This window comes from Hibiscus syriacus, unplaced genomic scaffold (assembly GCF_006381635.1).
Source record: "Hibiscus syriacus cultivar Baekdansim isolate YM2019G1 unplaced genomic scaffold, ASM638163v2 tig00111278_pilon, whole genome shotgun sequence".
NCBI lineage: Eukaryota > Viridiplantae > Streptophyta > Magnoliopsida > Malvales > Malvaceae > Hibiscus > Hibiscus syriacus.
The window spans coordinates 551652-623740 of NW_024063045.1; the positions used below are offsets into that span (position 1 = coordinate 551652).

Here is a 72089-nt window from a genome sequence, read left to right on the forward strand (position 1 = left end):
AATTCTAAAAGTAATAAATAATAAGTAAAAAACATAAAATAAATAATAAAAAAATGCTAAAATTTAAAAAATAAAACCAACATTTTACACATACTATGATAGGAGAATTTTATAACAATGTAAAGTCAACCCTTCAGAGAACCAAGCAGTGCTGCTGCGAGAAACAGTGAGCACCGAAGTCATCAAAGCCGAAGCAGTGGCAGAGTGATACGACAACATCGATTCCAAGCAGAAACACGCTTAAACTAGACACCTGAAAATGCAGTTGGAGAGAGGAACCCTTGATGAGAACGGAACGACGATGGTGCAACGCTGGATTGTGGAGCGAACAGAGCCGCAGCGTTGCGAGCTGAACTTGATCGGAAAACTTTTATTCCTTCGGGTGCTCCAAGGATTTGGAAGCCTTTCCGGACTAGGTGAAGTAGAGTAGGGGAATAAGCATAAATGGGAAAACGATAATGGGTCGAAGGCTAAAATAAAAGAAAGAACCCTATTTGCTCAAATTAATGGCTTGTTCCAATATCTGTCTTTGTTACCTTCCCCTTGCTTGCCTTTAAATAATCTAGTGATTGGCTATTTTTAGAGACGTTTTAGAGTCCCACTTGGACTTAAATGCCTCAGTTTTTAGTGTTTCAATAGGACTCAAATACGTTGGTTTGTTTTCTGAATCCCACTAAATCGGGGTTGTTAAATCATGGTGATTGAGTGTGGGGCCTGTAAAAATAATAAAATAAATAATAATAATAATAATAATAATAATAATAAATAATAATAAAATATTTTTGTAGACCCGAACAAAAACGGGTGTCTACAGGATGTCAGTAACAACACCCGTCATTCATCATATATTTTCCTTTATAAAAGTTTTAATTTAAGTGAATCAATAGGAGGAGGAGGATGTATGTAAACACTTAATTTTATTCAATCTTTTAATTTTATTTGGGAGAAAATAATGAACTAACATTATTTATATTTGAATCATCTTATAGCATTAATGGGTGCAATGGCTCTTTTATGACTGAATTTACAATTTTGTTCCATGAGGTTTCTTAGAAAATGAAAACTACTAAGGAGTTTTTTCTCAAAATATTATCAAGTTGTCTAGTATCAACTTTATTGATGGAACAAGTTTATCTCGTTTGTCATTGATGGTTTAACTTTTTTAGTTTGGACGGAGAGTCATAACCGTTCAAGATTAATTTGACTGTGAGCCTGGGGTTGATCCTTGTGAGGAGAGGGAATGAAGGTAGAAGAAGATGATTGGTCTAGGTGAGAGATATCAGGTTTGTTTGATGGATTTATATGTTGACCCTTTGATGATTGGTGTCAGCCCTAAGGTCATCATGTCTGTTAATACTAGTGTGAGCGTTTGATCAAGTCGAGTAAAATTTTTTTCGAGTTATTCAAGTTGACAAGTTCTATTTTATAACTCGAAGTTGACTTGAATTTTTTTTCGAGTCGAGTCGGATCGAGTCGAATTTTTGAGTTTTTGTTTAATTTTAATTGTAAATATTTATAATATTATGATATTATTTTATTCTAATTATTAAATATTTTGAGTTATTCGAGTTGTATTTTACAACTCGATTTGAATTTCAAAATTTTTCAAGTCGAGTCGAGTTTATGAAAATACAACTCGAAAGTCAATTTGTGTTTTTTCGGGTCAAGTTGAATAAAAAAATCAATTTTTTTGAGTCGATATTTACTCACCCTAGTTAATAAAATGTCAAACTATAGCAAATATGACTGTCAACTGTCATATTTGGTTCTGTCAAGAATGATGTCAAAAACTGAGGAGTATAACTTGGAAAAGCGATTCCAGCGAAAGATGGTTCTACTGAGAGTAGGGTGTCTCTGAGAACTTCTAGAGACTCTTCTTAGAGAGAAAAGTCTTCCAAAGATTTTTGTTAACGGAAATTTGATACTTTCCAGAGGATCTTCTCTAGATGTATAATAAACTTATTTAATCTATCCTTAGCTTTTTCGATAGATATGTTTGATTGGTGTGAACGATATTGATTTATCTTTCAAAAAACACTAAACTTACTCTATCAACTTACTTTCCAATAAGCATATTGACACAGTCCTGATTGGTAGAGTAAAACTCCATTTCTTTTGCCCAAACATCCATCAGACAAATTTATGAAAGTTTCTTTCCGTAAACTATAACCAAAGCAAAGAAATAAGTCAAACAACTGTGGCAATTCAAATGATGCATAGACTATACAATATTTAGTACAACCCGTTGAAGCCATCAATAGAGCTCATTCAAGCCACCAAGCTTCATATTGCCTAATCTAATAGGAAAAACTTCATCAACCTAACCTTATTACCAACCACATGACAATTGTGATACTGTTTTCCAGTAATATCAGATTGCTTAAATTGACTAGTTGAGATAGTACTAATATTGTTGCTTGAGATCGATTTGCTAGAGCTTCTTGCTCCATATCCGTCAGGTGACCAGTGACGAAGAAGATGAACAATTACGGAGGTGTGCTACTACATAGACTGAAGATAGGGTTCGTGAAGAAAACATATTAAGAAAATGGGTAAATTGATATTTTTATCCCTAAACTACTTTGGGTTCACAAAAAGACCTATGATTAATATTTTATCTAAAGTTCAGGGGTTAAAATAAAAATTAAATCTTTCTACTAACGTACCACTTCATCAAACTAACGACAACTTACGTCTCAGTGACCAAAGCTTAATAAAACGATAACATAAGTGACCAAAACCTATGTTTTTTAAATTTAGTTGAGTAAGAGTATACAATTAGTAAACAAAAGTGATCAATCATTTAATTTACCCTTAATTATAATACAATTAATTTCGTACATTATTAATTTTATTATTTTCACTTATTTCATGTATTTTAGATATGTTTCATTCATGATATTCAATAATGTCGTTGCATTGCGTATTTGATTTAAATTAAAAATATTATTTTATTAGAACAATAACGAGATACTCTCCTAAATAATTAGAGTGAAATATTAGTTAATTGTTTTTGAAACAAAAGGACATTTTTTTAAAACCATGTAAATTATATAATTTAATTCTAAAATGAAGCTAATTTTGTTTATTTCCAAATAAAATGCAATATTTTTATATTAACTTGCATGAATAAGGTTTCATAATTTAAATTTGGTTCGAACTTGTAATTACACTACTAAAACAACATAATCGACTCTCGAATCTATTTATTTTTATTCCCTAGTTTTTAAACGTGGACTTGATAAAATTATCTTTAGAAACGAGGTTTTCAAGAATCTTTCTTTTCAAAAATAATTTTATAAGTATTCGATCATATCTAACTCCAAAGAGTGACGATTCTGTTTTATTTTAAAAATTGAGTTTTTTAAAAAATCAAATATACATATTTTCAAACAAAAATCATCGAATTTAAAGATTATTATGGAAAAACATATTGGGTTCAGTTTAAGCCCAAAATTAAATATGTTATTTTTATCCAGCTTTAAATTAGCACATTTATTAATTAAAGTCCATAGAAAACACACAAAAGTTGAAGGAGAGAAACCTTTGCTTACCCTTGAAACTGTTACCGAACTGCCAGAGCAAAAAGAAGCAACAACAGCGGCGGCGGCGGGGACAATGGTGAAATCCTATTTAAGGTACGAGCCGGCGGCTTCCTTCGGTGTAATTGTATCTGTTGAATCGAATATCACATACGACAGCTCAGGCAAGCACCTTCTAGCTCCGGCTCTCGAGAAGATCGGTGTTTGGCACGTCCGTCCGTTGCACCGAAACTCTATCATTGTTTCCTCTCGCGGCTCCTCTCTCTTCGTATGTGTAATGGATGCTACGTTTTATTTTGTAGCTTTGATTGAAGCAAAACAAAGACTTAAAAACAGGAAGAAAGAGAAGAAGTCTGCAAAAATGGAAGTTGAAGAAACTGAAAATGTGGAAGCAAATCATGATACTGAAGGAGCTGGGAATACATTGGTTGTTATAGTTCCTGATGTTTTTAAGCTTCTTCCAACTATTCTAGTCAGCAAAAAGATATGTTCCATCTCTTTTTGTCCAGTCACTCCAGAGAGTTCACTAGCTAGTTTAGCATTGTCTTTGAATAATAACTTGCTGGAGTTTTATTCAATTAAAAGGGATGGAAGTGAAAAACACTTTCTATTAAGCTTGAAAGAACACTTTCTATTGAGCTTGAAGGACACCGTTCCTATGTTAGAAGTGTCATACTTAGTTCAGACAATAGTTTTTTAATGCAACCAGTCACAATGCTGTGAAGATTTGGAATCCAAGTACTGGTTCTTGCCTTAAAACAATTGATTCTGGCTATGGACTCTGTGGTCTAATTGTACCCCATAACAATATGGAATTGTTGGCACTAAAGAGGGGAATTGAAATTATTGACATTGATAATGGTACTTGCAGTGAGTTGTTGGAGCTCATGGTGGCTCTGTACGGTCAATTGCTACCATTCCAAATGGAAATGGCTTTGTTACTGGCAGTGCAGACCATGATGTAAGTTTCTGGGAATACATCAACCAAAAACCTGGTCAAGTGTGTCCATACCTTCACCTACTGCAACATTTTTCAGCATCTAACTCCATTTATTCATTATTTTCCTAACTCTCATTTTGTTTAGCTTTGCCTTGAACAATGGAATGTATAACACATCCTTTATTACAAATCTAGTCATCATGCTGAGTTAACAGATGAGTGATGCTAGGTTGGTCTTGTTGATTTTCAGGATTCCAAAAGCCTTAATATATTAAATGTCAGGACTATGAAAATGAATGATGATGTTTTAGAGGTTGCCGTTAGCCCAGATGCTAAATATGTTGCTGTTGCATTGTTGTATTGCACTGTAAAGGTAAGGAATGTTCGACTTATCCTTCTCTCTTTTAAATTTACTTTGTCCACTGTTGGTTGGTTTGATGAATTTATTTTGTTATTGTTTTCCTAGAATTTGTAAATGGAAGCATCATGCAGTTTCCTGCTCAACTTGTAAAACATGAAGTTGATTTATATAGTTGCCCTTTCCTACCATCTCAATTTTGGTCTATGGCTTCAGCCCTCTGTATAAAACCTTCTATAGCTCATGATTTAAATGTGAGAATTAGATGTGACCTTGCATCTGTATGCCACCGCACTAATCATGTCTTGCAAAGATTGGTTTATATGTGCTAATTAAATCTGTTGATTTCAAAAATGTTTGTTTTCAGATTCTTTCTCTCTAAACATGTTCTGGTATAAGCTTCCGATGGAAAAAATAAAGTTTAATCAACTGAATAACTCCCCAATTTGACTTCATAATAGCATGTAGGATATTGTATTGTCAATCAGGATGTGCGAGTCAACTTGTTTTGCACTACTATGGGGGCTATAATGATAATAATGATTTCAATTCCTTTTTATGCAGATCCTTTTTATGGATTCATTCAAAATTTTCCTTTCCTTATACGGCCACAAACTTCCTGTCCTATGTATGGATATTTCATCAGATGGAGATTTAATTGTAACTGGGTCTGCAGATAAGAATTTGAGGATTTGGGGCTTGGATTTTGGCGATTGCCACAAATCCATCTTTGCACATGCTGACAGGTTTTGTATGATTTTAATTATTATGGAATGCAAAAGTTCTTTTAATCCTAAATTGTTTATGTAGTTTTGGTGAACCTTTTGATCACTAATTCTGATGAGGTAATTTTTCAGTGTTATGGATGTTCAATTTGTTCACAACACACATTACATGTTCAGTGTTGGGAAAGATCGTCTTTTGAAGTACTGGGATGCTGATAAGTTTGAGTTGCTTTTAACGCTTGAGGGACATCGTGCTGCTGTTTGGTGCCTTGCAGTCAGCAACCGTGGTGACTTTGTTGTTACAGGATCTCATGACCGGTCTATTCGCCGTTGGGATCGTACTGAGGAGCCATTTTTTATTGAGGTATTTTCGAATTTTTTGCTGCGTACCAGAAGTGAATTTCTTGGCTCAGGAATGAGAATGCCATTGTTAAGCTAGTTCTCTCACTGCATTTGTGATTACTTTTATAGATGGATTTTCTTCATCTTGTATTTAACCCTGCTTGAGTGTGCAGGAAGAAAAAGAGAAAAGATTGGAAGAAACCTTCGAGGCTTACATGGACGATACATTTGAAGATAGACATGTACCAAAGGAAGAACTTCCCGAAGAGGGAGCTGTTACATTAGCAGGGAAGAGAACTCAGGAAACCCTGACAGCCACTGATTCAATTATTGATGCACTAGAAGTGGCAGAAGTGGAGTTAAAACGAATAGCTAAACACGAGGTATTCTTCTCTTGCTTTGGTCCGTTTCTTCTATACTGACGTGTTAATGTCTTTAACTGGCTTGTTTAAATTTGGGGAAAAACTGGAATAACCATAAATATCCAGACTAGGATATGATCTGGACTGAGACCCCACACATGGTATTTACGCATGCTGGGACTCGTACCTGAAACATTAAGGTTTCTACGGCCTTAACCTTTCCATTGACGCCAAAGTTGTATTTTGATCATCAATGGTTGACACTTTTAAATAATTTTTTCTTCCCCTAAGGAAGAAGGGGAAAAGGAAAAGAAAGCTGTTAACTATATTTGGGGTGGTGTGGTTGCTCGTTACTTTCCCTATCCACTATATTGAGTGTCGGCACAACGGTTACTTTTTTTACTTGTAGAAAGATACAACTGCCAAGATGATAAATCTGTCTTGCAGAGATGATTTTCATTTTGCTCAGAAATGCTTGTTGGAATAATTTGGAAAATTTGTACAGCAGCAGAAAATGCTAGAAGAAAACTGAAAGAGCCTAAATTTTTCAATAGTTGCGTTGCAGTTAATTTGTTCACTATGTTATATTTCAGGAGCAGCAGGCCAGAGGAAAAGTTGCCGAATTCCAACCGAATCTGATTATGCTTGGGTTATCCCCATCGGGTTATGTCCTTCGTGCTCTCTCAAATATTAGCACCAATGATCTGGAGCAGACTTTACTGGTAATTGAGCATTATGCATGGGATCTGCTCTAGTTCTAGTCCAACATTCTGGAAAAGATGATATGTTATTTCATCCATGTTTTCAAGTGCAAGCATGGAGACAGTTACACACCTGCAATCAGACCTATGAGGATTAAGCTCATAATTGAAACATCTGGATAAGCAGTTTTTGTCATTTATCTTTTTGTGATCCACCTGATTGTGACTGTTTTTTTTCATATCGTAGTCCATGGTCTTCTACTGCTTAGTTAATATTTGCCTAATAATGGGACCAAAGACCCTCATCAACTGAAATTCTAGTCACTTTAAAGATAGTTTCTTTTCAAATTTCAGCCATGTTAATAGCCAAGTTAAATTCATATATGGAGGCTGGACTATCTATGTCTAGTAGTTAAATTGAACTTGTCCATGCTGTACAGTACGGATAGGATCTTCTCATCTTTCCCGCATCTTATTATTTATCTCAATATCTGAGTCGAAGTTGTTTTATGGCTAGGCATTACCATTCTCAGATGCCCTCAAGCTGCTCTCTTATACGAAGGACTGGACTTCAAATCATGACAAGGTTGGCCTCTATGCTCTTATAAATGTGCTTATGGTTGGATGTTTTGGTAAATGCTCTCTCTGTGACGTGTTTGATGTTAGGAAAGCATACGTCTTATGCGTCTGAGCGCTAGACTTGTAATACTTACTGGTGTTATTACAATATATGCTGTTTGTGCAGGTTGAACTGGTTTGCAGGATTGTTACGATTTTGTTGCAGACACACCATAGTCAGTCATCTGCCAGACCAGTGTTGGCTGTTCTGAAAGAGATTATTTATGCAAGAGTTAAGGTAAATTTGTACTTCGGATTATGATTGTTTAAAACCCGCGCATTCACTTGGAGCAAAAACATTCAGTTCTGCAACTAGTAGCCTTAATGATCTCTCTTTCATTTCTACTGTTGAATTTAAGTTCAAAATGGTCACATAATCCATAAATTTTTGATTTGGGAAAACTTAAGGATCTATTTCAATGACATAAACTTTGAATTTCTCAGGAATGCCATGATACTCTTGGTTTCAACCTTGCAGCAATGGATCATCTAAAGGTTTGTAAAATGGCTTTTCCAATATTATCAATTCAATTTCTAATACAGCAGCAGAAACTTAATTTTATGCCCAACTGTTGCATGTTATTTGATTTCAGCAATTGATGGCTTCAAGATCGGACGCTCTATTCCGAGATGCAAAGTCGAAGTTGGCAGAGATAGGTTCCCAGCAGTTGAAGCGTTTAGAAGCAAGAACGGAGACCAAAACAGAAAAACGAAAAAAAAGAAACATAAGAAATAGAGTGATGATCTCCAAGATGGGAAAACTTTCATTATTTATTTTCAAGGTTTGGAGAGTGGTTTGCAGAATGATGTTCTTCCTGGTTTAGGTAAGAAACATCTTCATTATGAGATTTTCATGACCAGTTTGGCTATAGGCATGGACCAGTTTAGGCCACATACCCGAGGAAGAAATACAAGTCGGGTACAAATGCATTCAGCTCAAGAGCAACAAAATAGAAAAAAGAAGACATTGGGGATGTGGCCTAATGTTTTCCTATAAGACTCTTATTTTACTAAATAGTATGTAGGGTACAAATATAGGAAGGTGGATTAGTATATCAACAGAAATCTTTTGGGTTTCAATGAAGATGAGAAAGCAAAAGCAATACACAGGTTTCGTTTATCCTTTCTCTTGGCACGATTTTGGCCATTATTTCAAAGCAAAAGATTTTCCGATAAGAAATTGAGAGGATTACCATCTTTATTTTTATGTATAAAAATAAATCATTTAATGAATGTAAATGTGAGAGAAATATTAATTAATTCACAAATTTTTTTATTTTTTTAAGTACACAAACGGAAGAAAAAATATTAACAACTTTTTATTCGTTTAATTTTCTCTAATCGTGGATAATGGTTTCTATTATATATTTTCTCTAAATATGCTTAAATTATTTTCATTGGTTATTTACTTGAAATTTACGAATTTTGATTTGAAATTAATAAAAATATAAATATTATGATTTTAAATAATATTAATGCACTACTATTAATAAAATATATTTTAAATTTTTAACAGTTGTCTTACCTTTTCAAAAGGGAATATTATTGGATCCAAGATTCTCCTTGTACCCACGATCGCTAACCACGAACGTGTTATTTAATGTCAGCTAACGCTAGCCAAACGGGTCTCCTTTAGCCTCAAGCATCATAATCTACGGTGTTACTCGACCTTTGAATATAGAACAAAACATAAATAAACTTTAAACTCACATTGATATTCTTAATTAAACAAATAAATTAAAAAATAATAGATAATTATTATCTTAAAATACCAAACACTACATTAATATCAAGTCTTTGGACAATAATATTAACAGTAAACGAGACTCTTGTTGTAGTAATCAAACATTGACAATAAGCTTGTTCAACAATAGACTAATCTTTGGATTAATGTAATGTTCAAATAAAATATCTTATAATTGCCACATATTATTACCACATGTGTCCCTTGGAATCCGGTCAAATATTAATTTTCCTTTGGGGCAATTAATAAACGTATGAATTGCAAGAAACACATAATCATCTTGATATTTTAAATAAATCAATCTACATAAAAGATGTCATTTTAACGACATTTTGTTTCAACTAATATATCAAAATATTAGATATAGCCAAAATATGAATTACTTTGTTTCAGTACATATATTCTAATAACCAACAACCAAAACTGAAATTTTGATCAAACCAAATTGAATATTTACATATATTGCATTAACAATATAAATTAAATCATATAAATATTATCAACCAATCAATTTCTTTTAATTTTATCTCTCAATTAAATTAAAAGATAATCATAATAGTCATAATTATTTTTAAAATTTAATATTTTTAAAACATTAAATTTTAAAAACAATGATGACTATAATAATAATAAATTTAAAGAGAAAATCGCCTCAGTGACCAAAAATACCTTATAATATACGATTTTAACCAATTTTTTTTGGATTTGCCAAAATGACCAACAAAATCGCAATGCGAAATAAAAATCGCAACGCGATCCCCAGAATCGCAAATCAGTTTCCAGAATCGCAATGCGATAGTACAAATTCGCATTGCGATTTTCCAGAATCGTAACGCGAATATGAAATCGCAACGCGAACATATAAATCGCAACGCGATTCTTACTACGCAACGAGTATCCGTAAAATCGCAACGCGTATCCGTAATCGCAACGACAATACGTAAAATCGCAACGCGTATTCGTAAATCGCAACGACAATACGTAAACAGAATCGTAACGCGAATATGAAAATCGCAACGCGAACATATAAATCGCAACGCGATTCTTACTATCGCAACGAGTATCCGTAAAATCGCAACGCGTATCCGTAAATCGCAACGACAATACGTAAAATCGCAACGCGTATTCGTAAATCGCAACGACAATACGTAAAATCGCAACGCGTATCCGTAAATCGCAACGACAATACGTAAAATCGCAACGCGTATCCGTAAATCGCAACGCGATTTTTAAAGCGCCATTAGAATCGCTACGCTTATTTTATTTTCAAATTCCAAACACGAATATTAAGAGAAAATCCCGTAATCGCAACTCATAACCTAAAACCTAAAATCACAACTCAGTCTCATCTCCATCTCTCACTCTCTACGGTGAAATCCGTCCCCATCTCCAAAGATTTCCGTCCCCATCTCCGGCGAAATCCCTCACAACCATTCACGGTCAGAAATCCCTCACAATCATTCAGAAATGGAAAATCAACCTCCGAGGGTTAGTTTTTTTAATTATTTTTATTTTGAAAATTTTGCATTATTTTAGGTTTTTCATATTGAAACTGATGATAAGTTTACTGGTAATTTCAATAATAGATATACTGCTAAGCTGTTTAGTCTTTAACCCTGTGCAACGAGAAACCAAAATCGCATTGCGATTTTAATTTCGCGTTGCGATTTTCTCGTTGCAATTTTCAAGTTAGTATTTGTCTTTGTCTTTGTTTTGTCTTTTGGTTGAAGTAATGCAATCCATTCAAGTTTCAATTTACAGAAGAATCGCAACGAGAGAAATGAAAATCGGAACGCGAAAATGACTATCGCAACGAGAGAAATGAAAATCGCAACGAGAAACCAAAATCGCATTGCGATTTTCATTTCGCGTTGCGATTCTCTCGTTGCGATTTTCATTTCGCAGTGCGATTCTATCGTTGCGATTTTTATTTCCGCGTTGCGATAGTCATTCTCTCGTTGCGATTTTCATTTCAACCAAAAGACAAAACAGTGTTGCAAATTTTAGTTTCAAGAATAAACTACTACTCTTTATGTTTATTGTTTTTGGTATATCTTCACAGTGTAGTTTTTGGTATATCTAACTTGGTATATTTATTGTTTTTGTAGAAATTTTTTTCGGCTTCATTGACATTAAGGAATAAAGTTAGCCTAGCCACTACAATTGCTTCGAAGCTTTCACCTGCACAAAGACAATTGTTTGAGGAAACCTGCTTCGGGCCATGGCTGAGAGTACATCATCCGGGTGGAGATGCTAACTTGACCCATTTGTGGCTTCAGACCATGACATCAAATATACCCGACAATATACAACGTGGTGAGGAAGAGATATGGTTTCATTTTCCACCAGCGTATACTTGTTTTGGGCGGAAGGAGTTCTGCTTAATCACTGGTCTACGATTCGGACACGATGATGTAGGCCGGTACACTCGTCATATCGCCCGCCCATCATGGTTATCCCGGGTTTTTCCTGATGAGTCAATGAAGAAGCCGAACCTACACGTCGACGACCTGAAGAAATTGTTTAATAAGAAAGATGGTTTCACTCGGATGGATGACGTCGATGTTGTCCGAGTATGCCTTCTAGTACTTTTGTATGCCGGCTTTTTAGGCAGAGAGGCCAGACAACCTATTCCTCAGGAGCTAATATTATTGGTAGAGGACCTGAATGCATGGAATCTATTTCCGTGGGGTTCGTATATATGGAAAGCTACCTGGACTAAGTTGTCGTCTGCCTTTGATGACCGCAAAAGTTTGCGTGGCGATGGGTCGAAATACACTTTGTCAGGCTTTGTTTGGGCCTTTAAGGTAAGAATTTCTATATAATGTTTCCAAAATTATAATTAATTATTTAACAATTACTAATGTTTGTTATTATATTGTTTGTAGATTTGGATATTCGAGGCTTTCCCCAGCATGCGGACATATGCAATAAAAATGTCAAATGATATTCCCAGGGCTATTTCCTGGAAGAGGAAAAGTCTGTTGGATTGGGAAGACTTAATACCATATGCGACAATAAATAATATAAGTTAACACAAATACTTTCATATATAAACAAGTTATTAATAGTAGACGTTTAACTTTGTTTGAGTTTTTATATTGTTAGGAGGCCAACATTCCATTACAAAGACTGACACCCACGGAGGATGAGCTTGCCACTGATTGGTGGCAAGCTAGTCAGAGTTTTTTGATGGCACGGATGATGAGAGCATCCACTTCCTCCACTTCGAGAGCCATCACCTCACCCAGAGCCATCACCTGATCGACCCGACTATACACCTCTAGAACGAGAGCCATCACCTATCCCGTCACATCATCGAGCCTCTTCTCCACCATCACCTCATGATAGGCGACCGGCAAATATGCCACGACTCCTATCTCCCTGTTCTCCACCTCCACGGGATGAGTCAAGGGAGTTACGTGATGAGGTCAATGCCTTGCGTGAGGAGATCGGTACTCTACGCGATAACGATGGTGCATGGCGTGTGGAGGTGTCAACTTTACGTGGTGAGGTTGCCGCTCTACGTGAGATGATAGTATCGTTGCAGAATGAGGTTCATACTCTACGCAATGAGGTAAGTTTAAGATTTTCCATATTTAACTTGATGATAAATTTACTCGTAATTTCACTTAGATTAGCCATTTCACTTAGATTGCTTAGTAAATTTATTCGGTTGCTGCCAATACTGCTAAACTGTTTATTCTTTAACACTATGAAGTTAGTATTTGTCTTTTGTTTTGTCTTTTGGTTGAAGTAAATTTATTCGGTTGCTGCCAATTCTGCTAAACTGTGTATTCTTTAACACTGTTAAATAGTATTTGTCTTTGTTTTGTCTTTTGGTTGAAAGTAAATTTGTTCGGTTGCTGCCAATTCTGCTAAACTAATACCCTGAAGTTAGTATTTGTCTTTGTTTTGTCTATTGGTTGAAGTAATGCAATCCATTCAAGTTTCAATTTGCAGAAGAAGAAATAGTTTACTTTCGCAACACGAAACATAAAATCGCAACGCGAAATGAAAATCGCAAAGAGAGAATCGCAACGCGAAATGAAAATCGCAACGAGAAAATCGCAATGCGAAATGAAAATCGCAACGCGAAACCAAAATCGCATTGCGATTTTCATTTCGCATTGCGATTCTCTCGTTGCGATTTTCATTTCGCGTTGCGATTCTCTCGTTGCGATTTTCATTTCGCGTTGCGATTTTGGTTTCGTGTTGCGATTTTGGTTTCGCGTTGCCATTCTCTCGTTGCGATTCTCTCGTTGCGATTTTCATTTCGCGTTGCGATTTTAAGTTTCGTGTTGCGAAAGTAAACTATTTCTTCTTCTGCAAATTGAAACTTGAATGGATTGCATTACTTCAACCAATAGACAAAGACAAATACTAACTTGACATGTTGCAAGTTTGAAACATATTGTTTCTTTGTTATCTGATGCATTTTGTGAACTATGATAGAATAATGACTTGGGTGAATACAATGCAAGTTTGAAACATATTTGTCTTTGTTTTCACTTTTTAAATATCATGTCTGTTTATTTATTGATTTTTGTATTTAATTATTTAGCGGCCCGATAGAGTGGATGCTTTACGCCGGGTTATGCTTGCACGACGGAGTTCACGCATCAGACGGCGTGCACGTGCTATTAAGTCTCCGTACACCCCAATAGTGCGAAGACACCGCAAGAAGAAGCCCGACTCGCCTGTCATCCCTCAAGAGTCCACTCCTATCGTTGAAGAGGCCCCTATTATTCCTCGAGAGTCCCCTCCCATCGTTCAAGAGGCCACTGTCATCATTGAAGAGGTCCCTCCCACCATTCAAGAGCCCGATTCACATGGCGTCATATGTAGGCTTCTTGAGAAACCCTCTGACGTGCCGGACATGATGGATGAGAGTTGGCTCTCGTATAAGTTACCGGCCAGTACCATTCCGGTATCTGAAGTGGAGAGGAGACAGCTACCAGACACAATTCTTGATAACACCCTTTGGGCTAAGACCGCAGTTGAATTTTATCTACATGAGCGGAGCCAGGGGTGTTTCACTGACATATGCAAGCTCACTGATGATATCTATTTGTTGCTTGATCGATCTTGGTGGGGCGTATTATTAGGGGTCGGAGACAATGGCTATTTCGATGGGGGGGGTATGTCTTATATTTTTCTTATATTTCAATTTGATTAATTTTTTTTAAAATTTATGTAAGTCACTAATATATGTCTTTTTTTGTAAAACAGCATATCGATGCGTGGGTGACACGTCTTATAATAATAAGGAAACTTAAGAAAAATAAAAATATACGATATACAATTATGCCGACGTCTTTTAATGCCGTTCACTTGAAGAATCAACGAGATGAATCATTTGCGTTGGGCAATGGACAAGCTAAACTTTATCCTGCATGGTGGGAGGTCGATAAGGTTAGTATTTATTTTAGATTGAGTTTAATGGTATTCATAAATAAGTGCGCAAATGAATGAATTATTACTTATGATTGCAGGTGTTTATCCCTGTTTTGGAACGTAAACATTGGATTCTCGTCGAGCTTCAGCTCCCATCCCTTAAGACAATAGTATATGACAGCATGATAAATTACATATCATTGGCTGATTTAAGAGATATTATTAAGGGATGGAGCTCTCATTTGGCTAAATTCTTGGATGCGATCAATTATTGGACTCGTTCTGGAAACAAGAAGCCAAAGAAGCTCAATATTACAGTTATCAGAGACGAGACCGCGCCACAACAAATGGAAGGAGCCAGAGGAGATTGTGGTCCTCTCGTATGCTTGGCGTTGGAGCGTTTGACGACGGGAAGCATAAAGTATCTACCTCCCACCGATAGAGATAGAGCTGCAGTAGGCTTGTGGTTTCGACATTATATGGCTAAATCGATATATACGAGACGCTGCCTACCTGCATCCGCGTTATAAAAATGTCCATAAACAATTGGTAAGTTTATAGGCTTTTGGTTTGAAAATGTTTGGTTAAGTACCTAGAATTCAATAATTTGCTGTTTGTAGGTTTTAGATGTGTAGAAAGTGTTGTTTGAGCAAATGTTTGGTTTCTGCAAGTTAATCTCAGAAGTGAACTGCGTGAAAATGATGTATGGCTGCAATAGTTGATACAATAGTAGATGAGGAAATAATTCTTATTGCTTATTTTTTGATTGTTTAATTGATTTGTAAAAGATGATTTGTAAAAGTTGATTCAATAGTAGATAAGGAAATAAGAATTATTGCTTATTTTTGATTGTTAATTGATTGTAAAAGATGATTTGTAAAGTTGATTTGTTTAATTGATGCGAACATAATTCTTATTTGTGCTTGTTTAATTGATTGAAATGTAATGGTTGATTTTGTTGATTTCAATCTGCATTATGTTGAAGGCAAAAATGACTATCGCAATGCGAAATGAAAATCGCAACGAGAGAATCGCAATGCGAAATGAAAATCGCAACGAGAGAATCGCAATGCGAAATGAAAATCGCAATCCGGAAATGAAAATCGCAATGCGGAAATGAAAATCGCAATGCGAAATGAAAATCGCAACGAGAGAATCGCAATGCGAAATAAAAATCGCAACGAGAGAATCGCAATGCGATTTTCATTTCGCATTGGGATTCTCACGTTGCGATTTTCATTTCGCATTGCGATTTTCATTTCCACATTACGATTTTCATTTCCGCATTGCGATTTTCATTTCGCATTGCGATTTTCATTTCCGCGTTGCGATTTTCATATTCGCATTGCGATTTTCATGTTGCGGTTTTCATTTCGCATTGCGATTCTCTCGTTGCGATTGTAATTTCCGCGTTGCGATAGTCATTAAGATGATTGCGAACGTCATTTCCGTGTTGCGATAGTCAAATGCATGCCTAATAAGTGATAACAACTGAATAACAAGAGTTGGTTAAGTCAAAATGGTTGGCCTGAGTCATTAATTCAACTGAAAATGTTAAAAGTTCACACATAAAATCCACATAATACAACGTTTGCATTTAAAAATCACCTAGTTAACAGTCCCAAAGGTGAAGCCAGTTGTGATTGGGATTTTAAAGATGATTGCCTTTTGCTTGACACATATGAGCTTGGATTTTGATGAGGATCCATTTGGTAGAGGAAAAGATGATTGTGATGGCACTGGGGATCCACATGTCAACCTTGTCTGACCACTTTCCTTGCACGACTACATATCGATCTCTTCTTCTCTTCACCCTTAGACGGTATACGATCGTGACTTTTTGGTCAGCCAGGTAGCTTCTGTCCATGGCTGGTGGCAAAACTGTTTGTAAGTCATCTGGTAGTCCCACTCAGAAGGATGTGGAATAGGGTAGACAATCTCGGCATAAGTCTGTCGATAAACTTCTGTAGTGTAGCAATCCATAGCGTATGCGCTTGAATCATCTGGTTTAAATGAAGAGCAACTTTTAACATGGCTACACGGATACCAGATGTTTGCCATTTCATACAACTACACGTCTTGACCAACCCATTTAAATTATTATCCAGTACTTGAAACAAAGTGTTTGAACATGGTTCAACTCTCCATGATGTTGACTTCACAACATGTTTCGTTATCTTTTTTCAGTCCATGGTGTAACACGATGTTCCAATGTTCCTGTAAATTTAAATAAACAATACTTAGTAAAATATATGATAAGTTATGATTTTAAATAAAATTACCTGCATGGTTTCTTTCTTGTAGTACCACTGTGAATAGAGGCTCGAAAAAACTCCATAACATAGTAATAGGTAATTTCCGGGAATGACGACTTAGAGCGTTGATTGATTCTGCACTATTAGACGTCATGAAACCTATCTTGCTCCAAGTTGATGTACTCTGACCATCTTTCAAACCCGACATCTTCTAGTGTTTGAGCACACTGAGGCAAAACACACGTCTTAAACAGTTTATATGCTTATTAAAATCCACTTCCATAAGCTTTTATAGCCTTCCAGTATGTCCATTTGTGCTTTTTTATACCAGCAGACCTTGATTTTACATTTCTATACAAATGAACACCACAAAGTCCATGAAAAGCATATGGGAAACACCTTCTAACAGCGTTGTCCATTGAGTTTGCCCTATCGAATATGATTGTCAGATTGCTAATAGGACCTATGCAATCCCTAAGAGCCCCATAAACCATGTCCATGAATCAGAGGTTTCAGATTTGCCAACCCCGTAAGCTATTGGCATATCCCATTGTTAGCATCCTGCCTACTGCTAATAAGTTTACTCCAAGGTATCGACCTTTCAAATATGCTCCGTCAACTATAATAACTGGGCGCATGCAAGTAATAAACGAACGAATCTACAAAATAATATACACAAGAAATATAATCATTTAAATGTGAAATGCATGTAACTAACAAAAATGAGTCACAAATTATATTGATTACTAACGTAGAACCAATGGTGATAAACAACAACTCAAGCGTCCATCTCTATCTGTTTGAGTTACGACCCATGATTTTCAGCTTTAAATTGTGACAATAAGCCGGCAGTTGGGCAAACGATGCTTCTGGGCGACCCCTCAACAATTCCAAGGCATAACATTTGGCTCTCCAAGCTTGAGAATATGATTACTAATCTTGAACTGAGCATTCATGTCAGCATAACTAATCTTGAACTGAGCATTCATGTCAGTCATAATTTCATGTCCCCGATATACCCTGCCATTCAAAAACATTAACTCAGCCAGAAAACCACCCAACACCTTTTTGTTTGCCTGTCTATGGTGAGGAAAAACTTGGGTTCTTGAACATGTATGTTTATCAATAAAAGTCCTAACTTGAAACATTTCGCAATCTTTTATCCTCTTTGCAATCATACGCCACGTACAGTTTTTGTCAATCATACACCTTGTTTCGAAACGATCTTTGCTTGATTTGTTAACTTTTAGTTGATAGCCATCTTCCACATTTCGTATACAAAGCTATCTTTAAGTCTTCCTTTGTATCAAAACAATCATCTTTCTTGATACGAATAACTTTTGTGTAACAATCAACTGCTTTCTTTACCAACTCTTCTTCCGGTATCTGAAGTAATTCTGGCATATTCCAGTTATACTCCCGTGGCATTTTCTTTTCTTCAGGATTTTTTCTTCTTCTTTTTCTTCTTCAGGATTATATGAATTACATAATGGATGTTCAACATGTTCATTCACAGTCGTAACTTCCTCCTCATTATCATCAACAATATCTTCCTCGACAACGGCTGTTTCATCATCAAAATTCGGGTATTGACCAATATCAAAATCATTACACGTAGGGTCTGTTTCTTCTTCTGAAACATCATCAAAATCCGAGTATTGACCAATATCAAAGTCCGGGTATTGACCAAGATCAATTTCGAATACTGACTAGTACTCACAAATTTTTCTGTTGGCTCATCATCGTCTAACTGGTCAATACGAAAACCGGAATTTGGTGCTGAAAGTTTGATTGGGATTAGGATTAGAGAAAGGTTGTGGGTTTTGAGAAAAACTTAGTTGATTACTACCCGCTACTGACCCAACAATACTACTTCTAGGTTCAACAACATACAATGTAACATCATCACTTGAAACACTAATGTAAGCAATGAATCGTTCAACATCTTCATTGTCGGTTAACAAATAACTTTACCATTTCTCTGATAAGATAGCCTAAATCCACTTAGGGCTCTAAATTCAATTTCTTTGAAACACGTAACATTAGAGTTTCATAAGTTAACTTTTTTAATGACAATTTTAGTTGAAGATTCATGGGTAAAGGCATATATTGTAAAACACCATGAACATTCTCCCATGACCCTCCAAAACACAAATCTATCCAAACATGATCAACATTAGATGATTTCATGGTTGTAAATTAATTTACTAAACAGACGAGCTGCGAAACTAAAACCTGTTGCCGGATTGGGAAGGATGTTGGATATAGGAACGGATGTCGCCGGAGAGAGTGATAGATGGAGATGGAATGAGTTGCGATTTAGGGATTTAGTTTACGATTTGCTGCTGTTGCGTAGTTATATACCCAAAATTTCAGTGTTGCGATTTACAGATTCTCGTTGCGATTTACGGATTATCGTTGCGATTTACAGATTATCGTTGCGATTTACAGATTCTCGTTGCGATTTACGGATTATCGTTGCGATTTACGGATACATGTTGCGATTTTACGTATTGTCGTTGCGATTTACGGATACGCGTTGCGATTTTACGTATTGTCGTTGCGATTTACGGATACGCGTTGCGATTTTACGTATTGTCGTTGCGATTTACGGATACGCGTTGCGATTTTACGGATACTCGTTGCGATAGTAAGAATCGCGTTGCGATTTATATATTCGCGTTGCGATTTTCATATTCGCGTTGCGATTCTGGAAACTGATTTGCGATTCTGGGGATCGCGTTGCGATTTTTATTTCGCATTGCGATTTTGTTGGTCATTTTGGCAAATCCAAAAAACGTTGGTTAAAATCGTATATTATAAGGCATTTTTGGTCACTGAGGCGATTTTCTCTAAATTTAAATACACCTAAACCTCGACTCAAGATATTAGATATTTTATTAATATTTTATCTTTAGACAAAATATTCATCTTAAGTGATATCTGGTGCGATAACCAAACATTGATAATAAAAATATGTCAAGCAAAAATCTTCCTTTGGGCTGATTTATTACTTACACATCAAACCGAATAATTATCACATGTTTATTAATAATTGTCATGCGATTATGTCAACTATTAATCTTCCTTTAGAACGATTAATACTAAAACGTCCTAAGTTAAATGTACATATAAAATAAAACATGTTCCATAACTGATATCACTTTAACGACTTATTGCTTTAATTAAGTGGTCTCAAAAATAAATATCGATATTTAAATTTTATTTCTATAACAATGAAATATCAAAACTGAAATTTTTAATTGGACTACACTCTCCAAGAGAACCTAAAACAAGGTTACATAAATGGTGCTATAAAAACGAAAATTTAAATCTTTGATTGTTTCTGAAAAGTTCCTTAAAAATGCATTTTCTCCGTAACTTCCTAATTTACCAAATTTGAATTCAAAACAATCAACATTTAACCAAAAGTCAAAATTAAAGTACATACTAATGAATAAAATCTTTAATCAAACTAAATCGAATATATCAATGTCAAATATATATTATATAATCCATAGCATTCAAAAACAAAAAACTAAATTTTCTAATCACGTCATGGTTTTCGAAGTAACCCATAATAGGTTGTCTAAATGACATTATTAGAAACCGAAAACCAATATCTTTGATTGTTTCTCAAAAGAATCTTTAAACATGTTTTCAAAAAAAATTATGTAAAACTTTAAGAAAAGAAAAATCAAACTAAATGCATCATAATCTCCAGAATTTAATCAAATACTTAGTTGCATGTTTAAAAAATAAAGATCATGTTTATATTCCATATCAGCTATAATTTAGAAGATCTCAGTTTATTCAAAAGCAAAATAACTAAATTAATAGTCCAACTAAAAATTTGAATTCATATCGAAAAGGATTACTCGTTCGTTATTTCCTTCGAAGTTAGGCTAACACTTTTCCGTACACTAAAGTAAACATTTAACATAAAATCAAGGAAATTACCCAATTTTAAGACAAAAATCACAAATCATCAAGTAAAGATGCAATAAGAATTACCAACTTTGAAAACAAATACCATGATTGCCGATTACTGGAAACGAAAAGCAAAGCAGAAAATATATAGCCAGGTAGTAATATTATATATATGGATTTTTTCATTATCATTATCATTATTTTACTAAATTAATTCATATTTGAGTATTCATTATCGAATGATTGAGAGTCTTTAAAAATACTATCACTTATAACCACTCTAATATAATAAAAATATTTAGATTTTCTATATTATGAAAAAATTATAATTTTGTAATTAATTTAGAAATATTTTTCATTAATATGTCACATCATCATCAATTAATTAGAACTAACATAGTAACATATTAATAAATAAATATAACATATCAATAATATAAGTGATTAAAACAACATATTTTAAAACTAATGATAAAAAATTAGAAAACTAAAATAAAAGTGATCAATTTTGTAGTTTAACCTTTATATTTTTATATGTTTATGAGTAATCTTGTAAAAGAGGCGGTGCCAAGTTGGTGGAGTGCAGGTGGCGCCGCCATCATTGGCAGCCTTATTTGCAACTTCACTTTACATTTTCCAATTTCTCCAATAAACTAACTTACGCAAATCAACAAATTCTAATTTCACCTCCCAAAATTTAAGCACATTGATAATTTTTTCCTTCTCTTCTGTTATCAAAATACTTCCAACAAAAATGTCGCTTTTACACAAGTTGTCCAAGGCTTCTGCAATCTCCAGAGCCGCCTTATTCGCCGCCTGAGCAACGTACCTGAAAACACCGTCTACGGCGGTCCAAAGCCTCAAACGCCCAATCAGAGAATGACCCTTAACCAGCTGAAGCAAAAATACAAGAAAGGCGAGCCCATCGCCGTTGTTACAGCCTATGACTACCTATCGGCGGTCCACCTCGATACCGCCGGGATCGTTATCTGCATGGTCGGAGACTATGCTTCCATGGTCATTCACGGCAATGACACCACTCTCCCTAGGGGTGTATTCGGTTCGATTCGGTTTTTTACCAAAATTGAACCGAACCGAAATAAACGGTTTTTTCAAAATTTAAACCGAAACCGAAACCAAATGGTTAAAAACTGAAAAAATCGAAACTGGTTTTTTCGGTTCGGTTAGGCTTTTTTTATAGTTCGGGTTTTTCGGTTCGGTTTTTCAATGAAAAAATCACTTGAAACTATAATTTTTTTTAAAAAATTACCTATTCGGTTCAATATGAAACAAATGGGTTCCATATGGAAACCCGAATCGAATCAAAAGAATTGAGACTTTAAACCAAACCGTAATGCCGAACCGAACCGTTTTACTCGGTTCGTTTCGTTTTCGGTTTTCTCGGTTTCATTGCTCAGCTCTAACTTTCCCTATCTCACTCGACGAAATGCTAGTCCATTGTCGTTCAGTCGCTCGCGGCGCCACGCGATCATTACTCGTTGGTGACTTGCCATTTGGGACCTATGAGACCAGCAACATCAGGTATTACCTCCATGAACAAAAAAAATTCCCTTGTGCACCGCATTATATTAGTTGGTATTGATGAAGAAGCATTGCTTGAATGATTTCTCTTACATTTTAAGGGCAAATATCGATGATGAAACATTGCTTGGATGAATATTGATAGTGATGTAATTGCCGTTTGGATTATTAATGAGAAGTTGATACGGCTGTTAGGGTCTTAAAGATGGATGCTATCAAATTAGAAGGAGGGTTCCCTTCGAGGATCTCCGCTGCAAAAGCCATCGTCGAGGCTGGGATCGCGGTTATCGGACACATCAGACTTACTCTACTGACAATTAGCGTACTCGGCGGATTCCGGCCACAAGGAAAAAATGTTGCTAGTGCAGTCAAGGTATCTTTCATTCCTCTTTTCATTTGGATAACCTTTTGATTATTTGTGTATGTTTATCTTGAGTTTGGTTTATGCAGGTTGTAGAGACTGCAATGGCTTTGCAGGAAGCCGATGTTTTTCGGTTGTTATGGAATGTGTTCTTCAAATTTCCCACAATTGGCATTGAAGCTGGGCCTTTTTGCAGTGGACATGTTAATTTTGTTCTATCATTATATGTGCTTTGGTATAAAATTGCTTGCATAGCAACTTCTAGTAGTATACTATGGACTTCAAGGTTTTTCTTAGATATGAATCAATAGCTGAAATTCGACCATGAAAACAGAGTCATACTCATCGAGTTATGTGGTTTTGTTGTCATGCAGAAAAGCTTAGGTTTATGCAATATCAGGTTATTTATGTAAATACGATATGCTCTCGTAAATATCGTAGAGAAAAGCTTAGGTTTGCAGAAACTCAATATTATAAAAGGATGAACCTCAAAACATCATTTTTTTCCACTGAAATATACAACATAAGTACAATAGCTTTATAGCTTACAAAAGCTGAAAACCTAGATGTTGTAATTGCGAGACCGATAAGCTAGTAAAGGAGGGAATTGGGTGATTTTAAGCTTTGTTCTACTTGTTGTGTATGTTTTAGAATACAAGTGTAATATGAGTGTGTTTAAGTCTTATGTAACTGGTTTATCATTAATATAATGAGGTACTCTTTTCCTCATTCTGCTAGTCGGTACTTGCCTTACGGGTAAAGGACTACTATGAGGGAGGTTTTTAATGAGACCTCCTATTTCTATAAAAAAGGCTGAAAACCGTCACCTTACAACCTAACTATTGGACTAACAACCTAACAACCTTAGGTTTAGCTTACATACAACTGAGAGCACACTATTTACGTGCACCTTAGTTCACCATGCACGTTATCTTTCAACATTCTCCCTACTTATTCTCCTTACAGTAAACTCACATTTACCCTTGCATGAAACGTGGTAAACATTGTTTTGGTCAATGGTTTTGTTAGCCCATCTACAATTTGATGAACAGGAACATAGCTAACACATAACTGATTGACATCAATTTTTCCCTTACAAAGTGAACATCTAAATCCACATGCTTGGACTGAGCATGATAAACTGGATTTGCACTCAACGCAATCGCACTGATATTGTCGCACCAGATGATAGGCTTCTCATGTCGTTTCACACCCAAATTAGTTAAAAGTGCATCAACCCAAGCAACCTCTTTAGCTGCATAAGCTAGGCTTTGATATTTCGCCTCCATGGTTGACCTTGAGACAACCTTTTGCTTCTTAGCATTCCATGACACCATGTTACCACCAACTAGAACATAATGGCCTGACATGGATCGTCGATCATCAACAACCCCTGCCAGCATCAGCAAAGGCCACTACACACATTGATTTCTTGGATGGTGAAAACACCAATCCAAACTCCATAGTTCCTGCCAGGTAACGTAAGATGCGTTTGGCAGCCAACAAATAACACTCTCGAGGTTCATGCATGAATTGAGCTACCTTGCTCACATTGTAAATGATAGCTGGTCTTGTATGACAGATATATAACAATGTACCAACTATGCTTCGAAATTCTCGAGCATTTTCTAGTAGTTCACCTTCATCACTACAGATATTGTTATTGAAAACCATAGGGGTGGCGGTTGGTGTAGCCTTTGAAATGCATGTCTTCTCCAATAACTCTAAAATAAATTCTTCTGATTGAGAACCAAGGAATCACCATCGATGAACCTCAATTCCAAAAAAATATTATAAGTCACCAAGATCTTTTAAGGAAAAATTATCGCGAAGTGAATGAACCACTCGTTCAATCTTAACAGACTGCCCTGTAACTAGAATGTCATCTACATAGACAAGTACATTTGTAGAGACTCTTTGAGCATGAGAAATAAACAGTGAGACATCAGCTTTCGATGAGCGAAATACTATCTGCACAAGGCTATCCTTCAGCTTAGTATGCCAATTCTTTGGTGCTTGACGCAGTCCGTAAAGAGCCTTCTGGAGTTTGCAAACAAGCTTGGTGCCATATGCAATAAATTGTTCGAACCCAGGTGGTTGCTGCATGAAGACATCCTCATTAAGTTACCATGTAAGAAGGCATTGTTAACATCTACATGCCTCAAAGACCACTTGTTTGTGATAGCAAGAGACAAAACAACATTCAAAGTGGAAATTTGACCATCGGACAGAAGGTTTCTTTAAAATATTGTCCGGGCACTTGTGAAAACCCTTTACAACAGGACGAGCTTTGTAACGATTAACCCTGCCATCAAGATTTTGCTTTAACTTGAACAATCATTTGCAACCAAATGTTATTCGTCCAGCTGGTAGTGACATCAACGATCACGTACCATTATGTTGTAGAGCTGCTAATTCATTTTGAACAACAACTTCCTAGTTACTAGATTTCATGGCTTGATGAATATCAGTAGGTATAGTCATGTCGAATTCACTGACAAACACTCTCGGCTTGAAGACCACACTTACTTCGTTAAATCATGGGATGATTATTAGTGATAGGTAAATTTTCACTGAACTCTTCAACTGAAGCTTCACCAACAGACTGAGCAGCTTCATTGTTCGCACCACTGATGATTGGATCAGCATTCGAGAAGGAAACATCAGTAGACAGAGAAGGAATGCCTACATTATTGCCCAAGTCAGCACCTGCCATCAAAGAATCATGACCATCATCACCCAACACAGAATCTGCATGTGAGGTGGCACTAGTAGTTGCATGTGACATTACTACTTGAGGACACATGTTGTGGCGCTGAGCAGCAATCTCAAGTGTTATTGACCGAGAAGAGAGCTGAGCACGATAACCTGTAGTTGGCTTTGTCTCTGCAAAAGGAAAAACAAATTCATCACACTTGACATGTCTGCTAATAAATACACGTCCAGTGGGGTCAAGGCACTGAAATCCTCAATGTTGAGGACTGTAACCCAAAACGTGCACACTTGAGACCGGGGCATCAACTAGTGTGGTTGAAACACTCGAAAATGCGGGAAACACCTACAACCAAACACGCGGAGGACCTTGCAGTATGGTTTCTTTGCAAACAACTTCTCAAACAGAGAAATATTGCCTAGCACCTTGGTTGGCAACCTGTTCACTAGATGTAGCAGTAGCTATTGCATATGATCAAAAATGAATTGGAAGAGAGGCTTGAGCTAACAGCACTAGTGCCAACTCGATTAAATATCGGTGCTTACACTCAACAATCCCATTTTACTCATAGTATGAGGGCAAGTGGCCCTATGCAAAACACTTTCCTGAGCTAACTCATTCGAGCAGTTTCTGTACTCCCCCCAGTCACTTTACATTGCTTTGATGGATAAGGAATTGAGTCTTGACCATACTTTGAAGTAGGCGAAATACAACAATTGTCTGTGATTTTTTCTTCAAGAAATACACCCATGTATGTCTAGTACACGCATCCACAAAAGAATATAGTATCGATACCCAACAGAGGGCTCAGTTGAAGGTCCCCAAAGATTAGCAAACACAAGTTGAAAAGGCATCATAGACTGTGGTAGACTCAATAAAGGGTAACTTGTGACTTTTACCCAAACAACAAGCAACACAAGTATGATTTGCATTATCTGAAATGGTAACAACAATGGTCTTACAAACAGATTTTAAAGTAGAAAAAGTTGGATGTCCTAATCTTCTATGCCACAAATCAAGGGCATTACAAGAGGCATCAGCCAAAAGAACCTCTAATTTATTACAATACTAGAACTATTATCCAATGCAAATGTATAAAGACCACATTGCTGATTTCCTTAAAGTAGAAGCTTGTCCGCCACCTCATCACGAATGCAGCACCCATCAGCATGAAACTAAAAAAATATGTGATTATCCCTAGCAAGTTTTCACACCGAAAGAAGATGTTTATTGATTTGAGGCACATGTAACAACTCTGTAAGTAACAAAGCTCGCGAGGATGATGACGAGCACAATAAAGATATACCAACCATATTTACATTAAGAGAAACTCCATTCCCAACCAAAAGATTACCTGGACCATCTAGATCAGTAGTGTGAGCGATATTGGAAGCATCAGGAGTCACATGATGTGTAGCACCCGAATCAACAACCCACTGAGCACGAGGAGACGATACGAGACCATATTAGCCTGAGACACACCACCAGCATGCATCGAGACAACACCATGCTTTCTGGCACAACACACATAACCAACATTGTCAAGACTCACATAGTTAACACTACTCAATTTACCCTTGGATCGTGGTTGAGCATTATTTGCTAGAACACCTGCAAAGTCATGATCAAATCGATACCAACATCTATCAACTGAGGTCCATTCTTACCACACAGTTGACACTACAAACAGGCTCGACCTCTACCACCAAAACGTCCACCAGGCATCGAGGCAGGATGTTGTTGTTTGTAATCACGAGACTATCTGATGTTGTAGAGCTGGTGTGTACATTTCCCTGAACAATGTTAGCACTCATCAAAAATTCTTAGCATGAGAATTAAAACAAGTCAACTGTGTCTCTGTATCAATGAGCATGGAGTAAATCCGATCAAGAGAAAGCGTATCTGGACTAGTGGTTATCACAACCATAAACGATTGATATTCTCTTGGCAAGCCTTTCAGAACATTAACAATGTGCTCGACATGCGACACAGGACTGCCACACAACGTAAGAGCATCACACACCTTCTTTATTCGAGTGAGATACACACACATCGAATCGTCACCTTTTCTCAATGACTGAAGCTTATAGTGCAATTTCATGACCGTTGTCGTAGACCTGTTGGCAAAGAACTGTACAACAGTGCGCCAAACAGCCGTTGCGAACTCAGTACCAACAAACTGAGGCAGAAGAAGAGCACTAATCGTTGACAGAAGTTGTAAGGCAAGAGCACTGTCTGTGCCATGAAATCTTTAAATGCTTCATTAACAACAGATGCTCCATTCTCATCAACGATAAACTTAGGCGGAACTAACATCGTGCCATTGAGAAGCCTCTCGAGACAGTGACTACGGATCGTGAGAAGGATCTGTTGCTTCCAGAAGAGAAAGTTCGTCTCGTCCAAGACAACATTTACTTTCTTATTTGTAAACATGACGAACGACGAGAATGAGGCAGAGCACAACACGTCAGAAATCACAATAAAGAAAAGGCCCAGAATGGTTGGCAAAAGATACCATATTAGAAACTCAAGGATGAACCTACATCATTTTATTTCCACTGAAATATTCAACAAAGTACGGTAGCTTTATAGCTTACAAAGGCTGAAAACCGTCACCTTAACAACCTAACTACTGGACTAACAACCTAACAACTTAGGTTTAGCTTACATACAACTGAGAGCAGACTATTTACGTGCACCTTAGCTCACCATGCACGTTATCTTTCAACACTTAACATCACTTCCTCCACATTAATTAAAAAGGTTCCTTATAAGCTATGTTTCTCTGACTATTCATTTTCTTATCCGACACTCGTGTCCTACACATATCTAGCTATGGGTATGTGGATATAACCCCTCTCGCATTGAAAAACTTTGGAAGAGTATGTTTCTCTGACTATTCATTTTTCTTATCCGACACTCGTGTCCTACACATATCTAGCTATGGGTATGTGGATATAACCCCTCTCGCATTGAAAAACTTTGGAAGAGTTGAATATATGCATTGTATTCTAAGTTCGAGTAATATAGTTGTATAATATCAGCGATGCTTGTTCATTATATGTAATGATATTTGTTTTGAAGAGACTAAAAAAAGCTTTATTTTCATGTCATGAAGCTATGTGATCATGTTCCTTCACTTTTGATCTTTCATTTATTTGCTTCACAAGAAAGAGATGATAGCATTTCCGTTGTGTGTTTGAATAATAATTGCCATTAATTTTGATCAAACCATTGATACAGGTTCTCGTTTACCATGATCTACTTGGAATTCTGCAACACCCGCATCATGCAAAGGTTAACTGAACTATTGCCACTTCCGGATAGCATATTCTTTCCTTTCGTATAAAATAAATATTATCTAAAACGTTTGCCCCACATCCTGCAGGTTACTCCGAAGTTCTGCAAGCAGTATGCACGAGTTGGAGACGTCATCAATAAAGCTCTCTTAGAATACAAGGAATAAGTAAAAAATGGTCATTCCCACACCCCATACAAAATGAATCCCAAAGACGCTGAGGCTTTCACAAAGGAGTTGTAAAAGTTGGGTTCAGACGACGAAGCATCTGCGGCAACCGAAGCAGCTGCTGAGCCTGAGAAGACGAACACGAAGCAATGACCCTGTGCCTACGGTCTCGAAGCAACTAAATAAGACCGGGATTTTTCAGCTGACTTTAATCAAATTCATCAAGGAGAAAATAATGCCATTGCAGTTTTTGTTTCATAGTCTCCACACCACATGTATGTCTTATCTCTTTACTTTTTTTCCATTGATCGAGAAATTTGTGCCCATATGGTAAGGGATTTTATAACAACAACAAAACCCTATTCTCATATGCAATAGGGTAAGGGGGAGGAAGGGTAGTAGGCTGCCCCCAAAGCCATGTTGAGAGCAGCTTCCGTGGAAGACCTCCGGCAGTCAGAAAATTAAAAAATAAAGATAAATACAATGCATGTATAAATAAATAAATAAATACATAGTTGAACAGTCTTCATATGCAGTCTACATATGCACGTTTGTAATGGAAAGTAATCCCCGCAAATAAATCTCTGCGTAAAAATCTCTGCATATAGATAGAAATGTAAGTCCGTGCTAAGTAAGGGATTTTAGATTGGTATAAATTTTGATAAAATAACACAATACATTTATAGTATTATATAAATGTTTTGATGATCCAACTTTAAATTTTTTAATTTTGTTATTTAATTTTAAAAATGATCATTCGATAATTAATTGTATAATATTATTTAATTTTTTGAGTAAACTTGTGCAAGAAAATAACTTTGGGATTTTTTCTCTCAACGTCAACTTTTGGACTCTCTTGATTTATTGAAGTCAAAAATTTTCTTCCAAATCCAAATATTGATAGTGAAATTTGTGGAACAAACTTCTACAAACTAAGATATTAAAATTATGATTTCAAGTTTTATCGATTTCAAGAAAAACAAACTAAGATGATAAAAAGGAGAAAAGATAAAATTTTAGAATTAGTCAAGTTACAAATAATGGCCAACAACAGTCTAACGACTTTGGGTGAGATATTAGACTAATTTCATAAATAAAACTTTCCAAAACTCTGTTTTGCTACTGTTATTATACTACTAATAATCGGATGACCAAAGAACGAAATTAGATGATAAGTTTGAAAACTTTTCAAGTTGAATGATAACACGTTACTTTGAGTGACTAAATGTGTAGTTTACCAAAAAATAACACAATACACTCAATGCATTAAATGAAACCATTATAGATTTTCAAATGCTTTCACTTAAAAATGAAAATAAATTCCTAACAAAAATCAGCTGCATGGGCAAAAAAAAAAAAGAAAAGAAAAGTCTGATAATAGTTTGATTTAACCATTTGCTCAGTTGGGCAAAATACATTTCACCAAGTCAAAAGCCATGTGAAAAACTCACTTTAAACTAAACATGTTCCTACTTCCTATTTCCATTGAATTCCATGATTTATGACTTCTAGATGAAAATGAAAAAAGAAATGGACATCCCACAAACCTCTGATACCTCAGGCGTCGGTCGGGTGATTTCGTAGTTCCTACGGCTCGGACTCTTATCACTGGGTGTACCTTGGAATGAGGCACTCCCCAATTGAGCACTATGCTTTCGAATAATCTGGACCGATTGCAGAAGAATATCTTGTTGTGCAGACTACAATTCATCTTTGCTCTATAATTGCATGTCAAACATCAATGGGGATATCAGTGATGCCATTAAAAACACAAGTGAGACCTGGACTGATGAATTTTAGAAAAATGTTGCCGAGCACCAGATATTCCCCAGCAAAAATAAAAGAGCAAAACAAGTCGAGGAACATTTTCACATCTGTTTTATGTAGTGGGATTAGGGACGGAAAGGGAGATGGCCAAGGGTAAAGATTACCATATCCATATCCTCCCCGCTCTTTGCATATATGTTTAAACAACTTGCCTCCAAGGACATCGATTACATCCATAGCTACTTCACCCCTATCTTTTGCTATTTAGTTTTAATTTAATATTAAATTTGTAATATGATAAACTAAAATATAAAAGGGATACATGAATTATTTTAGGGGTAGAAAAGAAATTTTGAAAGGCAAGTGGTGTAACACCCCTAACCGTATCCGACCCGGATACGAATTCGAAGTGTCATATTGTTTTTTTAAAGCGTTTACTTTTTCAAGATAGTTGAAAATCATCTTTCATTAAAATAAAATGTAAATACTTTACATAATTACAACCAAAAAGGTTTACAAAACCGATCAAAGCATATTTAATTTACATACCAACAAAATAACATATAACAAAGTACATATGCTTAAATTAATTCTGATATGATCTTCAGTCGATAAATATTGTCTTGCCCCCTTGTCCTAACTTGGATCTCCTTGTTCTTTGAACCTACGTGTGAAACACTCACACGCTAAGTCACGTGAAGCATTAATACAATAATGAAATCATGAAACATGCAATACTATAATTCGGAGTGTAATAAAAATCATCATATATCTACTTAACAAGAATATATGAATATACATTAACAAATAATACGTATCACATGATTCAATGTTATTTCATGTATATATTTTCTTAGCCCTTGGTACATTACTGAAAACTTAAGGTATGTAAGTGCATTGAGGTTGTGCACCAATGCTGTCACCACAGCTCGTATAAAATGCACCGAAGTGCCGCGTAGAAATTTGAACCGAAGTGCCACATAGAATGTCCCGAAGGACCACATATATGTCCCGAAGGACTGAGTAGAAATGTCCCAAAATACCACGTAGAATTGTCCCGAAGGACTGCGTAGAACCTCGACTCTTGGCATGTCAATTATACCCTCAGCTCTCATATCATAAACTATGGGCTTACCATTTACATCAAATCTTATAACTTATTTCACATAGTCAAGTACCACATAGGTCATGTCTCATAGCTTATACCATTAATTCATATAAACGAGTAAATCCTACGCAACTTATATCTTATACTCATTTATCCACATAGTTTATAACACCTAGACTAACATACAATAATAACTCATGTATAAAATTGAAAGTAACATATATAATATGCAAGTAATCAAAACACATAGAAACCATATTAATCACATTTAGTATTCATGCAATCTTGAAAGCAAAACATGATAAACAGACTCATCGCGAGTCTAGTTTCCATATAATTATATGTCATAGTATATACACTCACCTTAGCCTCACTTAGTTCAATCAACTCCTATAACTTTCTCTCTCTTGATCGATCTTAACTCATTGACTATTCCGGAACTTGCTTATGTTCGTTATCTACACAAATATACATTCGATACGAATATCAGAATTCTAAGCATGATGAATCGATCGTTAAAACCTAAGCTAAAAGAATTACTTAATTCAAATTTTCACTTTGAATAATATCAATACCCAAGGTACAGTACTGATACTTCCTTACTATGGTATCGATATTATACTTCAGGATCGATACCCTTTTCCGATTCTAGAATTCCATCTCTAAAAATGGTATCGATACTGCATAATGGTATCGGTACCCTTGGTATCGATGCTACCCCTTTAGTATCGATACTCCATGGATAATTTACCAACTTTAGCTTATGGTATAGATATTATTAATCCAATATCGATACCCTAACCAATATTTATTTTTACTTTGAGTATCGGTACTATACCTTGGGTACTGATATTATTCAAAGTGAAAATTTGAATTAAGTAATTCTTTTAGCTTAGGTTATTAATGATCGATTCATAATGCTTAGAATTATGATATTCGTATCGAATGTATATTTTTGTAGATATCAAACATAAATAGTTTCGGAATAGTCGACGAGTTAAGATCGATCAGAGAGAGATAAAGAGTTATAGGATTGATTAGACTAAGTGAGGATAAGGTGAGTACATATTACTATGACAAATAATTATATGGAAACTAGACTCGCGATGAGTTGTTTATCATGTTTTGCTTTCATGATTGCATGAATACTGAAATGTGATTAATAGGTTTCTGTGTGTATTTGAGTACATGCATATTTATATTACTTGCAATGTTATACATGAGTTAGTATTATATGTTAGTCTAGGGTTATATGAACTATGTGGATAAATGAGTATAAGATATAAGTTATGTGATAGGATCTATGTATTTATAGATTATGGTCTAAGCTATGAGACATGACCTATGTGATTACTTGACTATGTGAATAATTATAAGATATGATGTAAATGGTAAAGCCCATAGTATATGATATGAGAGCTGATAGTATAATTGACATACCAAGTGAGGGTTCTACGCGGTCCTTCGGGACAATTCTACGTGGTCCTTCGAGACATTTCGTGATCATTCGGGACATTTCTACGCGATCATTCGAGACTTTCTATACGGTCTTGGTACTTCGGTGCATTTTATACGAGCTGTAGTGACAGTATTTGTACAACCTAAATGCACTCACATACCTTAAGTTCTCAGTAATGTACCATGAGCTAAGAAAAGATATAACATGAAATAACTTGAATCATGTGATAGGTTATTATTGTTAAATGCATATTCATGTATATTCTTGTTAAGTATATTTATGATGATTTTTATTACACTTTGATATTAGTATTGCATGTTTCATTATTTTATTATGCATTATTGTATTATATGCCTCACTAAGTCCGTGACTTAGCGTGTGAGTGTTTCACACGTAGGATCAAAGAAACAAGGAGATCAAAGTTAGGACAGACGGGCAAGACAATATTTATCGATTAAAGATGAGATCATAATTAATTTAAGCAGTATGCACTTTTGTATATGTTATTTTGTTGGTATGTACATAAGGCTTAAATTAAATATGCTCTGATCGGTTTTGTAAACTTTTTTTTGTAATATGTAAAGTATTTATATTTTATTTTAATGAAAGATGATTTTCAACTATCTTGAAAAAGTAAACACTTTAAAAAGGCAATGTAACACTTCAAATTCATATCTGGGTTAGATACGGGTTAGGGTGTTACATTTAATGGTATCAGAGCTAAGGAATAGCTGATTCTAGGCATAAATCAAAGTCCAAAGTGTCTTAAAAAGTATACATGCCAACAAATAGTGAGAATTTTTTATCTTATAAGAAATGAGAATGTTGTCTTGCTAATAAATTTATTGATTATATCTTATTAGATATCTGAACACGAGAGCTCCCGAAGTGAAGTAGAAGATGATAAACCTGAGGGAAGTAGTAATTCATATACCCTGGCCAGGTAAGGTGAAGAACAGGCACCCAAGGAGTGCCTGTACAAGATTAATGAGCTTTCTTCAAGATGTTGGACGCTATCCTGACGCGTTTTCAACCTCTTGTTCCTTCAACCATCAGAATGAAATGTAGCTAAAGAATTTAAAGGATTAGGAGCTCCTGGATTCAAAGGTGAAGTAGAGGAAAATTGTGTTGCTGCGGACCTTTGGTTGAATGATGTGAAGATCATGTTGGAAGGTCTCCACCGCTGTGAAGTGGAGAAGCTAGATGGTAATTTCACTGTTACGTGGACAAGCTAGAGTATGGTGGTCAATTTCACCATAAGAATGAAAAGTGACCAAATCACATGGTCCTTGTTCATAGAAGAGTTTAAACGCAAGTATATTGGAGATTAGTTTGTAAGACAAATGAAGTAAGAGTTTATGAGCCTGAAGTAGGGAATCACACCGTGTATAAATACAAGTGCGAGTTTAATAAGTTAAGTCATTTTGCTGTTGAACTTGTTCCGACCGAGAAGGATGCATGTGAATGGTTTGTTGAGGGCTTGCATCTGATATTGAAAGAATATTGATAGTTTTGGATCTGTATTCATTCCAGGAAATGGTTAACTGTGCTAAAGCTCTAGAGAGAGCTCAAATGAGGTTTAAGAGCAGAAAGTTCATATGTCTAAGAGATATGGTGCTTGTCGAGCCCTGCACCACAAAAAGGGCAGAGATTCTGGTTTTCGATCTCAGGCAAGGACTGAGTCAGCTGCATCCTCTGCTAGAGGATCAAATCCGATGAGAGCCAAAAGACTCAATCTGTAGGGTTTGGAACTGGGAGATCTAATCAGAGTCAAGCCAAACGGTGTCAACATTGTGGAAGGAACCATACTAGAATATGTCGGGTTGTCTCCGGAGCTTGTTTTCGATGTGGGGACACCATAAATTTTATCTGGGATTGTCCGTTGATGGCTGGAGCCTGCACAGTCGAAGTGATCGCTTCATTATCTCAGAGAAGATGAAGCGGTAAAGGAAGAAATCAGCATGAGTCCTCTACTCAATCGGAAGTACGTCAACTAGAAGCAACAAGTAGTGATGTGATAGTGAAACCCATTAGGGCATAGTGTTCGGATAAATCGAGTGTGTCGAGGGTATCCCATAAGGATTCAGAGAATTGAATTTTCTGCTAATCTGATGGAATTACCCTTTGACGAATTTGAGGTGATATTGGGAATGGATTGGGTATATCATTATCTTGCTAATGTTGATTGTAGAATGAAGAGGGTAACGTTGATCCAGAAGGATTAGAAGTTATAATATTTAGTGACAGATTTAATCCATTAGCAAATGTAATATCAGCAATTTCGGCCAAGAAATTATTGTTACAAGGATATCAAGGTTTCATTGCTAATGTGATTGATAATCAAGCCGAGAAGAAATGATTAGAAGAGATTTCAACAGTCAAGGAGTTTCCAGATGTTTTTCCTGTTGAGCTGCCAAGATTACCTCTAGACAGGGAGGTTCAATTTCAAATTGAGGTAATGCATGGAACTGAACCAATTGCAATGGCACCTTATCGAATGGCATCGAAAGAATTCAATGAGTTAAAGATTCAGTTGCAAGAATTGTTAGATAAAGGGTTTATCAGATCAAGTGTGTCACCTTGGGGAGCTTCAATTGTTTGTAAAGAAGAAGAATGGTTCAATTTGTCTTTGTATTGATTATAGACAGCTCAATAAGGTGACTATAAGAACATGTATCCCCTACCAAGAATTGATGATTTATTTGATCAGTTAAAATGGGCTTCAGTTTTCTCTAAGATTGATTTACGTTCTGGATATCATCAATTGAAGATTCAAGAAAGAGACATTCCAAAGATAACTTTCAGGACAAGATATGGTCATTACGAGTTTATTGTTATGTCGTTTGGGTTGAATAATGTGTCTGTTGTGTTTATGGATTTAATGAATAGAGTCTTTCAGCCCTACCTTGATAAGTTTGTGGTCTTTATTGAAGATATTTTGGTATATTCAAAGTCTAATGAGGAACATGATGTGCATTTTAGGATAGTTATGCAAACTTTACGATATAAGAAGTTATATGTCAAACTATCTAAATGTGAGTTTTGGTTAAATGAGGTGGCATTTCTTGGGCATGTAATTTCTGCCGAGGGGATTCAAGTTGATCCTCAAAAGATCAAAGTTATTTGAATGGGAAATTCCAAAGAATGTGTCTGAAGTTTGAATTTTCTTGGGTATTGTAGGTTATTATCGAAGGTTCGTTATGAACTTTTTGATGATAGTTTTGTCTTTGACAAGGTTGATGAGGAAAATGTATCTTTTACTTGGACTCCTAAATGCCAAGAGAGTTTTGAAGCATTAAAAATAATTTTAACAGAAGCTCCAATTTTGGTTCAACTTGAATCGGGAAAGAACTTTGTGGTTTATAGTGACGCATCCTATAATGGCCTGGGATGTGTACTGATGCAAGAAAGAGAAGTAATGACATGTGCATCCAGACAATTGAAATCGCATGAGAAGAATTATCCGACACATTATTTGGAGTTACATGCAATAGTGTTCGCTCTCAAGATATGGTGTCACTACCTATATGGTGAATGTTGACCTTTACAAATCATAAAAGCTTGAAGTATTTGATGACTCAGAAAGAGTTAAATATGTGACAAAGAATGTGGATCGAGCTTCTTAAAGATTATGATGTAGTTATTGATATCCATCATGGAAAAGCCAATGTGGTAGCAGATGCGTTAAGCATGAAGACATTCACAGCTTTGAGAGCTTTAGATGCAAGGTTGTCATTAGAAAGAGATTGTATATTATGTGCAGAATTGATGCTGAGGCTAACGTTTTTGGATCGAATCAAGAATTGCAGGTAAAGATGAAAGATGTTTGAGAATAATAGAGCAAGTAAAGAATGAAGAAAATAAAGATTTTGAAGTTAAGCCTTATGGGAATTTGTATTATCGAGGGAGGCTAGTGATTCCGAATGACGAGGAATTGAAGAATGATATGTTGACAGAAGCTCACTGTAGTCCGTTGACGATGTACCTGGTGGAAATAAAATGTACATGGATCTTAAGAGTCGTTATTGGTGGCCAGGAATGAAAAAAAAAACATTACGAAATTTGTGTCTAAATGTTTGACATGTCAGCAAATCAAAGCTGAGCATCAAGTCCCTTTAGGATTGTTGCAACCAATCTCCATTCCTCAATAGAAATGGGAGAATGTGACAATAGATTTGTGACAGGGCTACCTTTGACTCCGAATAAAAGAGATTCGATTTGGGTGATAGTTGATCGATTGACTAAGTCAGCATTTCATCTCGGTACCAAACCCAAAAATTCTTCTTTAACCTGAAATTTACCAATAATTTACTAGTCTTCTCATTTTACTCTTCTTTAAAACCTTCAAACTCAACTATATATCTCAAACCAACTTAATTCACTACTATTAAATATCCAATTCTCAATAGTCTACTTGAAATAAAAAGATACCAAATTTTCAACTTTGTTATAAAACCTTTCTAACCTTATAATTCTCTTATTCTAACCGAGGACAAGTTAAATTTAACTTCAGTTACTAACTCTTTCTCAACAATTCACTTAAAAACCTCTTATATTTAATCTCTCATAACTTATCAATCTTAAGCACCTTAAGTTTTCCTTAAGTTCTCCTACTTCAAGAATCGAAACCTCTTAAAATAAAAAATAATAACCCATTAAAAGAATCCTTACCTTAGCTTAGGAGTCACGGTAGGTTGAGGAAAAAGGATGAAGAAGATATATAGAATTCTCTGATTTCCTCCCCTCTTACACGTGGATATATATAAAACAACCATAATGGGCTTTTAATTATTTTCTTGTCTAATAACCAATATGCCCTTCCAACTTCCTCTCTTTGCTATTCAATCTTACACAAACAATTTCCAGATAAACCCCGAACTTTAAATTTTTCTAATTTGATCACGAAATTTTAAAATCTTATAAATTGGTCACCAACCCGGTTGGGATGTTACAAAAGGGGCATAACAATCAGTTTTTTTCCTTCTCTAAGTGGGATTAACTCTTAATATGAAACTGATAAAAGATTAGGGAAACCAATAACACAATGCAGGATCAAACTCAAAGGAAACACACATCTGAAAGAAGGAACCGAGGAGGAGAGAGACCATGTGCCTAAGATTGCATCCAACAGTCAGTTCTGTATAATAACTATCTACATTTACAGGAAACAGTAAGGGGCCTCCTTTCCTAAGAAAACTTTCGACTTTGATTGCAATCTCTTAATGTCCCGATCTGGGGAACCTTGTCCAGACTTTCAATTGCAAGGGAATTTTGGTCACCACTGCACACCATTGGGCACATGATTTGCTCACAATACGTAAACACAAGGTAAACAATCAAGACAAATGGGTTTGGATATGACTAATATAATGGTCCATAAGAAAATAAGCACTCTCAGTACTCAGTACAGTCAATGAGATGTGAAAAGATGATTCTTCTGTTTCTAACAAAAGAAAAACCAACCTGATTGGAAAAGAGTGAGTTCGAAACCAGAACCAAAAATTTCTCAGAGCTGAGTAATGTGTTTTTTAAGTCCCATTTCCACCACCTGACCTTTTATAGATCCTGCCTGCATTAAGAAAAATTATAATTAATTCATACCAAAAATGAAGGAATAACTGATAGTATACTACTAGAAGTTGCTATGCTACAATTTTATACCAAAGCATGGAGATAACGATAGAACAAAATTAACATGTACACTGCAAATGGCCCAGCTCCAATGCCAATTGTGGAATTTGAAGAGCTGACGTGGCTGCAGCAGCCACGGGAACCAGAACACATTCCATAACAACCGAAAAACATCGGCTTCCTGCAAAGCCATTGCAGTCTCTACAACATGCATAAACCAAACTCAAGATAAATACAAAATAATCACAACGTTATCCAAATGAAAAGAGGCAATGAAGATACCTTGACTGCACTAGCAACATTTTTGCCTTGTTGCCGGAATCCGCCGAGTACGCTAATTGGCTGTGGAGTAAGTCCGACATGTCCGATAACTGCGATCCTAGCCTCGACGATGACTTTTACAGTTGAGATCCTCGAAGGGAACCCTCCTTCCAATTTGATAGCATCCATATTTAAGACCCTAACAGCCATATCAACTGCCCGCCCATATTCCAAGCGGCAATTACATCACGATCAATATTCATCCAAGCAACATTTCATTATCGATATTTGTCCTTAAAATGTAAGAGAAATCATTCAAGCAATGCTTCTTCATCAATACGAAAAATATAATGCAGTGCACAAGGGAATGTTTTTGGTTCATAGAGGTGCATACCTGACTGATGCTGGTCTCATAGGTTCCAAATGGCAAGTCACCAACGAGTAATGGCCGCATGGCGCCGCGAGCGACTGCACGGCAATGGACGAGCTTTTCGTCGAGTGAGATAGGGAGAGTGTGTCATGGCCGTGAACGACCATGGAAGCGAGTCTCCGACCAGGTATATCGATCCTGGAGGTATCGAGGTGGACCACCGATGGGTAGTCATAGGCTGTAACAACGGCGATGAGCTCACATTTCTTTTATTTTTGCTTCAGCTGGTTAAGGGCCATTCTCTAGTTGGGCGTTTAAGGCTTTGGACCACTGTAGACGGCATTTTCAAGTACGTGCTCACGGCAAATAAGGGCGGCTCTGGAGACTGAAAAGCCTTGGACAACTCGTGTAAAAGCAACATTTTGTTGGAAGTATTTTGATAACGAAAGAAAAGAACAAATCAACTTTCTATAGTAGGGATCAATTTATGATTTTTAATAGTCAAAGACTCATCAAGTCATCTCTATAGTTAAGATCATTTTTGTATTTTACCATAAAATAAATGTATATCACTGTATGTAATCTTTTACACCGGTATAAGTATGTGTTAATTGTAACACTTTACACCAGTGTAAGTATGTGACCTTAACATCTAGTTGTTCAACCATGAAAAGTCAACTGGTTACCCTTTTTACTTAACCATCGATTTTTCAATTTTATCAAATCGGGTCACCTAACTATTTAAATCTTGTTAATCAAACCATTTGTCGTTAAATATTAACGGAGGAGGTGATGGGCAGTTAATAAAATATATATAATTACACATTTAGTCCTCATTCTTATGCATTTTATTAATTTGATCCTAATTTTTAATTAATTCAATAAATTTAATCCTTAATTAGATGGAAATGTGTCACTATGTTGAATATTTTTTCTTAAATTTTTATTTAATTTAATAAATTTTCACCTAATCAAATGGTGTCATGTGTCACCAATTGAATTAATAGAAAATAATTGAATCAATAACCGATGCTAGTGGGGTTTGAATCCAATACGTGATGAGAAGAAGCAAAAAAGCCCCAACCACTGGTTGCACCATTCAAATGACAAACCTATAACGACATATATATAGTTAATGGAAATAAGAAAACGGAAAATGACCCAATAAGAACTCCAACATGAATAATGAATAATACGATAATATGATATATATATATATATATATACACACACAAATATATAATTGATTAATATGTGAATGTATTTTATTTATATTTTAAATTATTTTAATGAAAAATAAAAATAATTGAAATATTATAATTGAATATAACGAAGAGCTTTGTTAACTTAGAATTTTTCTAATGGTTGAAGGCTTATGTAGTAAGCATTTTAACTTACACATTGACTTGTTTATATCTCATTAGAGTAAGAATTTTATATTTTATTATTTATTCATATATATTGAAGAAATTTTAGAAACTTGATTTTATTGAATTAGTCTATTAATATATAATTGTTAAATAGATTAGAATTCGATCGACATTATAATATTTTAAAATATAAGATGATACATTTCAGTTCAATAAAATTAGAATAATGAAGATAATTTATTAATTTAAAATTTGTAAAATATATTTCATTATAACATATTAAATTCACTTTTATTTTATTTTTGCATTAAGTTTGATTTAAAATATAATAAAACATATATATATATATATATATATATATTATAATTTCATATTATTCAGTTATTTCATGTCCAAGTCTTTAATAAGTCATTTATTACCATTAACTTTATTATTAATTTATATTTTGTATATTAGACAAATTTAGTGGTCTAGCTTAGTAGTTAAGACGCTTAGTTTTTCAACTTGTGTCCCAGGTTCAAATCCCACCAGCAATAGTTATTGATTTAATTTATTTTTCATTCATTCAATTGGTGACACATGGCACCACTTGATTGGATGGAAAATTTATTAATAAAAAAATTAAAAAAAAAATCCAATTACACAGTGACATATGTCACCGTCAAATTGAAAATTAAATTTATTTAATGAAATAAATTTAGGACCAAATTAATAGAATGTGTAAGTAATGAAGACTAAATGTATAATTACAAATTTATTAACTGTCACATCATCTCCTCCATTAATATTTAACGGCAGGTGGCTTGATTGACAAGATTTAAATAGTTAGGTCCCCGATTGATAAAATTGAAAATCAATGTTTAAGTAAAATGGTAAATAGTTAGGTAGTCAATGGTATAGTTTACCCTAAAAATAATGTTTTATAATATTATTTTTAATTAAATTACATTTAGAATTTAACTAATTTATAATTATACGTTTAGTAATTTGATTTAACGTTTTTTAATTTAATATAATGGTCATTGTTTACCGTACTCATCAACGCTCGTCGAGCGTGCCGGCATCATCTTATTGATAATTATCGCCTATGATTTTCCACCAAAATTAAAAGAGATGTATTGTCATCAACTGACCAATCACCTATGTTCTATAGGGAGTTTTCTTTGTTGAGTCCCTTGACTATTAAAAGTCATAAAATGGTAGCCCGACTATAGGAGTTGCTTTGTTGAGTCCCTCAATATAAAGTTACAAAATGATCACTCAACTATTCATTATGTTCTAAACTCATATTTTTTTTGTTAAACATTAACGGTCATCTGAGTTGGAAATTAACATGTCGACTGAGATATGATAGTCGTTTGAGATTTTGAGATCAAGTTTTATCATATCTCAGTCAACAGTTTAACATCCAACTCGAACTGTCGTTAGATTTTTAACAAAAATGACGGGTTTGGAACATAATGAATAGTCGGTGTGACCATTTTGTAACTTTTAATAGTCGAATGACTCAACAAAACAACTTCTTATAGTCGAGGGACCATTTTATAACTTTTAATAGCCACTGACTCATCAAAGTAGTATCCTATAGTTAGGGGACCATTTGTGTATTTTACCCTAAATAAATTTATCAATGTATATAACACTTTACACCGGTGTAAGTATTAGGGGTGTGCATTATCAGATATCGATATTATCCGATCCAAATTTTTGGATATCTGAATTTCGGATACCTAAAGTAACGATCCATATCCGATCCGAAAATTGGATATCCGAGATCGTATATCCAAATATCCGGATCTGATCCAATTTTTTACAAAAATTCAAAAAAATTAATAGAAATTAAAATATTCATATTTACTTGTTTTCTAACAATTTGTTTATGTAATTAGCCCCGCTACAATTAAAAATATTAAATAACGTAGTACAATAATATAGTTAGAGTTAAGGTTTATATTTCAAATAATTATGATTATATAAATTTTAATTTATATAATTTACATAAAATTACTCGTGTATTTAAAATTAATTATGACAATTGTCCCAATCTCCTTTATCCTCTTATCTGATATCATAATGAAAGCTCCTTGAATTAAAGTTGTCTAAAATCATGGAAATAAACTTATACCAAACATAGCAGCACAAGAGGTGATATTCGTTCCTTCATTGGTTATTTTTCATTTGGATTTTTCTATATATCCCGTTTGTTGTTAGTTTTGATTATTACAAAACATAAACTACATGGAGCAAAAGAAAAAGGAACAAGTTAAAAAACAGAAAGAAAAGGTATTTGCAGCATTAATTAGCGAAGGAGTTGACTCATCAAAAAAACAACTTTGTACCTGTTCAGATTATGGAACAAGAGATAATATTCGCAAACAAGCAACTTTGTAGATTATAGCAGGAGTCAGGGCTACTATTATCAAATGTACCTGTTCAGTTCATTCAGTGTTCAACACTCAAACAAGCATATTCACAAGCAACTACATTTACAAAACCAGAATGCAGAGAACTTCAATCGGAACCGATATTCTTCGCCTGTCGATTCCAAGAAAAAACGAATCTGGCATTCTGTTGAGGCCCTAGGGCAGTTCAACATGTTTCTATATGCCTGCGTCGTTTCTTCAACATCGAGGAAGTCCTGATCTTCACTTCCTCCAAGAATTGGCGTTTTTCAGCATATTGAATGAATGTCCAGTTACAGTTTTGATTGATGAATCCCGTCAGTTTAAGGGCCTTCAAACTGGCAGACACACACACCGGAACAGTCTTCGAAAATGACTTATCACAGTTGTGACCCCTGTGGAGTATTGGTACTTCATGTATTACCAAAGTCTTGAGATTGTTTGAGCCGTGAAGCAACTCTTCCAGATCATCCCAATTTGCACAGCTTGTTGTAGTTTCCAGGCATACCAGATTATGGAACTCAGAAACGCCATACCATCTAAGCATATTCTGATAAAGACAGAAATTCAGATTAGCGAACGCTTCAATGGGCTCACATGTTACATGGATATCTATGATTGCTTCCACCAAGCTGGAAGAATCTATCTGAAAATTCAAACATTAAAATTCAAAACATTCTGCAACAGCTCTATCCTTCCAAGAGCGGAGCGCTGATCAGTAAACCGTGATCATTAGCTTCATAATTCTCAGATTCATCTCTTCAATGAAGCAACATGATGACCATATCAAGATCCCATCATCCAAAATCCTCTCATCAACCAAGTCCTCAGAACTGGACAGCCAGAAAGTAGGATGTTGAAAGACCCTTCATTTGCGTAGTGTAATCGCTCCAGTTGCAGAGTCCTTAGATTTTGTAAACAAACTTTTCAGGGAGATCGATGAAAATTATCAATCAGCTTGAGAGATACGAGTGTTCTGCAAGCAAATAAACGACCAGGCAGTCTAACCGTTGGTACATGTGAAAAATTGAGGCTGAGTTTCAGCTCTTGAACATTCCTTCAACTGCAGCAGCAACCCATTTACCCAGATGTTCTTCATCCACTTCCAAGAAAGGTTTAAAGTCTATGATAAACTGGTACACATTTGAGCTTGACGTTGGTTAAAAACTTACCTATAGAATCCACAAAGCTGCCCAATGTACCAATGAATTCAGCTGAACTGAAGAGAGGACGGGAACAGCAGTCGATTCCAAGAAAAAACGAATCTGGCATTCTGTTGAGGCCCTAGGGCAGTTCAACATGTTTCTAATATGCCTGCGTCGTTTCTTCACATCGAGGAAGTCCTGATCTTCACTTCCTCCAAGAATTGGCGTTTTTCAGCATATATTGAATGAATGTCCAGTTACAGTTTGATTGATGAATCCGTCAGTTTAAGGGCCTTCAAACTGGCAGACACACACACCGGAACAGTCTTCGAAATGACTTATCACAGTTGTGACCCCTGTGGAGTATTGTACTTCAATGTATATACCAAAGTCTTGAGATTGTTTGAGCCGTGAAGCAACTCTTCCAGATCATCCCAATTTGCACAGCTTGTTGTAGTTTCCAGGCATACCAGATATGGAACTCATGAAACGCCATACCATCTAAGGCATATTCTGATAAAGACAGAAATTCAAGATTAGCGAAACGCTTCAATGGGCTCACATGTTACATGGATATCTATGATTGCTTCCACCAAGCTGGAAGAATCTATCTGAAAATTCAAAAACATTAAAATTCAAAACATTCTGCAACAGCTCTATCCTTTCAGAGCGGAGCGCTGATCAGTAACCGTGATCATTAGCTTCATAATTCTTCAGATTCAGTCTTTCAATGAAGCAACATTGATGACCATATCAAGAATCCCACATCCAAAATCCTCTCATCAACCAAGTCCTCAAGAACTGGACAGCCCAGAAAGTAGGATGTGAAAGACCCTTCATTTGCGTAGTGTAATCGCTCCAGTTGCAGGTCCTTAGATTTTGTAAACAAACATTTCAGGGAGATCGATGAAAATATTATCATCAGCTTGAGAGATACGAGTGTTCTGCAAGCAAATAAACGACCAGGCAGTCTAACCGTGGTACATGTGAAAAATTGAGGCTGAGTTTCAGCTCTTGAACATTCCTTTCAACTGCAGCAGCAACCCATTTACCCAGATGTTCTTCTCCACTTCCAAGAAAGGTTAAAGTCTATGAAACTGGTACACATTTGAGCTTGACAGTTGGTTAAAAACTTACCTATAGAATCCACAAAGCTGCCCAATGTACCAATGAATTCAGCTGAAATGAAGGAGAGGACGGGAACAGCAGTCCATAAATGCTTCCATCGCTTTGACAAGGTACTGGTGGCAACTGACAATTTGGTGGGAGAAAGGAAAGGATGTGGCAAATAATGAGTTGGTCGGTTGCTAAGTTGATCAATGTGTTTTGACCCTTTTCCATATCTTTTTCCTTTTCCTTTTCCACGCTCCTTTTCTTGGATAGTCTTTGAACCAAATCAGCCATATGTGAGTGAAGACTCTGCTAACCTATGAACAAAAATTTAAGACTCTGGTTAACCTATGACAACAATTTAAAGAGACCATTTCAGAGATTCTTGGAATATCTTGCTCACCCGTTTACTAAGATCAATGGCAAAAACTCCGTATCTGGAATATATATTGCCAGCGTTTTTGCATGAAAGAAGCCTTGTGACCGGCGTTGGCAGTTCCGGGGCGGTGTTCCACTGGTCCTTGAACGGAGATTCAACGGCTGCCCGGGAAAGAAACGAGAATGGTAATGGGGATCAGATATTCAGATGGGAGAGCGGGAACAGTTATGGGAGATTGGAGAAGAAGCAGTTTGATTATTGATTCCATATTATCCTGGGCCTACCTTATACCATGGCCCAGCCCATATATTTTTGTGTGTGTTTATATATCGTATGGACTAAATTAAAAGGCTTGATAAAGTAAAAGGGTCAAATCTCTCATCATCCCATTAAAAAACATGTGAGGGAGGTACTACATTGATGGACTAAATGAAACTTTAGGTGATATTTTTACAAGGAATTGGAAGTGGAGGAATTATATTAAAAAACTTGACAAATTATAGGTACCAAATCTGTTATTATCTCACTGGAAACAACAAATGGAATGTGGGAAATGAAGTTAGAGGGAAATTCAAATATTTGATAAAGTACAGGGTTCGGTTCTGTAATATTTAAACACTCAATTGCCGAAGAAATGATATTTGGACCAAAACAACTAGTTGGTAGTCGAATCGAGATGTAGATAATTTATTTCTTAAAAATGAATGAATAAGAGAATTATACAAATACACATTAATAATTAAACTAATAATCAAAATGTATCTAAACAAAACTCACATATAATAAATTTAAAATTAAGATAAAATCTTCAATGAAAATTCACACATGATATATATTTATATATACATATTAAAACTTAAATAAGTGTTAACCTCCCATAAACCAATGCCTTATTCTCATTATGTTTATAAATAAATTCAACTTTTTAAAATTTGTTTGTTGAAAAAGTTTCTTTTTGATTAAATGTATACTTAATTTTATTATTTATACATATCTAATTTTTTTGGTACGTACAGTTAGGTATTGATGTGTGTACCGACAAGTGTAAGCTTCCATTATCGCTTCAAGTAATAAAGTGGATACACTCTCGTGTGTGAGGTATCGATCTCACATAAAATAGTGTGGTTAACAAATCCATCAAGATAAATTAATTAATGGATAAACACTCAAAGTAGATAAGAAATGTGATAGAAGGGTTGTTCAGTTAATCGATCTCTGAATTCAAGTAAGCATCTCGTTAATGGTGTTATAAATGTCAATAAGTGATTATCTCATCGGTTTTGATATGAATTTAGTTGACGATTGTATATACTATAAGATCAATAAGAGTAAACCAACTTATATCTTTGTTGTCAAAAGAGTTTCAATGAGGAATTTAATAAATGCTTACGTATTATACAAATAGTTCCCTTTATTTTCTGTCTGACAGATTTTGGTCACTGATTTAAAAGTTAAGTGCGTTTGATCTCTTACGTTATTGATCCGTTTGATTTTAGTCTCTTAATCATTAACTACCGTTAACTCGTTAACGGAAACCTGAGTTGACAACTAAAAAGTAAAAGATAATTCATGTGTCTTCTTCTTCTTCCTCCCACCAACGAATCGATCACTGAAAAAGCATGCCAACACGAATTCCCACCATGGGAAAGCATGGTGCTGAATATTATGCATTATCCATTGGGAAAGCATAGTGCTGAATATTATGCATTATCCATGGTACTGGATATTATGATTATCCATGCAAATACGAATTCCCAACATGGGAAAGCATGCAAGCACTTGCTAGGTATTTTTTCAAGCATTTGCATGCCTAACCAATTAACACTTATCTAAATTCCTAAGCCTAAAGAACAAATGCGTCGCAGCTGTTGAGAGAGCTTTTCATGTGTCATGATCGAGTATTACTAACCCACAAAATTAAACATCACTATTTGTCATCTCATACACTTCATTGGCTGTTCTATCTCTTGTCATTGTAGGTTGTTTTTTGTTTACTATAAACCTAAAGGTTCCAGATACTTAGAATGTTCTGACAGCTCTAAACGATAATTTCCTCCCCCCTCACATGCTCTTACAATTCAATAGGGGATGTAGTTTAGACGATAGTAATTAGTAATTACCCCACATCTCCATTTAGTCGTAGTTTTCTACTTGAAAAGAAGGATGAACTTGAGCTTAAAATTAGTCATAAAATGAACAAAATGGTTCATAAGTTTGAGCTTGCCTCAATATCTGTAAACAACATCTCCGCGTTTATTAAGCTCTTTTCAGTTTCATTCCAGAATTCACTTAAGAATGTGCCTGCTGCATCTTAAAGCTTCATCAAGAGAATCAGGCTCCCACTCGATAACCATCTTTGTACAACTTTGTCCATGCTTTCATCACATATGAGTCATTAACTACAACATCACATATTCCTATGCCTTTTCAATAAAACCTAGAACATGCTTTAAGCTGCATGGAATTGAGAAAACAAGGACAATAATAGGAGTTTAGAACCCACTTGCAAAATTTTCTATAATATATTTCTATACGTGGTTTACCTGCATCAGGAAGATGAAGCACCGAGAACTCCAACGGGAATGACTTGTTTACTGGCAGCAAGGGAGTATAGGGACAAATTTTCAAGAAGAATAAGAAGCGTGTATTTTTTTTAATTTTTTAATTATCACATAACACTTTCGTTAAAGGGTTAACGACTGAAGGATTAAAATCGAACAGACTGATAACGTAAGGGACTAAATCACTCTTTTTTTAAACCAATGAACCAAAATTATTCTTTTTTAACCGATAACCAAAATCAATTAGACCAAAACCATAAGGGACCATGTATATATTTTACTCATTAAAAAAGAATAAGAGAAGGTACGGTGAATCAAAGACCAGAGGCTCTCGCATGCAAAACAAGCACTCTATATACTATATCAACTACGCACCCATGATATCTTTTAGGGAAAACTACTTAAATGTCCACCTAAATATGAGGTTAGTGTCGATATGACCATCATTTTCAAAATTTTATCAACATGATCATTTAACTCTTTAATTGGTGTCAAATAAGTCATACCATATAAGCTACACACCCATGATATCTTTTAGGGTAAACTACTTGAATGCCCACCTAACTATGAGGTTAGTGTCGATATGACCACTTAACTGTTTGTCGCGACCGTCTTTCGAGCTGGGTTGTACCTAACAAAAATAAAGGAAAAATATTAATTTGTTAAAATAATAATAGTAATATATATATTAAGGTACTATATAATATATATGTATGCTATACTATAAATATACAATGTAAATATACAATGTAAATATACTATAGAATATACGAATATACAAACCTGGACAAAAAAATGTGTCTATAGCTGCTCCTCTTTGGCCATAGCGTGTAACAGGAATAGGACAAAGAGTAAAGACACATTTTTTGTCCAATATAAAGGTATCATTGAATTTAACATCTATTATGGAATCGATTCCATCTTATCGAATATCATTTGTCGTAGAGTTGAAATCTAATGTCATGATTGATAGTAAATTTGGCCTGAATTACGGATGACTCCCTCGCCATGAGGTTGAGTTGAACTGGAAAATCCTGAGCACGATATCCTTCGTCATGAAGTTGAAACTGAGCTCAAAGCATTGGAAAGTCCCTCCTGGATCGTCTTCTAGCCCAATATACTTCATCGTGAAGCTGAAATTTGACCTGAAGACTTTGGTATGAAACTGGTTTTTCATTTTTGTGTTACAGATGAATCCTTCCTCGTGAAGTTGGGTCAATATTTTTGGTACGATATCCTTCGTTGTGAAGTTGAAATCCTAGGTGGCTCATTCGTTGTGAAGTTGAGCTTTGAATTGGATGTCCTTCGTTGTGAAGTTGAAATCCAATCTTGTAAATTGAATCGCTTTGAGATTAATATCTGAAGTTGAAATTGTGGATGGCTCATTCGCTGTGAAGTTGAGCTTTGAATTGGATGTCCTTCGTTGTGAAGTTGAAATTCACTCTTGTGAATTGTATCACTTTCGAGTTCAATATCTTTCGCTGTGAAGTTGAAATTGACTCTAACAAGAATAATCTGCAAAAATTATGCATATATGTTATGCTATGGATGCAATGTTTTTATGTGTGCCTAAAATGCATATGTGAAATATGTTATTTTAGGATTTGGGGGGAAATCTTCAATCTCTGGTTGTTAGTCCTGATGACTCTTGATTATGGAATCTTGAATTTCTGATCTTGATCTTGTATTCTTCACCATGTTTAAATCCGATGTATAGAAAAATGCCTTTTAGTCATCTCAAGTATAGTGAATAAGCCCTGACCGGCTTCCGAATATCTGTACCTTTCAGAAAAATCTTTGTACAATAATACCCAATTATCTTTTCAAGAGTGAATAAATCATTAAGTTTAAATTCAACACAAGATGATAAAAAGGAATTGACTTAGAGAAATGATCATATTTATTTATAAGGAAAAATGAACAAAGTATATGACAAACATTTTGGGGAAAAATATATAAGTAAATGCCTTAGATCACAATAATGCGAGCGCTTTTAAACTGATACACCGTTAGACGACTTTTGAGTACAACCTTTGCCAATGGGACTTTGAAAATGTGACAATGTTCGGAAGTGCCACATTTCCCTGAATCGTTAAGTTTGCAGAAGATTTGGATGTCATGACGCAAAACCTTTCCTGAATCCTTATCCAAATTGCCCTTTCGGGTTTTCAACTTGGATCCAATTTTGGTCTTAAGGTGTCATTTGTAGGTTTTTATCTTGGACCCACATTTTTTTTAATTTAAGGCACCCTTTCGGGTTTTCACCCAAAATGTTTTTTTCAACTTAGGGCGCCCTTTCGGGTTTTCACCCTAAGCGAAATATTTTTTTTACTACATCTGAATTAACGGGATTTGGTAATTATGGCCCGTCTATTTCAGTCAGAATCAGTGCTCCTCTGGAGAAATCTTTCTTTATAACATAAGGTCCTTCCCAATTTGACATCCATTTTCCTCTTAAATCTTTTTGAATTGGCCAAATTCTCTTTAGTACAAGATCCCCTTCTTGGAATACCCTTGGACGCACCTTTTTTATTATGTGCTCGAATCATTCGTTTTTAGTAGAGTTGACAATGGTAAATGGTTTTCAACCTCTTTTCCTCTAGTAGGTTCAACTGATCATATCGAGTTTGGATCCATTATGCATCATCTAGTTTAACTTCTAATAGGACTCGGAGTGATGGAATCTCTACCTCAATAGGCAGTATTGCTTTCATCCCATATGCTAATGAGAATGGGGTTGCCCCAGTCAAAGTTCGTTCATAGGTTCGGTAAGCAAAAAGAGTAAAAAGTAATTTCTCGTGTCAATCCTTGTATATCTAAGTTGTTTTCTCCACTATTTTCTTGATGTTTTTGTTTGCTGCTTCTACCGCTCCATTCATCTTCGGTCTATAAACAGTAGAATTGTGATGCTTTATGTTAAATTATTCACACGCAGCGCCCATCATCTTACTGTTAAGGTTCGTGGCATTATCGATAATGATTCTTCTAGGTAAACCATACCGACATATGATCTTTTTCTTCAGGAACTTACAAACAATGGACTGAGTAACACTGGTATATGATGTAGTCTCTACCCATTTTGTAAAATAGTCAATTGCCACAAGAATGAAACGATGGTCATTTGAAGCCTTCGGATGAAATTGCCTGATAACATCCATGCCCCACATAGAGAATGACCATGGTGCGGTCAGCACATGAAGAGGTTGAGGTGGAACATTGATTTTATTCCCATAAATTTGACATTTGGACATCTTCTAGCATAATTGATGTAGTCGCTTTCCAATTTGGACCAGAAATATCTGCATCTAATAATTTGTCTTGACATCATATGTCTATTCGCATGCATTCTGCAAACTCTATTATATACCTCTTCTAATATCATCTTTGCCTCTTTTGCATCTACACATATCAACAAGATCTGATCATGGCTTTTCTTGTACAAGCCTTCTCCATCAAGAACATATCCAACCACCATCATTCTAATAGTTATTTTATCGGTTTCGGTGGCTTCTTCTAGATAACTTTGGTTTTTGATGTATTGCAGAATGTCATGATACCAGGGCTTAATGTCTTTTACTTCCTCAGTTTGGTAACAATGAGTCGGGTACTAATACGACTGCATGTCAATTGACATCATATCAGACTCACCGCCAACCTTGAATGCGACTGCCAAGGTAGCTAAAGTATCGGCCATTTGGTTTTCTTCTCTTGGTACGTAATGGAAAGAGACTTCGTCAAATTCTTCGAGTATATCCAATAGTAGCTTTCCACTAGCTTTACATCATTGTTTGCCATTCTCTGTAAAGCTGATAGATCACTAAAGCCGAATCTCTATATACTCGTAAGGTCTTTATATTTTGTCCAATAGCAGCTTGATTCCCCAAACCACAAGCCTCATACTCTGCCATGTTGTTAGTGCAATCAAAATTCAGTTTGCTAGTGAATGGGTAATGATTTCCTTCAGGGGAGATTAGTATTGCCCCAATGACATGTCCTAATACATTTGATGCACCATCAAAATGCAATTTCCAAGAATCACATGTGGAAGTACTTGCTTCTTCTAAGGATATGGCCATCAAGTCTTCGTCTGGGAAGTCAAAGTCCAGCTGCTCGTAATTTCCAATAGTTCTGCTTGCCAAGAAATCTGATATTTTACTTCCCTTTATAACTTTTGGCTCACGTACTCGATGTCAAATTCAGACAACAACATCTGCCATTGAGCTAACATTCCAGAGAGAGCAGGTACACCCATCAATACTTTAGTGAGTCTAACTTGGAAATCAGCCAAGTGGTGTGGTACAACATGTATTGTCTGAGTCTACGTGTAGCCCAGACTAAAGCACATCAAACCTTTTCGATAGGAGGATATCTGACCTCACAATCAATGAACTTTCTACTCAGGTAATAAAAGACCCTTTCTTTTCTCCCAGATTCATCATGCTGACCCATAACACACCCCATTGAATTCTCAAATATAGATAAATACAATAAAAGATGTTTGCCCTAGATGTGAGACATTAAGATAAGGGTGCGAGATAAGTATTCTTTTATCTACTCGAATGCAATCTGGCAATCCTCATCCCATGTTCCATAATTTTCTTTCGAAGAAGGCGGAAAATTGGGTCGAACTTGTCGGTCAATTGAGATATAAACTGCGCTATGTAATTTAACCTGCCCAAAAATCTCAAACCTCTTTCTGTATTTATGGGGGAGGTAAATTTTGGATGGCTTAGACTTTATTTGGATCGAGTTCAATACATATCCTACTGACAACAAAGCCTAATAGCTTTTCGGATGTTACCTTGAAGGTACATTTGTTGGGGTTCAGTTTCAGCTGGAACTTTCTTAATATTTTAAGGAGTTTTAACAGATTCTCGACGTGTTCATCTTCAGTTTGTGCTTTGACAATCATGTCATCAACATAAACCTTGATTTCTTTATGTATCATGTCATGAAACAAGGTCACCATGGCTCTTTGATATGTTGCCCCGACATTCTTTAATCCGAAGGACATTACCTTGTAACATAAAGTTCCCCACATTGAGATGGTTTTGGTCTTTTCCATGTCATCAGGATGCATCTTAATCTGGTTATATCCTGAGAATCCGTCCATGAATGAGAAGAAAGTGTTCCCGGCAGTATTATCCACCAAAGAGTCTATGTACGGTAGAGGAAAGTTATCTTTGGGACTCACCTTGTTAAGATCTCGGTAATTGACACACATGCGTACTTTACCATCTTTATTTGGAACCAACATTATGTTAGCCACCCATATCAGATACTTGGCCACTTGGAGGAAGCCGACATCGAATTGTTTCTTGACCTCTTCCTTGATCTTAAGGAGCATTTCAAGTCTCATTCTCATTAGCTTTTGTTACACCGATTTGCATTCTGGTTTGATGGGCAGTTTATGGACTACCATATCCATATCTAGTCCAGACATGTCTTGATACGACCATACAAACACATATTTGTATTCTTGAAGTAAGAATATTAAGTTTTGTCTTGTTTCAGTTGAGAGAGTTGTACCAATTTTGACTTCCTTTCTTTCCTCTTTCGTACCTAGATTCAGGACTTCGATTTTCTCTTCATGCGACAATATTTTCTTGTCTTCTCTTTCTACCATCCTTAACAATTTGTACGATAAACTACACTCGTCTTCATTGTCACATTCATCAACTTCCCTGAGACAATCAAACTGTTCAAAATCCACTTCCGGGTCAGTATCATCAGTACCTGTATTATCATTATCTTGGGACTTGAAGGAGAAATGAAATGTTTATATGTGAAAGGAAAATATCCTACATAGAATGGCCAAAATTTAAATTCCAAAGAGGATAAAACGAAAGAAAATTGAATTCAAAATAAAAGTACTAAATGAAAAAAAAATTAAGTTGAAAAGAATAAGGAAAATATTTGTCGTGAAAGAAACTGCAACTTTTATTGAATTTAAAAAAAATATATATTCACCATTACAAAAGATCACCTATTACCCCGGGTGTAAGCGAATAGGGATAGTTTCAGTATTACTCTGAAAGAAATTTGAAAACCACAGGTAATTCTTTAGTCATCCAGTTGCTAAGCACCGATCCAGGTGGTAAAGGGCGGATTCCTGACCCGTCTGTATTTTCGACATTCTCTGTGGTTATAGTTTTAATACTCCAATCTTTCAAAGCAGCCTCCAAATCTGGTGAAGTCGATCCAAACTCATAACCACCGGATTTAAAGGTTTCATAAAGAGGTGGAAAAAAACCATGGGTTCCCATTGAAAATTTTTCCCGTTTAATCTGGCCGACCTTCTGTCTCGACCTTTCTGGATTTCTTCATCTGCTGTTGTTGGTTGGGCTAAAAACCAAGCCCAAACTGGTCTAGCTTTGTTATAGGAATGATAGGGTTGATCCTTCATTGCAACAGACTCCCAAATCCTCTTTCCATCTAGGCATCTCTTCCCAAGGTATGTTTGATCTCCATTTTAGTGCATTCAGAGAGCCGAGGTTTAGAAATCTTTCCTCCTTCAGCCACAAATGTGGCATTCACAAATTCTAAGGAGCGGAATGAACATTCTACCGATTCATCATTTGCTTATATGTATGGGGCATTAGTGGTCACACTCGCCACGATATCTTCTTCAGCATTAACAATTACCAGAGCCCCATCGATGACAAACTTGACTTTCTCGTGCAGCGTAGACGGTACTTCTCCAGCTTGATGGATCCAAGGTCTTTTCAAAAGGAAGTTGTAGGAAGGCATGATATCCATTACCAAGAATTCAACATTTTAAGTAGCAGGTCAGATGGTTAAAGGCACCTCTACCTCCCTCTTGGTCCCGTCAAATGCTCGGACCACACTCTGGCATGTTCTAATATGGGAAGCGTCTATTGTCAGCCTTTTCAATGTAACTAAGGGCATCACATTTAGGGCTGAGCCATTGTCAATTAACATTGTCCTCGTCCTCCAGACAGAATCTCATCATCAGAAAATGAAATGAAATTATCAGCTTGAATATTGTTAACCAATCGATCCATCTTGCTGACTTGTATGTCTTGTGGCACAAAGGTCTGATTTAGGACCTGCAAAAGTACTTCCATGTGTGCCTCTGAACTTAGCATCAATGCCAACATTGAAACACGTGTCAGTAAGCTATGTAATTTGTCTATGATGTTATACTCACTGTACTTTAAATATTTTAGGAATTATATAGCTTCTTTCTCCTTTATTGGCTCGTTTATTGTTAGCACACCCAACTTGAAGGGATCAAGTGGTCTCTGGGGGGACTTAGCCTATTTGGAAGTAACCTTTCTATTGAAAACATTTTGATATTTTGATATAACAAATTAAGTTAAATAAATTTTAAGATTTTCCAAAAGATTTTCTAAGTATATTCGAATATCAAAACATTACTCCAAATCTTTCATATGTCATTTTTAATCCTTACTCAAGTGTAAAATTAAGTTTTAATCTTAAAATAATTTCTAAACAATTTTACAAAGTATTTCGAACCGTTTCAAAGCCAAAAATTTCAGATTGTCCAGAGGGAAACGATTCCCCCCTGAATGGTTTGGCTCCGAGAAAAAAAGAATGCTCGGAGGGAACCGATTCCCCCCCAAGGGGGTACTGATTCCCCCTATTTAACGGTCGAAATATTTGAATTTTACACTTAGGGAATCGATTCCCTATGAGGGGGTACCGATTCCCCCACGCTCCAAGTTGTTTATTAATTGATTTCATTCTGAAACGGCTCCATTGACTCCACTAATCATCCCCAACGTTCAGAATCATTTGAAGGAGTATTTAAACAAGCTTAGAAGCCATTGATCAATAACAAGAAACAAGAATCAACAAGAATCAAGAGAGAATCAAAGAGAAAGCATCAAACCTCAAGTTTGAGCATTTTCAAGCCTATTTCATTCAATATTCATTTTTGCTTTCAAGAACACTTATTGTGCTCAATTGTATTATTCTTGGGTGTTCTTTCTTTGTTCTAGATTTATACAAACATCTTGCCTTGTGAGGATTTTCTTAGAAATATTTGTAATTATGTTGCATTTATCTCATGCATACAGCCTAAGAATATGAAAGAAGCATTAAAAGATGAACATTGAATTATGGCTATATAAGAAGAGTTAAATCTATTTGAGAGAAGTAAATTATGCACATTAGTTGAAAGGCCTAGTAATAAATCTATTGTAGGTACTAGATGGGTATTTAGGAATAAGCTTGATGAAAGTGGTAATATAGTGAGAAACAAGGCTAGACTTGTTGCTCAAGGCTATACTCAAGAAGAAGGCATAGACTATGATGAAACATACGCTCCCGTAGCTAGGATGGAAGCAATTAGAATGTTATTAGCATTTGCATGTTTTCATGAATTTGAATTATATCAAATGGATGTTAAAAGTGCATTTTTAAATGGTTTTATAAAAGAAGTTATCCAAGAAGAAGATTTAAAACCAAGTTCTCACGCTTTATGAAAACAAGCTTAGGTTGGTATGAAAGATTGTCAAACTTTTTAATTGAAAAAGGTTTTTCAAAAGGGAAGGTTGACACTACATTGTTTTTAAAGCATAAAGGTAAAGATTTATTAGTAGTTCAAATTTATGTTGATGATATAATATTTGGTTCTAGTAATGATGTTCATTGCCAAGAATTTTCTAAGCTAATGCAAAGTGAATTCGAGATGAGCATGATGGGGGAGCTCTCATTTTTCTTGGGACTCCAAATCATGGAAAGAAAAGATGTCATCTTCATCAATCAAGCTAAGTACGTCAAAGATATGCTAAAGAAGTTTGGACTGGAAAATGGGAAACCTCATGACACTCCAATGAGCTCATCAACAAAGCTTGACATAGATGAAGGAGGTAAATATGTGGATGTTAAATTATATAGGTCAATGATTGGCTCTTTGCTTTATCTAACCGCAAGTAGATCGAACATTATGTTTAGTGTTTGCTTATGTGCTAGATTTCAAACATGCCCTAAGGAATCACATTTACTAGCTGTTAAGAGAATCTTTAGATACCTTAAGGACACTCCTAGTTTAGGACTTTGGTATCCTAGAGACTCTAGCTTTAGCTTGCATGCATTCTTTGATGTGGATTATGGAGGATGCAAATTAGATTGGAAAAGCACCTCCGGTACTTGCCAATTCCTTGGAAATATGCTAATTTCTTTGTTTTCAAAGAAACAAAATTGTGTTGCATTATCTACCACTGAAGCAGAATACATTTTAGCCGGTAGTTGTTGTGCACAAGTTTTATGGATGAAACAATAACTTTTTGATTATGGAATTGAAGTAGGTATCATTCCTATCAAGTGTGACAATACTAGTGCTATTTGTCTCACAAAAAATCCCATCCAACACTCTAGAACTAAGCATATTGAAATTAAACATCACTTTATTAGAGACCATGTCGCTAAGGAAGATGTAGTTCTAGAATTTGTTGATACTTTACATCAATTAGCGGATATCTTTAAAAACCTTTAGACAAGGAAAGATTTTGGACACTTATGCGTTTGGTTCACGGAATGTAAGATTACTAGTGGGAATGTAAGATTACCAGGGAACAGGATTACTATGAATGTTGTATTTTTGTGTTTGGTTGGCTTAGCAAGAATGTAAGATTACCGTGTTTGGTTAAAGGAATAAAAGATTATTGGAATGTATATTTGACCAAATTGTCTTTATTATATATTTGTATAATATTACAAGTTGGAAAATCTTTATATATTTTCTTTAAAAAATTTAAATTCATAATATTTATATAAATTTTTTACAAAATTAAAAATATAAAAAAGGTTTAATGAAAGGGTAAAATTTTATTTTAACCCCTGAACTTCAAATAAAATTTTAATTATAGATTTTTTTGTAAATCTAAAATAATTTAAGGATAAATTTGTAATTTAACATTCGTAGAATTTTTATTATTCAATGACAGAAGAAGGATATTTTTGGGAAAAAAATAAAAATTTAAGGGCATTTTAGTTCAAAAGGCTGGTAATCTAACAATACCTAAGGAAATGGAGGTAATGACATTCCTGGTAATATACCCCAAAAAAACCACTATTGGTAATCTTACATTACTGGGAATGGGATTCCTGGCCTAACCAAACGAGGGAATGTGGATTCCATTCCCATGGGAATCCCACATTCCCCCATCCAAACACCCCTTAGGAGAGAATTAGGTTTAACTAACCTATCTTCACTTAGTGTTTAAAATATTTTTAGCACTTTTAAGAATAAATGAAAAATGCTTATAATAAGTAATTTTTGATTGCATTCATTGCTATTAGTTAGGGGGAGTTTATGTTGCTTGGTGAAAATTAATTTTATGTTCAAATGTAGTTTAAAGGTAAAATTGATTGAGTGAACATGATTAATCTTTAATATATGAGTTGCCAATACCACTAGAGAAAATTAATTTAGCATTTTGAGTGTTTAAAATCAGATTTTAGCATTTTTGGTGCAGAGGGAATCGTTACCCCCTTGAAGGGGAACCGATTCCCCCTTTGAAGGGGAACCGATTCCCCCTGTAAGGGAATCGATACCTCCTTGGGGTTCTGGATATAACACACCAAGAACACCCTTTCTCTCAAAACCTCTCTTATTCCTCTTTGCCGCCCTTAACTCTCTCCATCTCCATAAATCTCCACTTTGCTTCAAAACATCGATTTCTAATCGGAATTACTTTAAATATCATCTCATAAACCTGTTGGAATCATCAAGCTAGTGCAAAAATCATCACATTCTCACAAAATCCGAAAATCTTCAAGGTATTTTTCTAAAACTTCTATTTTATCAATTTTTGAACATAGGACTAGTTTTGATTAGTTCTAGATTGAAATAGTGATCGACCATTGATTGTTTAGTGTTTAGAAACTAGATTTTACAACTAATTTCATCAAAATCTCATAATTTTTCAATTAATTTTTGAATTTTTGAAATTACAAAAAACAAAAAATTTTGATTAATTTCAAATTGTTGTGTTTTGATTTAATTATGTTGTCATTATGAAAACTATATGTATAATGATTTTCAATAGTTTCAAAAACTTTGCCCATTAGGATTGGTTTAGAGAACCTTGAGATATTGAGGACTCAATTGAGTTTTAGGATTGATTATATTGCATACATGTGTTTTAAAAATTGCAGGTTATTCTTTCCATTCCGATTACCTTAAATCATGTCTCACAAACGTTCTAGACCTTCCTCTAGTCATTCTAGCCAACCTCCAAACTCACCTCCAAATCCTCCACCTATCCAACAAATTCCTAATCCTAATCCCGATGATCAAAATATGACCATTCACAATTCTTGCTTCAATGAACCCGGTCGTAGACAAAATCTATACTTTAGGTTTTGTAAATACTTTGAGTCTTACAAAATCTAGGAAGAACGAATCCCATCTCTTCAAGCCATGTTAGACATCAATTTTCGACATCTTCCTACCCTACAAGAGTGGAAATTTGATAAACTCTTTGAGCTTGAACCAATAGTTTACCACCAACTCGTTCGTATCTTCTACTCTAATGCTGTTTACATTCAAAATCAGGAGCAAACTGCAACCATAGGAATTCGATCCTATCTTCTAGGACGATTATTTCATCTTGACCCGGAATATATAGCCAAAGCATTAGGATTAGATAATGACGGGTTAGATAATGAAAAACTAACGATAGGATCTCAGTATAAAAGAAGAAATAGTGCGAGTGTTCTAGATCTTCATGACCATTTTCTTCATCCAATGATCTCTTGGTAGTTTCGACCATCCGGAGGCCGTTACTCTACTCTCTGAGCCATGGATCTATTTTGGCTACATTTTGTCCAAGATAATCTTAAATCAACCTACCACAGATTATCTTTGTTGAACTTGTCGAAACCGTAAATTTGTTCCAAATAAGAAACTATGTTCATCTATAGTTTACGGTTGTATTCTAAGTAATCTGTTTAAAAAGGTCGGGCTTAGGGTTGGTCTTGATGCTTTATTTCCCCTCAAAAACCAAATCAACCTCTTCTCTTTAACTAAATCGGGATGGAAGATCAATGAAGAGACTGGTCTTTGGGTTCGTACCCATGAGCAACCTCCAGAAGCAGACGACTCTGACGATGAGCCAGAACAGCACGAGGAACAAGCACGACCAGAGGATCAAATGCCTCCATACTTTCAATCCTTTATGGAGACATTCGATTTCCGGTATGCATCCATGGATTCTCGCTTCACTTCCATAGAGTCTCATTTATCCACAATAGGAGCTCAATAATTGGAGATTCTCCGGGAGATACGCGCGAATAACGCTTCTATGAATGAACGCATTAATGCACTCTCACATGAGATGGCCACTATGCGAGCTCATTTTCCTCCTCCGGATCCTCCTACGAATGCTTGATTCTTTGTCATGCTTTAGTACTTTGAAATAGAACTTAGAGATTATTGTTTCAACATTTTGAATGACTTTGGATTGTTTTTACTTTGGTTGTTGGATATTTGAACTTATTTAATAGTTTATGGATGTTTGAACTTATCTTTCTATATATTTGGTTTGGTTAAATTTATTCATTATTGCATCATTTACATCATGTTAGATATATGACCAATTTTGCCATGTCACATTATTTATGAATATTGATTATGAAACTAAAGGCTAACGTTTCTCTTAATTGTGATCTTAGCAGCCTAAAGCTTTATATTTCTAAATTAATTGACTATTGTTTTTCAAAAACTTGCTTCAAATCAATTTAGGTTCTTTTTTATTTAACAAAAAGGGGGAGAAGTGTTTTAAAGGAGAGAAGTGTTAGAGTAAGGGGGAGTAATTTTCAAACTTGATTTCAAAATCTTAAAATTACTAAAATGTTTTGTTATATCAAAAAGGGGGAGATTGTTGAAAGCATTTTGATATTTCGATATAACAAATTAAGTTAAATGAATTTTAAGATTTTCCAAAAGATTTTCTAAGTATATTCGATATAATTATTCAAATATCAAAATATTACTCCAAATCTTTCAAATGTCATTTTTAATCCTTACTCAAGTGTAAAATTAAGTTTTAATCTTAAAATAATTTCAAAATAATTTTACAAAGTAATTCGAACCGTTTCAATGCCAAAAATTCCAGATTGTCCAGAGGGAACCGATTCCCCCCAAGGGGGTACCGATTCCCCCCTGAATGGTTTGGCTCCGAGAAAAAAAGAATGCTCGGAGGGAACCGATTCCCCCCCAAGGGGGTACTGATTCCCCCTATTTAACGGTCGAAATATTTGAATTTTACACTTAGGGAATCGATTCCCTATGAGGGGGTACCGATTCCCCCACGCTCCAAGTTGTTTATTAATTGATTTCATTCTGAAACGGCTCCATTGACTCCACTAATCATCCCCAACGTTCAGAATCATTTGAAGGAGTATTTAAACAAGCTTAGAAGCCATTGATCAATAACAAGAAACAAGAATCAACAAGAATCAAGAGAGAATCAAAGAGAAAGCATCAAACCTCAAGTTTGAGCATTTTCAAGCCTATTTCATTCAATATTCATTTTTGCTTTCAAGAACACTTATTGTGCTCAATTGTATTATTCTTGGGTGTTCTTTCTTTGTTCTAGATTTATACAAACATCTTGCCTTGTGAGGATTTTCTTAGAAATATTTGTAATTATGTTGCATTTATCTTATGCATAGAGCCTAAGAATATGAAAGAAGCATTAAAAGATGAACATTGAATTATGGCTATATAAGAAGAGTTAAATCTATTTGAGAGAAGTAAATTATGCACATTAGTTGAAAGGCCTAGTAATAAATCTATTGTAGGTACTAGATGGGTATTTAGGAATAAGCTTGATGAAAGTGGTAATATAGTGAGAAACAAGGCTAGACTTGTTGCTCAAGGCTATACTCAAGAAGAAGGCATAGACTATGATGAAACATACGCTCCCGTAGCTAGGATGGAAGCAATTAGAATGTTATTAGCATTTGCATGTTTTTCATGAATTTGAATTATATCAAATGGATGTTAAAAGTGCATTTTTAAATGGTTTTATAAAAGAAGAAGTGTATGTGGAACAACCTCCAAGTTTTGAAGATTTAAAATTTCCAAATCACGTTCTTAAATTGACAAAAGCGCTTTATGGTTTAAAACAAGCTCCTAGAGCTTGGTATGAAAGATTGTCAAACTTTTTAATTGAAAAAGGTTTTTCAAAAGGGAAGGTTGACACTACATTGTTTTTAAAGCATAAAGGTAAAGATTTATTAGTAGTTCAAATTTATGTTGATGATATAATATATTTGGTTCTAGTAATGATGTTCATTGCCAAGAATTTTCTAAGCTAATGCAAAGTGAATTCGAGATGAGCATGATGGGGGAGCTCTCATTTTTCTTGGGACTCCAAATCATGGAAAGAAAAGATGTCATCTTCATCAATCAAGCTAAGTACGTCAAAGATATGCTAAAGAAGTTTGGACTGGAAAATGGGAAACCTCATGACACTCCAATGAGCTCATCAACAAAGCTTGACATAGATGAAGGAGGTAAATATGTGGATGTTAAATTATATAGGTCAATGATTGGCTCTTTGCTTTATCTAACCGCAAGTAGATCGGACATTATGTTTAGTGTTTGCTTATGTGCTAGATTTCAATCATGCCCTAAGGAATCACATTTACTAGCTGTTAAGAGAATCTTTAGATACCTTAAGGACACTCCTAGTTTAGGACTTTGCTATCCTAGAGACTCTAGCTTTAGCTTGCATGCATTCTTTGATGTGATTATGGAGGATGCAAATTAGATTGGAAAAGCACCTCCGGTACTTGCCAATTCCTTGGAAATATGCTAATTTCTTTGTTTTCAAAGAAACAAAATTGTGTTGCATTATCTACCACTGAAGCAGAATACATTTCAGCCGGTAGTTGTTGTGCACAAGTTTTATGGATGAAACAATAACTTTTTGATTATGGGATTGAAGTAGGTATCATTCCTATCAAGTGTGACAATACTAGTGCTATTTGTCTCACAAAAAATCCCATCCAACACTCTAGAACTAAGCATATTGAAATTAAACATCACTTTATTAGAGACCATGTTGCTAAGGAAGATGTAGTTCTAGAATTTGTTGATACTTTGCATCAATTAGCGGATATCTTTAAAAACCTTTAGACAAGGAAAGATTTTGGACACTTAGGGTGCGTTTGGTTCACGGAATGTAAGATTACTAGTGGGAATGTAAGATTACCAGGGAACAGGATTACTGTGAATGTTGTATTTTTGTGTTTGGTTGGCTTAGCAAGAATGTAAGATTACCGTGTTTGGTTAAAGGAATAAAAGATTATTGGAATGTATATTTGACCAAATTGTCTTTATTATATATTTGTATAATATTACAAGTTGGAAAATCTTTATATATTTTCTTTAAAAAATTTAAATTCATAATATTTATATAATTTTTTTACAAAATTAAAAATATAAAAAAGGTTTAATGAAAGGGTAAAATTTTATTTTAACCCCTGAACTTCAAATAAAATTTTAATTATAGATTTTTTTGTAAATCTAAAATAATTTAAGGATAAATTTGAAATTTAACATTCGTAGAATTTTTATTATTCAATGACAGAAGAATGATATTTTTGGAAAAAAAATAAAAATTTAAGGGCATTTTAGTTCAAAAGGCTGGTAATCTAACAATACCTAAGGAAATGGAGGTAATGACATTCCTGGTAATATACCCCAAAAAATCCACTATTGGTAATCTTACATTACTAGGAATGGGATTCCCGGCCTAACCAAAAGAGGGAATGTGGATTCCATTCCCATGGGAATCCCACATTCCCCCATCCAAACACCCCCTTAGGAGAGAATTAGGTTTAACTAACCTATCTTCACTTAGTGTTTAAAATATTTTTAGCACTTTTAAGAATAAATGAAAAAGTAATTTTTGATTACATTCATTGCTATTAGTTAGGGGGAGTTTATGTTTCTTGGTGAAAATTAATTTTATGTTCAAATGTAGTTTAAAGGTAAAATTGATTGAGTGAACATGATTAATCTTTAATATATGAGTTGCCAATACCACTAGAGAAAATTAATTTAGCATTTTGAGTGTTTAAAATCAGATTTTAGCATTTTTGGTACAGAGGGAATCGATACCCCCTTGAAGGGGAACCGATTCCCCCCTTTGAAGGGGAACCGATTCCCCCTGTAAGGGAATCGATACCTCCTTGGGGTTCTGGATATAACACACCAAGAACACCATTTCTCTCAAAACCTCTCTTCTTCCTCTTTGCCGCCCTTAACTCTCTCCATCTCCATAAATCTCCACTTTGCTTCAAAACATCGATTTCTAATCGGAATTACTTTAAATATCATCTCATAAACATGTTGGAATCATCAAGCTAGTGCAAAATCATCACATTCTCACAAAATCCGAAAATCTTCAAGGTATTTTTCTAAAACTTCTATTTTATCAATTTTTGAACATAGGACTAGTTTTGATTAGTTCTAGATTGAAATAGTGATCGGCCATTGATTGTTTAGTGTTTAGAAACTAGATTTTACAACTAATTTCATCAAAATCTCATAATTTTTCAATTAATTTTTGAAATTACAAAAAACGAAAAATTTTGATTAATTTCAAATTGTTGTGTTTTGATTTAATTATGTTGTTATTATGAAAACTATACGTATATTGATTTTCAATACTTTAATTTTTTAATAGTTTTCAAAAACTTTGCCCATTAGGATTGGTTTAGAGAACCTTGAGATATTGAGGACTCAATTGAGTTTTAGGATTGATTATATTGCATACATGTGTTTTAAAAATTGCAGGTTATTATTTTCATTCCGATTACCTTAAATCATGTCTCACAAACGTTCTAGACCTTCCTCTAGTCATTCTAGCCAACCTCCAAACTCACCTCCAAATCCTCCACCTATCCAACAAATTCCTAATCCTAATCCTGATGATCAAAATATGACCATTCACAATTCTTGCTTCAATGAACCCGGTCGTAGACAAAATCTATACTTTAGGTTTTGTAAATACTTTGAGTCTTACAAAATCCAGGAAGAACGAATCCCATCTCTTCAAGCCATGTTGGACATCAATTTTCGACATCTTCCTACCCTACAAGAGTAGAAATTTGATAAACTCTTTGAGCTTGAACCAATAGTTTACCACCAACTCGTTCGTATCTTCTACTCTAATGCTGTTTACATTCAAAATCGGGAGCAAACTGCAACCATAGGAAATCGATCCTATCTTCTAGGACGATTATTTCATCTTGACCCGGAATATATAGCCAAAGCATTAGGATTAGATAATGACGGGTTAGATAATGAAAAACTAACGATAGGATCTCAGTATAAAAGAAGAAATAGTGCAAGTGTTCTAGATCTTCATGACCATTTTCTTCATCTAATGATCTCTTGGTAGTTTCGACCATCCGGAGGCCGTTACTCTACTCTCTGAGCCATGGATCTATTTTGGCTACATTTTGTCCAAGATAATCTTAAATCAACCTACCACAGATTATCTTTGCTGAACTTGTCGAAACCGTAAATTTGTTCCAAATAAGAAACTATGTTCATCTATAGTTTACGGTTGTATTCTAAGTAATCTGTTTAAAAAGGTCGGACTTAGGGTTGGTCTTGATGCTTCATTTCCCCTCAAAAACCAAATCAACCTCTTCTCTTTAACTAAATCGGGATGGAAGATCAATGAAGAGACTGGTCTTTGGGTTCGTACCCATGAGCAACCTCCAGAAGCAGACGACTCCGACGATGAGCCAGAACAGCACGAGGAACAAGCACGACCAGAGGATCAAATGCCTCCATACTTTCAATCCTTTATGGAGACATTCGATTTCCGGTATGCATCCATGGATTCTCGCTTCACTTCCATAGAGTCTCATTTATCCACAATAGGAGCTCAACAATTGGAGATTCTTCGGGAGATACGCGTGAACAACGCTTCTATGAATGAACGCATTAATGCACTCTCACATGAGATGGCCACTATGCGAGCTCATTTTCCTCCTCCGGATCCTCCTACGAATGCTTGATTCTTTGTCATGCTTTAGTACTTTGAAATAGAACTTAGAGATTATTGTTTCAACATTTTGAATGACTTTGGATTGTTTTTACTTTGGTTGTTGGATATTTGAACTTATTTAATAGTTTATGGATGTTTGAACTTATCTTTCTATATATTTGGTTTGGTTAAATTTATTCATTATTGCATCATTTACATCATGTTAGATATATGACCAATTTTGCCATGTCACATTATTTATGAATATTGATTATGAAACTAAAGGCTAACGTTTCTCTTAATTGTGATCTTAGCAGCCTAAAGCTTTATATTTCTAAATCAATTGACTATTGTTTTTCAAAAACTTGCTTCAAATCAATTTATGTTCTTTTTTATTTAACAAAAAGGGGGAGAAGTGTTTTAAAGGAGAGAAGTGTTAGAGTAAGGGGGAGTAATTTTCAAACTTGATTTCAAAATCTTAAAATTACTAAAATGTTTTGTTATATCAAAAAGGGGGAGATTGTTGAAAGCATTTTGATATTTAGATATAACAAATTAAGTTAAATGAATTTTAAGATTTTTCAAAAGATTTTCTAAGTATATTCGATATAATTATTCAAATATCAAAATATTACTCCAAATCTTTCAAATGTCATTTTTAATCCTTACTCAAGTGTAAAATTAAGTTTTAATCTTAAAATAATTTCAAAATAATTTTACAAAGTATTTCGAACCGTTTCAATGCCAAAAATTCCAGATTGTCCAGAGGGAACCGATTCCCCCCAAGGGGGTACTGATTCCCCCTGAATGGGTTGGCTCTGAGAAAGATAGAATGCTCGGAGAGAACCGATTCCCCCCAAGGGGGTACCAATTCCCCCTGTTTAATGGTCGAAATATTTGAATTTTACACTTAGGGAATCGATTCCCTATGAGGGGGTACCGATTCCCCCTCGCTCCAAGCTGTTTTATTAATTGATTTCACACTAAAACGGCTCCATTGACTCCACTAATCATCCCCAACGTTCAGAATCATTTGAAGGAGTATTTAAACAAGCTTAGAAGCCATTGATCAATAACAAGAAACAAGAATCAACAAGAATCAAGAGAGAATAAAAGAGAAAGCATCAAACCTCAAGTTTGAGCATTTTCAATCCTATTTCATTCAATATTCATTTTTGCTTTCAAGAACACTTATTGTGCTCAATTGTATTATTCTTGAGTGTTCTTTTTTTTCTATAATTGTGCAAACATCTTGCCTTGTGAGGATTTTCTTGTAAGTTTGCAAAATTTGTATTGTTCTCTTTGGGAGAGAGTATTCTCAAGAATTTGGGGTATAATTCTTGAGGGATTTGTAAGGTTACTCTTTGTCCTCAAAAGAAAGACAAATTAGTGAATTTGTGGAAAATCCTTACTGTGGATAGCTAAGGTAGTGGACGTAGACTTTGGTTGAGAAAGTCGAACCACTTTAAATTGTTGCGCAATTACTTTCAATTTTCTGTAAAAGCTTCCACCGAAATTTTTATTTGCCAATTCACCCCCTCTTGGCCATATTCATTAATCGATTAACTCAACAGTTTCCCCACGACATGTTCCGCTTCATTGTCATCTTCTTTTAGGGTGCTTACTTGGCATTCATACTTCCAAGGCACTAGCATGCTGTCCTTGTAGGAAAAAGGTCGAGGTATAGTGATCACCACCGTTTCTTGTGTTTTCTTTGCTATCTTCGCTTTAGGGGTAATTAATAAAGGATGACCCCTACCATATCTACTTTCAGATGATTCTCTGGTGGCATAAACATCCATTTCTGGAGAGTCTTGAATTTCATCATAGAATTCCAGCTCATTCGTATCCATCATGAGATGGACTAAATCTTTAAACTATGGGCAATCTTGCACTTCATTCCCTTCTTCATTATGGTAACAAAAATGGTTGTCAACTCCACTCCTTGATGTATCAAAATGTGGTGCAAGAAACCCTGCTTTCTCCATTTGTCTCCATACCCAAGCCAAATGAGATGTTATTTCAGAAACACAAGTCTTAACTTTCTTTTTTTCTGTAGTACTTGCATTAATCTCAGTCTCTTGATGATTAGGCAAATGATTTTGTGCAACGTTTGGTGCTCCTGAGTCGAAGTGGATCCAATTCGTGTTACGCATTCTTTGTACAAGCCTCTTAAATACGAGGCAATTCTCAATAGTATGCCTTGTCAGTCCACCATGATATTCATAGTGAGCGTTCACATCATACCATCTAGGGTATGAGGGCTTTATAAGTTCCACCAGGTATGGTGACACTACATGAGTGTTAAAGAGTTGTTGATACAGTTCCTTGTACGTAATGGGAATAGGATCAAAATACTCATTTTCTCTTTCTTTCCTAAGTTCCCTCAGATTTTGAACAGAAGTATCTGATGGTACAATTGCAGTTGTTTTTGAGTTAAAGATTGTAATAACTTTGTTGGCATTGTGGGTGTTGATGTTATTAATTTCTCTCTTTTTTCTTCATAGGAGGTTTCTTACTTGATTCCCCTCACTCGATCTTGCCTTGTTTTATGGCCATTTCAATCATTTCCCCGACCATAACTAAGTCAGAGAAATTTCCTGATGTGATTGCAACCCAAAGTAAGGAGTCTTCAGGGTTTGTATGGAGAGTTTCCTAGTTTCTTTCTCATCCAATGGTGGATGAACTTACACAGATAAATCCCTCAATCTCTGTGCATATTGTCTGAAGCTCTCATTATGCTTTTTCTCCATGCTTTGTAGCATGACTTGATATGGTCTAATATTGTTTATATGCTTGTATTGTTCCAAGAATGACTTGGCTAGATCTTTCCAGGTCTTGATATGAGATCAATTCAGCTGATTGTACCACCGGATAGCTGAACTAGATAGACTCTCTTGGAAGCAATGAATCAGGAGCTGATCACTTCCTACATATCCTTTCATCTTTCGACATAACATGATAATATGAACTGAAGAGCAACTGTTCCATCAAATTTCTCAAACTCGTTAACTTTGAATTTTAGTGGTAGCACCAATTCCGAGACTAAACTCAGTTCTAGAGAACCAACCCTATAATAATCATGGTCCCCCTTAACCACCTTCATTTGGTCTTCCAGCAGTTTGATTTTTTCATCTATTTTCTTTGCCTTATCTTCTTCATCAAAATATGGTATATGGTAGTCATCCAGATTATTCTTATGGTTGGATAATAAAGTTTGTATCTTTACAGTTGACGAGCCTTTCTCTTTTGCAGTGGACGAGTCCCCTTGTATTCCTAGTAAGATTCCAGGTGAAATAACTACCTGCGGGGTAGGTGGCATAGCTACCCCTTCAGAAGACCCTGCCCCAAGCGTGCTTGCCTGACTCAAGCTAGATAGCCTTGCAAAATTTTGATCAACCAAATACTCATGGCTTTTAGTGATCGTTTCCAAAGTACTTTGGTTATTATGTCTTATCTTTTCTTATAACTCTCTCTACAACTTCAACATGTTCTCTTCGAGTTGAGTAATTTTGGCTTCCATTTGCCTTTTCTTTATGCGAGTATTGTAATGATGATGTGTGTCCAAGGCTCGTGGAGGTATATCCGGTGTTTGTTCCCTAGACATTTTCTGTTAGTTAATGTGAATGTAAAAAATATGGAAAATAAAAATGAAATGCAAGATATGAAAATGATGCATGATGCATGAGAATTAGAGGCATTGATCCAGAAATTGTCTGTTATTATAAATAATCTTTATTGAGACAAAAATGTCTTAATGTTTTAAGAGACAAAATATCTTAAAGGTACATTATGACTAAATCCTCTAAACCCCAAACAACTTCTAATAGGTTGACAAGTTTTCTTTCTTCCTCTGTCACTAGTTGAAAACCTTGTCGGACAATTCCGGCTTCTCTTGTTAAACCGTGCAAGTGATGAGCTACTTTTCGTACTTGTTCCAAGAAATCTAAGATAACTGCATCTCTATCTTTCACCCTTTTATTGGGCGTGTTCCCAAAAAAATGTCACTAAAATCCTCCATCAATAAGAACTATCTGAAGCTCACTTGCTTTTTTCTTGAACCCGTCCACAATGGCTTCCAACTCAGCTATGGTTTTGTCATCATGCTCTTGTTGTTTCTGAAGAGACTTCTCTAAATCAGTTATCTAGATCCTCAAACGTTTATTCTGGTGCTGGCTGTTTAACAAACTTCTCTGAGTGGTCTTTAGTTGTTCTTTCAAGGTTTCTCTTTCCTCATGCCCTTCAAACTTCCTTTTCAGGCTGTTAGCTTCACTTTTTCAGTACTCAGAAGACCTTTTCAGATTGGAATTGCTCTGGACTCTTTCTTGATATCCTTTTCTCAAATCCTCAAGCTCAAAACAAATTTTCTTTTGTTCATTCTCTAACTTGTCTGCCTAATCCTTCTTAGTATCAGCATCCAACTTCTACTAGAAACTTTCAGCCTCGAGTTCCCTTAGACTTTGTTTCATCTCCTGCTTTTCGTCTTCAAATTCTTTTCTTGCTATCTCTAGCTCGGAGGGAACATGCTTAAGATGTTCTTCCATGGTTCAAGTGTCTTCATGGTCTAGCATTGGGATGGTGTCATTTTTCCTTAACCTTCGCCATTCAAAATAGTCTGGAGTAAGCATGTCCTTAACGGCCACGACATCCATACATAACATTTTCTTCTATGACTCAGCTACTTTTTTGACATTTTTCTTGTAGTTGTCCCCATGATATGCAAATTTTGATCCAGATATTCCATGCGTTGTGGGGACAAACTGACGTGCCCCATATTTTCGAAGTGACAAAAGTGGAGAGTATCCGACTCCTCCCCATAATCTGAGTAATGTCATAGTTTCTGAATCTCCACATCAGAAAAGAATGTCACTATGGGTCAACCAGAGGGCTCTCTAGACAACATCCCTATCCTGAAGTTGTGTGAATACCTTTATCCATTTTTCTTTTGGGATGCCTTTTTTCCATTTCAGGGTAAGGAATTCCTCCAAAGGAGAATAAGTGGTGCTAAATTAGCAGTAAGAAATCTCATTAGTCTTCCAGAAGTGACTATGGATCAAAACTTGGAGAAGCTGTGCACACCCTATAAATCTTCCTCCTCCAGTCTTTCTGCAGTGGTTGAGGGAGTGAAAAGTTTCAGCTAAAATTATCGATGCTGGATTGACTTGTTTCAGGAGTTGTTCGAACAGTTACACCACAGTTGCCTCAATGTACCCCAATGTCTTTGGGAAAATAACCAAACCATAAATGCCCAGTGTAAAAAGATCCATTGCCTTCTATTTATCAGGGTGATTCTTCATTAGTTGCTTGATATGAGTCCAAGCAATTCCTTCCCCATTACCTTTATGTTGAATCCAGTCAGTTACCCATTTCTCATATACCCCGCCACTTTTGCCAACTCGTTCTTGAAAGGCTGACTCTTGATGTGCTTGATGTAAACCCGACCCATTCTGATTCCTTCGTAGTGCAACAAAGCAATATATTCTTCAATTATGTGTACCATGTATTCTTAGTTAAATGTTAAG

At 35.4% G+C, this 72089-nt stretch overlaps 1 long non-coding RNA gene and 2 pseudogenes across 1 annotated transcript; 2 read left to right on the forward strand and 1 right to left on the reverse strand.

Annotated features, from left to right (window-relative positions):
• The first annotated feature begins 259 nt into the window (after positions 1–259).
• LOC120157920 lies at positions 260–8543 on the forward strand (annotated as a pseudogene).
• Positions 8544–21668: 13125 nt separating this feature from the next.
• LOC120157904 lies at positions 21669–29194 on the forward strand (annotated as a pseudogene).
• On the reverse strand, positions 23190–28363 carry LOC120157905. Its single transcript, XR_005519181.1, has 3 exons — positions 28267–28363; positions 28147–28155; positions 23190–23281 (listed from the first exon to the last, which is right to left on the reverse strand). It is a non-coding gene; the product is annotated as an uncharacterized LOC120157905 (long non-coding RNA).
• Positions 29195–72089: the final 42895 nt, after the last annotated feature.